Raw genomic sequence first — 72,089 nt, 5'->3', positions numbered from 1 at the left:
AACTAACTCTGGGAAAGACCGCAATCCAAATTGTAGCTTGCTACAGATCCTCCACCATGCCCCAGGATTCCCACTCCTCATTTCTTGATACACTGGAAAATATTAGCTTGCAACCTAACACCCTAATAATGGGCAATTTCAACTACCCCACCATTAACTGGGAAAACTACTTGTACCAAATCTTGTGCTCAGCGTTTTCTGGAATTCATAAATTCCAATGCCTTGGATCAACTTATCCACACCCCCACAAGGGGAAGCAATATCCTAGACCTGGTCATTACCAACATGGGCAACCAGTGCTCCACACCAGAGGTCAATTCCTCGTTGGTCAGATTCAACCACAAGCTAATCACCCTAGACATCCACATCTCTCCCCCACCCCCATTAGGGAAACCACCGTAAAAAATTTCTCCAAAGCCAACTTCACACTTCTTAAGACAGAAGTGGCAAACTTCATGACACCCATGCTGATGGACAATAGAGCTATGACTGCTGAATCCTACACAAATGCAGTTTATAAGCACTTACACGAGTGCATGGATCATGCAATCCCTAACAGAACCAAGAAGCTATCCTCCAAAAAAAGGAAGCCAATCTGGTTGGCCCCTTGCCATAAACAAACTCTACAACAGAAGAAAGAAACTGTTGCAAAAAAGAGTAAAATCCCATGATTGGAGGAATTCCCTGGTCAGCCTCAGTAAGAAGCTGAGATCCCTCATAAAATCCTCCAAAGCTAGTTACTAATACAAAATCACCACTGACTCTGAAGACAACCACAAAACATTCCATAGCTATGTCAAGAATCTCAATGGCAACACTCAGATCTGCTCTGAGATACAGCACAATGGCACTAAATATACAGAACCAACTGATATTGCCAGCATCCTGGCAGATAGGTTCAGCGATAACTTTACCACCCTCTCATCCCCTAAAGGGCCCATCTCTATAATGGAAGAATGCAAAGTTCATGTGATCACGACTGCACAGGTAAAAAACACACTCTCCAAAGACAAGAACACAGCATCCATGGGACCCGACGACATCCCAGGCTGCATTCTACATGAACTACAGAACGAACTGGCACCCCACCTAAGTACCGTGTTCAATCATAGCCTCACCTCAGGCTATGTGCCCACTGAATGGCGCACATTGATGGTTATCCCACTCCACAAAGGGGGAGCCACCAGAGACCCCGTGAACAACCGCCCCATTAGCCTGATGAGCCTGGTCTGCAAGGCTATGGAATGTATCATCATGGAACTTATAAACAATGACATTGGTAATCTCCAAACTCTGGACCCAACCCAGTTCAGTTTTTAAACGTCAGATCATGCCTGCTTAACCTGGTTGAGTTCTGTATATCCTCAGATACACAGCATTTCAGCTATGGTAAATGCCAGGTCATGCCTTCTTAACCTGGCTGACTTCTGTATATCCTCAGATACACAGCAGCTCAGCTCTGTAAATGTCAGAGCATACCTACTTAACTTTGTTGAGTTCTGTATATTCTCAGATACACAGCAGTTCAGATATGTAAATGTCAGATCATGCCTACTTAACCTGGTTGAGTTCTATATATCCTGATATACACAGCAGTTCAGCTATGGAAAGTCAGATCATGTCTACTTAACCTGGTTGAGTTCTGTATATCCTCAGATACACAGCAGTTCAGCTATGGAAATGTCAGATCATACCTACTTAACCTGGTTAGGTACAGTACAAGGACAAAATGACGTCAACAATTGGCTAAGCTTCTGGTGTCATTCTAAAGTGATCCAGTATCTGTCTGCCTGGGATGACATGATCGATAAACCACGATGCTTTGCCAGAGATGGCCTGCACCTGTTGCCCCTGGGATTCAGGATACTGGCTAAGGCTCTAGCTACCCATATAGTGCCTTTTTTAGACAAGATTCAAATGACAAATTCACCATGGTAACAGGTTCAAGCAAGCAAAATCTGATGGTATTGCTACTCAATGCTAGAAGTCTAAACCTCAAAATGCACTCCCTCGAGGCACTCCTTAAAATGTAGAACATCAACATCTGTTCAGTGAGAGAGACCTGGTCTAAGGCTCCAGAGAGTACCCCTGCATTACCAAGCTATAATTCATATCACACCTTTCGGCCACCTAATCTGGACCGAAACACTAAAGGTGGAGGTGTGTCCATATTCATTAAGGATATCCACACCTCCAGGGTAGTTGATCAGCATAATGCATCTGAGATTATCCAAGTGCAACTAACTTTGGGCAAGACTGCAATTCAAATTGTAGCTTGCTACAGATTCCCCACCATGCCCCAGGATTCCCACTCCTCATTTCTTAATACACTGGAAAATATTAGTGTACAACCTAACACCCTAATAATAGGTGATTTCAACTACCCCACCACTAACTGGGAAAACTACTCATGTACCAACTCTTGTGCTCAACGTTTTCTGTAATTCATAAATTCCTTTGCCTTGGATCAACTTACCCACACCCCCACCAAGGGAAGCAATATCCTAGACCTGGTCATTACCAACATGGGCAACCGGTGCTCCACACCAAAGGTCGATTCCTCGTTGGTCAGATCCGACCACAAGCTAATCACCCTAGACATCCACATCCCTCCCCCACCCCGCATTAGGGAAACCACAGTAAAAAATTTCTCCAAAGCCAACTTCACACTTCTTAAGACAGAAGTGGCAAACTTCACAACACACAAGCTGACAGACAATAGAGGTATGACTTTTGAATCCTACACAAATGCACTTTATAAGCATTTACACGAGTGCATGGGTCATGCAATCCCTAAGAGAACCAAGATGCTATCCTCCAAAAAAGGAAGCCAATCTCATGGTCCCCTGTCATAAACAAACTTTACAACAGAAGAAAGAAACTGTTGTAAAAAAGAGTAAAATCCCATGATTGGAGGAACTCCCTGGTCAGCCTCAGTAAGAAGCTGAGATCCCTCACAAAATCCTCCAAAGCTAGTTACAAAACCAAAATCATCCCTGACTCTAAAGACAACCACAAAGCATTCTATAGCTATGTCAAGAATCTCAATGGCAACACTCATCTGCTCAGAGTTACAGCACAACGGCACGAAAATTACAGAACCAACTGATATTGCCAACATCCTGGCAGATAGGTTCAATGCTAACTTTACCACCCTCTCATCCCCTAAAAGGCCCGTCTCTATCCCGGAAGAATGCAATGTTCCTGTTATCATGGCTGCACAGGTAAAAAACACACTCTCCAAAGCCAAGAACGCAGCGCAGCATCCATGGGACCTGACAACATCCCAGGCTGCGTTCTACATGAACTACAGAATGAACTGGCACCCCACCTAAGTACCATGTTCAATCATAGCCTCAACTCAGGCTATATGCCCACTGAATGGTGCACAGCAACAGTTATCCCACTCCACAAAGGGAGAGCCACCACAGACCCTGAAAACTACCTCCCCATTAGCCTGACGAGCCTGGTCTGCAGGGCTTTGGAACGTATCATTATGGAACTTATAAACAATGACATTGGTAATCTCCAAACTCTGGACCCTACCCAGTTCGGGTTTGTAAAAGGCAGATCATGTCTCCTAAACCTGATAAGACTTCTTTGAAGAAGTCACCAAAGACGTAGATGAGGGTAAGGTGGTTCACACAGCCTATCTAGATCTCTACAAGGCTTTCGACACCATCCCCCACTCTGGAATTATAGATAAACTCACTAAACTAGGTATAAATCCCTATGTCTCAAGATGGGTTGCCAAATGGCTCATGGACAGAACCCACACTGTGAAAGTAGCACACTCCAAATCCAACTTCAGACTAGTGACAACTGGAGTACCACAGTGTTCAGTCATGGGTCCTCTCCTGTTTGGTATCTACTTCTCTGAAGTACAGGCTAACACAGAAGGTCTTTGGCGAATGAAGTTCACTGATAATTGCAAACTAGGAGCCATAATCAAAACTCCAAAAGATGTGGACATCCTACAAAAGGGCCTCGCTGAGACAGATGCCTGGTGTCAAAACCATGGCCTCAAGCTCAATGCCAAAAAGTGCATTGTCATCCCTTTTGGTAAAAACTCTGTACCCAAGAACTACCACATAGGTGGTAGTCTACTTAACACTGAAAGTGTGATAAGAGACCTTGGGACACAGGTGGACAGTAGTTTCTCCTTTGGTAATCACATTTCCACAGTAGTCAGGAAATCCTTCTATGTGGCACACCTCATCACAAAAGGTTTCTCATCCAGGAAAAAAAGAGGTCATTGTTCCTGTCTACTTGTCAGTCATTAGACCCATTGTAGAGTACAATGCCCCTTTTGGTATGTACCTCACAAGACATGTACAACAACTGGAAAGGCCACAGAAATATCTCACAAAGAAGATTACTGGCCTCAAACACATGCCCTACGCAGACTGTCAAAAAACAGCAGCTTTACTCCCTCGCATATCACCTACTCAGAGGCGATCTCTGCCTAACATACAAAATTATGTCAAACACTGAGCTTTTGGACATGCTCCACTTAAAGAAATCCCCATCCCTTCAAGCTGCATGTTCTAGGGACCTAAACCTTGTCACCACAATAAACAGAACATGCTGGAGGGATAGATTCCTGTCACAGAGACTTCCCATACTCTGGAACAAACTACCTGTCTATATCAAACAAAGCTCCTCATTAGCACTCTTCAAGAAAAATCTTAAAGAATTGATGGGAGATGAAATTCACCCTGGGGCTCACTTCTGTGGCTCTGCTCGACAGTGGCACAGGAAAATAATTTTCTTGGGTGGCAAAAGCCAGGGTACCTTTTGGCTAGGCTTATATAGGCCCTAGGGCCAATAGACTAGTACCTACCTATGAACCTATGGTTGAGTTCTGTATATCCCCAGATACACAGCAGTTCAGCTATTTAAACATCAGATCATGCCTACTTAACCAGATTGAGTTCTGTATATTCCCAGATACACAGCAGTTCAGCTATGTAAACGCCAGATCATGCCTACTTAACCTGGTTGAGTTCTGTATATCCTCAGATATACAGCAGTTCAGCTATGGAAATGTCAGATCATGCCTACTTAACCTGGTTGAGTTCTGTATATCCTCAGACACACAGCAGTTCAGCTATGTAAATGTCAGATCATGCCTACTTAACCTGGTTGAGCTCTGTATATCCACAGATACACAGCAGTTCAGCTATGTAAACATCAGATCATGCCGAATTAACTTGGTTGACTTCTGTATATCCTCAGTAACCTGGTTGAGTTCTGTATATCCTCAGATACACAGCAGTTCAGCTATGTAAACGCCAGATCATGCCTTCTTTTAACCTGGTTGAGTTCTTTATATCCTTAGATACACAGCAGTTCAGCTATGTAAACGTCAGATCATACCTATTTAACCTGGTTGAGTTATGTATATTCTCAGATACACAGCAGTTCAGATATGTAAATGTCAGATCATGCCTACTTAACCTGGTTGAGTTCTGTATATCCTCAGATACACAGCAGTTCAGCTATGGAAATGTCAGACCATGTCTCCTTAATCTGGTTAGGTACAGTACAAGGACAAAATAATTGACTTCAATAATTGGCAAAGCTTCTGGTGTCTTTCTAAAGCAATCCAGTATCTGTCTGATTGGGATGACATGATCGGCAAACCACGATGCTTTGCCAGAGATGGCTTGCATCTGTCGCCCCTGGGATTCTGGATACTGGCTAAGGCTCTAGCCACCCCTATAGTGCCTTTTTTAGGCAAGGTTCAAATGACAAATTCACCACCGTAACAGGTACAAGCAAGCAAAATCTGACGGTATTGCTACTCAATGCTAGAAGTCTAAACCTCAAAATGCACTCACTTGAGGCACTCCTTAAAATGGAGAACATAGACATCTGTGCAGTGACAGAGACCTGGTTCAAGGCTCCAGAGAGTACCCCTGCATTACCAGGCTATAATTCATACCACATTTTTAGGCCACCTAACCTGGACCGAAACACTAAAGGCGGAGGTGTGTTCATATTCATTAAGGATATCCACACCTCCAGGGTAGTTGCTCAGCATAATGCATCTGAGATTATCCAAGTGCAACTAACTATGGGCAAGACCACAATCCAAATTGTAGCTTGCTATAGATCCCCCACCATGCCCCAGGATTCACACTCCTCATTTCTTGATACACTGAAAAATATTAGGGTACAACCTAACACCCTAATAATGGGCAATTTCAACTACCCCAACATTAACTGGGAAAACTACTCATGTACCATCTTTTCTGCTCACCGTTTTCTGGAATTCATAAATTCCAATGCCTTGGATCAACTTATCCACACCCCAACCAGGGGCAGCAATATCCTAGACCTGGTCATTACCAACATGGGCAACCAGTGCACCACACCAAAGGTCAATTCCTCGTTGGTCAGATCCGACCACAAGCTAATACCCCTAGACATCCACATCCCTCCCCCCACCCCCCATTAGGGAAACCACAGTAAAGAATTTCTCCAAAGCCAACTTCATGCTTCTTAAGACAGAAGTGGCAAACTTCATGACACCCATGCTGACAGACAATAGAAGTATGACTGCTGAATCCTACCCAAATGCACTTTATAAGCACTTACTCGAGTGCATGGATCGTGCAATCCCTAACAGAACCAAGATGCTAGCCTCCAAAAAAAGGAAGCCAATTTGGTGGTCCCCTGCCATAAACAAACTCTACAGCAGAAGAAAGAAACTGTTGCAAAAAAGAGTTAAATCCCATGTACCCATGAATTACCACATAGGTGGCAGTACACTAAACATAGAAAGTATGATGAGAATCTTAGGGACACAGGTAGACAGGTCTTTCCTTCGATAACCACATCGACACAACAGTCAGGAAATCCTTCTATGTGGCACACCTCATCACTAAGGGCTTTTCATCCAGAAAAAAGAAGGTCATTGTCCCACTGTACACATCCCTCATTAGACCCATTATAGAGTATAATGCCCCATTTGGTATGTACCTCACAAGACATCTGCAACAGCTGGAAAGGCCACAGAAATTCCTCACTAAAAGAATCACAGGCCTAAAGCAGATGCCATATGCTGACCGTCTACAAAAACTCCAGCTATACTCTGTGGCATATCGTCTACTCAGAGGCGATCTCTGTTTAACATACAAGGCCATGTCAAACCCTGAGCTGTTGGACATGCTCCACTTAAAGAAATCCCAATCCTTCAGAGACACATGTTCCAGGGATCTAAACCTTGTCATCACAATGAACAAAACATGCTGGAGGGATAGGTTACTGACCCAGAGACTCCTCATACTCTGGAATAGACTGCCCATACATGTCAAGCAGAGCACCTCCTTGGCCCTCTTCAAAAGGAACCTTGATGAGTGGATGGGAGATAGGAAATTTACCCCTGGGATGATGTCGGTCACCCTGCTAGACAGGGGTCCAGGGAAGTAAATATTATGGGAAGAAATATCCAGGAAATTGTTATGGTTAGGCTTGTATAGGCCCTAGGGCCAATAGCCTAGTACCAACCTATGAACCTATGAATCTATGAGCGATGATTGGAGGAACTCCCTGGTCAGCCTCAGTAAGAAGCTGAAATCCCTCATAAAATCCTTCAAAGCTAGTTACGAAAACAAAATCGCCAGTGACTCTAAAGACAACCACAAAGCATTCTATAGCTATGTCAAGAATCTCAATGGCAACACTCAGATCTACTCTGAGTTACAGCACAATGGCACTAAATATACAGAACCAACTGATATTGCCAACACCCTGGCAGATAGGTACAGTGCAAACTTTACCACCATCTCATGCCCTAAAGGGCCCATCTCTATCCCAGAGGAATGCAAAGTTCCTGTGATCATAACTGCACAGGTAAAAAACACACTCTCCAAAGCCAGGAACACAGCATCCATGGGACCTGACAACATCCCAGGCTGCATTCTACATGAACTACAGAATGAACTGGCACCCAACCTAAGTACCATGTTCAATCATAGCCTCACCTTAGGCTATGTACCCACTGAATGGTGCACAGCAACAATTATCCCACTCCACAAAGGGGGAGCCACCACGGACCCTGGAAACTACCATGCCATTAGCCTGATGAGCAGGGTCTACAAGGCTTTGGAATGTATCATCATGGAACTTATAAACAATGGCATTGGTAATCTCCAAATTCTGGACCCTACCCAGTTCGGGTTTGTAAAAGGCAGATCATGTCTCTTAAACCTGATAGACTTCTTTGAAGCAGTCACCAAAGCCGTAGATGAAGGTAAGGTGGTTCACACAGCCTATCTAGATCTTGCCAAGGCTTTCAACACCATCCCCCAGTCTGGAATTATAGGTAAAGTCACTAAACTAGGTATAAATCCCTATGTCACAAGATGGGTTGCCAACTGGCTCACTGACAGAACTCACACTCTAAAAGTAGCAGACTCCAAATCCAACTTCAGGCTAGTGACAAGTGGAGTACCACAATGTTCAGTCCTGGGTCCTCTCCTGTTTGGTATCTACTTCTCTGAAGTACAGGCTAACACAGAAAGTCTTTGGCTAATGAAGTTCGCAGATGACTGCAAACTAGGAGCCATAATCAAAATTCCAAAAGATGTGGACGTCCTACAAAAGGGTCTCGCTGAGACAGATGCCTGGTGTCAAAGCCATGGCCTCAAGCTCAATGCCAAAAAGTGCATTGTCATCCCTTTTGGTAAAAACTCTGTACTCATGAACTACCACAAAGGCTGTAGTCTACTTAACACTGAAAGTGTGACAAGAGACCCTGGGACACAGGTGGACAGTAGTTTCTCCTTTGATAATCACATTGCCACAGTAGTCAGGAAATCCTTCTACATGGCACACCTCATCACAAAAGGTTTCCCATCCAGGAAAAAAGAGGTCATTGTTCCCGTCTACTCGTCCCTCATTAGACCCATTATAGAGTACAACTCCCCTTTGTGTATGTACCTCACAAGACATCTACAACAACTGGAAAGGCCGCAGAAATACCTCCAAAGAGGATTACCAGCCTCAAACAGATGCCCTACGCAGACCGTCTCAAAAAACTGCAGCTTTACTCCGTCGCATATCGCCTACTCAGAGGTGATCTCTGCCTAACATACAAAGCTATGTCAAACACTGAGCTTTTGGACATGCTCCACTTAAAGAATTCCCCATCCCTCTGAGCTACACGCTCTAGGGACCTAAACCTTGTCACCACAATAAACAGAACATGCTGGAGGGATAGATTCCTGTCCCAGAGATTTCCCATACTCTGCAACAAACTACCTATCTATATCGAACAAAGCTCCTCATTAGCACTCTTCAAGAAAAATCTTGATGATTGGATGGGAGATAGGAAATTCACCCTATGGGTCACTTCTGTGGCTCTGCTCGACAGTGGCACAGGAAAATAATTTTCTTGGGAGGCAAAAGCCAGGGTACCTTTTGGCTAGGCTTATATAGGCCATAGGGCCAATAGCCTAGTACCTACCTATGAACCTATGGTTGAGTTCTGCATATCTCCAGATACACAGCAGTTCAGCTATAGAAACGTCAGATCATGCCTACCTAACCTGGTTGAGTTCTGTATATCCCCAGATACACAGAAGTTCAGCTATGTAAATGCCAGATCATGCCTACTTAACCTGGTTGAGTTCTGTATATCCCCAGATACACAGCAGTTCAGCTATGTAAAGTCAAATCATGCCTACTTAACCTGGTTGAGTTCTGTATATCCTCAGATACACAGCAGTTTAGCTATGTAAACATCAGATCATGCTTACTTAACCTGGTTGAGTTCTGTATATCCTCTGATACACAGCAGTTCAGCTATGTAAACGTCAGATCATGCCTACTTAACCTGGTTGAGTTCTGTATATAGGTTCATAGGTTCATAGGTTTATACTAGGCTATCTGCCCTAAGGCATTTATAAGCCTAGCCCAAATTTTTGTGGCTTACGCCACCCCTTATATGAAAAAATACTGTGCCCATTAGTTTGTTGTGCCTCTGTCCAGCAGTGACACAGAGATGATTCCCGGGGTAAACCTACGATCTCCCATCCACAGGTCAAGATTTCTCTTGAACAGAGCCAGCGAGGTGCTCTGCCTCACATGGACCGGGATTTTATTCCACAGCATAGGGAGTCTCTGAGTGATAAATCTATCCCTCCAGCATGTCCTATTTATGTCCATGCTAAGGTTTAAGTCGCTTGCTCTAGTGGTTTTGGTGGATTTGGTTTTCTGAGGTGGAGCATGTCCATTAATTCCGGGTTGGACATGGCCTTGTATGTCAGGCACATGTCACCTCTGAGCAGATGGTATGCGACTGAATAGAGCTGGAGTTTCTTCAATCTGGCAGCATATGACAGATTTTGGAGTCCCTTTATCCTTTTGGTGATGAACTTTTGGGGTCTCCAATTGCTGCAGATGTCAGGTGAGATACATCCCAAATGGGGCATTGTACTCGATCATTGGTCTGATAAGTGAAGAGTACAGGGGAACAATGACCTCACTAGATCTGGATGTGAATCCTTCATGATCAGGTGGGCAATGTAGAAGGTCTTTCTAACCACTTTAGCAACGTGAGTGTCAAAAGAAAGGCCACTATCAACCTGGGTCCCCAGGTCCCTGATAACCTCTTCTGTGCTTAGTGGATTGCCACCTATATGGTAGCTTGGGGTTACCTTGTTTTTCCCGAAGGGTATGACTATACATTTTTGGTGTTTAACTTCAGGCCATGGCTCTGGCACCAGCTATCTGTTTCCGTGAGTCCCTTCTGAAGGATATCCGTGTCCGATGCACTTTCCACTATGGCCCAGTTTGCAGTCGTCTGCAAACTTTGTCAGCCAAAGTCCTCCCATGTTGGCCTGTACTTCTGAGAAGTAGATGCTGAACAATAAGGGGCCAAGGACCGAGCTCTGTGGGACACCACTTGTGACCGGCTTGGAGTCTGACATAGCGCCAGCAACTCTAACACTGTGGGTTCTGTCCTTAAGCCAGTTTGCAACCCATCTTGTGACATATGGGTTTACATTTAAGCTGGTAAGTTTTTCTACAATACCCGAGTGGGGTATTGTGTCAAAAGCCTTTGCAAGGTCAAGGTAGGCTGTATGGACTGCCTTTCCCTCATCAATGGCCTTGGTGACTGTTTCGAAGAAGTCAACCAAGTTCAAAAGGCATGATCTTCCCTTGACGAAGCCAAACTGGGTCGGATCCAATGTCTGCAAGTCCCCTATATCTTTGTTTATGAGCTCCATTATGATCCTCTCCATAGCTTTGCAGACTAGACTTGTTAAGCTTATGGGGCGGTAATTACCAGGTACACCCATATACATATGGTATATCCCCAGATACACCGAAGTTCAGCTATGTAAACACCAGATCATGCCTACTTAACCTGGTTGAGTTCTGTATATTCCCAGATACACAGCAATTCAGCTATGTAAATGTCAGATCATGCCTACTTAACCTGGTTGAGTTCTGTATATCCTCACATACACAGCAATTCAGCTATGTAAATGTCAGATCATGCCTACTTAACCTGGTTGAGTTCTATACATCCTTAGATACACAGCAGTTCAGCTATGTAAACATCAGATCATGCCTACTTAACCTGGTTGAGTTCTGTATATCCTCAGATACACAGCAGTTCAGCTATGTAAACGCCAGATCCTGCCTACTAACCTGGTTGAGTTCTGTGAAAGGGTTACTGAGGCCATGGATAAGGGGTATTCAGTCCACACTACTTATCTAGACCATGCCAAGGCCTTTGACACAATCTTTCTGGGATTACTGACAAACTCTCCCAACTCAACATTAACCCATATACAGGTCACTGGACTGTTAACTCTCTGTCTGGCAGAACCCATAATGTTAAGGTTGGGATATTTACCACAGACAGAGAAATGTCATTTATACCTCTCCCTCTCAACCTCTTAGTTCAAGAAACCTGCCCAAATCCTAAAATAATGGGGGGACAAAGCATAAAAATAGGGACAGATTTTAAATATTCGTCTTATAAATAGTTGTTAGGATGACAGGATTTGTGTTAACATGCATTTTTCCAAAGGATATGAAGTTTGAAACTCATATGCATGTTATCATTTAGTGACTTCAGTCCTCAGTGATTTGCCACAAAACCAAAAATTTTATGAGGGACAGACCAAAACATATAAGGCAAAAATCTTGACATTCTGTGAAAATCTGAACAGTAGACATACTACTGTCCAGTGCTACAAGGCTCTAGCCAAACCTACTGCTTCCTCTTTCGCCTCCCTCCTTTTTCTTCCTAAACTAGTATGTTCTTCATCTCCTCTGATTTCTAAGAACTTATGTAGCTATATGTTTTCTTTTACTTAACTATTTTCATTCATTACACTTCTTTTTTGCTTTGCCCATCTTGTCTCTTACTACATATTTCTGTATATATTTTAATAGTAATATTGATTAACTATAGTATTACAGTTTGTCGATTATTTAGTTAATTTTCTGTATTCTTATGCAACATTGGAGTTTTTCTCCTCTGATTTCTGGAAAGGGGTTTCCACTAAGTCAGACTTTATTGGAAAACAAAAACAAAAAATATATATAATTATTTTTTAACTGGCCCTATATGTGCCATTTATTATTGAGTGTGTGTGTTTGTGTGTGTGTGTGTGTGTGTGTGTGTGTGTGTGTGTGTGTGTGTGTGTGTGTGTGTGTGTGTGCGCACATGAGCTTTTATGTGTGCATGCATTTGGGGCATCGAAATGCACTAAAGTGTCACTGATTTCCCAGAATTACTTGAATTCAGAGACCTTAACTACATTGTGATAAGCAGTTTTGCAGGATGAGTAGCCACTCTCAGGGCATGTGTGATTCAGAGACACCCACAGCATGGGTGATGAATCCTCAGCAACACAGCCGCCTGTGGTAATAGCTGTATAAGCTGCTACCAATGAGCAGCGATATTAAAATGAGGTAGACCAAGATGGTGGAATGATTCAGAAACATGGTGCTTTAATAGCATTGGTGCTGACTGCAGCTAAGTCCTCATGCTCCTGCTGGGGAATCATGGAAATATGTTAGGGGTTGCCACTGTATTAGTTCATGAGTTCATGCAACAAGCTGTGAATTCTGCTGTGACCATGGTGGTGCACATCATTGCCCTTGGGGGTACTGTATTCCCCAGCTGCACTTAACAGTTGATGGATTCCATGACACCTACATTACGGAGCAGTACCATGTGGATAAGGACACCATGCAAGAGCTGGTAGACATGTGTCAGCCATGGGAGCTGTGGATTAGCTATCCCAGTAGACACCAAAGTAGGTGTGGCTTCACATGTACTAGCTACAGGGACCTTTCAGCAACCTACTGGGGACACACTGGGACTATCTTAAGCATTAGTCTCAAAAATACCCCATCATTTTCTTAATACCATGCTGCATGCGGGTGAACATATGTGTTTTCTATGTACTACAGATGAGAGAATGGTGGACGCTGGGTTCCAGTAGTCTGCCCCTTGTCACCAAGAAGAGAATCTTTAGACATCTCCATTAATCTCATTGCTTTGTTCACATCCTCCTTCTCGACTATATCCACCAAATGCAATCGGGCCCGAGCTGTGGACAGCTGAAGGAAAGACAGAAGTGTTCTTGCTGATGTGAATGTTGTGTCCTTATTGGTCCTTGCCTCTTTCCTCATCTCTACGTATGCAGCTGTAATATAATCAACCAGAGACTCTCGGATTGCAGGCTGTTTCTTATAGGTTCATAGGTTCATATGTTGGTACTAGGCTATCAGCCCTAGGGCCTATACAAGCCTAGCCATAACAATTTCCTGGCTATTTCTTCCCACATTATTTACTTTCCTGGACCCCTGTCTAGCAGGGTGACTGACGTGATCCCTGGGGTTAATTTCCTTTCTCCCATCCAATCATCAAGGTTCCTCTTGAAGAGGTCCAAAGAGGCACTCTGCTTGACATGTATGGGCAATCTATTCCAGAGTCTGGGGAGTCTCTGGGTCAGGAACCTATCCCTCCAGCATGTTTTGTTTATTGTGATGACAAGGTTTAGATCCCTGGAGCGTGTAGCTCTGAGGGATTGGGATTTCTTTAAGTGTAGCATGTCCAACAGCTCTGGGTTTGACATGGCCTTGTATGTTAAGCAGAGATAGCCTCTGAGTAGACGATATGCGACAGAGTATAGCTGGAGTTTTTTAAGGCGGTCAGCATAGGGCATCTGCTTTAGGCCTGTGATTCTTTTAATGAGGTATTTCTGAGGCCTTTCCAGTTGTTGCAGATGACTTGAGAGGTACATACCAAATGGGGCGTTGTATTCTATAATGGGTCTAATGAGGGATGAGTACAGTGGGACAATGACCTCCTTTTTTCTGGATGAAAAGCCCTTTGTGATGAGGTGTGCCACATAGAAGGATTTCCTGACTGTTGTGATGATGTGGTTATCATAGGTGAGACCACTGTCCACCTGTGTCCCTAAGTCTCTTATCACACTTTCTGTGTTTAGTGTACTGCCACCTATATGGTAATTCATGGATACATGTTTTTCCCAAAGGGGATAACAATACATTTCTTGGCATTGAGCTTGAGCCCATGGCTCTGGCACCAAGCATCTGTTTCTGTAAGGCCCTTTTGTAGAGTATCCACATCATTTGGGGATTCAATAATGGCTCCCAGTTTGCAGTCATCTGCAAACTTTGTTAGCCAGAGTCCCTTAGTGTTGACCTGTACTTCAGAGAAGTAGATGCCAAACAAGAGCGGTCCCAGGACTGAACCCTGAGGTACTCCACTTGTCACTTGTCTGGAGCTGGATTTGGAGTCGGCTACTTTTACAGTGTGGGTTCTATCAGTAAGCCATTTAGCAACCCATTGGGTAACATAGGGATTAATGCCCAACTTAGTAAGTTTATCTATGATTCCGGAGTGGGGGATGGTGTCAAAGGCCTTGGCAAGGTCTAGATAGGCTGTGTGGGCCACCTTACCCTTGTCCATGGCTCTGGAGACTGATTCAAATAAGTCAATCAGGTTCAGGAGACAAGATCGGCCCTTCAAAAACCCAAACTGGGTGGAGTCCAGTGTTTGAAGGTTGCCAATGTCTTTGTTTATAAGTTCCATGATAATACGCTCCATGGCCTTGCAGATAAGGCTTGTCAGACTGATGGGACAGTAGTTTCCGGGATCCAATATGGATCCCCCCTTGTGGATTGGGATAACTGTAGCTCTGCACCACTCAGTGGGCATGAAACCTGAGGTGAGGCTATGATTAAACATGACACTTAGGTGAGGTGCCAGTTCATATTGTAGTTCATGTAGTACACAGCCCGGGATGTCATCTGGTCCCATGGATGCTGTATTCTTGGCTTTAGAGTGCGTTTTGTACCTGTGTGGCCGTTATTACTGGAATTTGGCAATCTTCCAGTATTGAGATGGGCCATTTAGGGGGTGAGAGGGGGGTGAAGTTGGCACTGAATCGATCTGCCAGGATATTGGCAATATCCTTCGGATCAGTATATTTAATGCCATTCTGTTTTAGCTCAGAGCAGATCTGAGCATTGCCATTTAGATTCTTGACATAGTTATAGAATGCTTTGTGGTTGTCTTTGGAATCTTTGGCAATTTTATTTTCGTAACTAGCTTTGGAGGATTTTATGAGGCATCTCAATTTCTTACTGAGGCTAGTAAGGGAGTTTTTTGCATCCTGGGATTTTCCTCTTTTCTGCAAAAGTTTCTTCCTTTTGTTGTAAAGTTTGTTTATGGCAGGGGACCACCAGATTGGCTTCCTTTTTTTGGATGAGAGCATTTTGGTTCTATTTTGGATGGCACGATTCATGCATGAGTGGATGTGCTCGTACAGTGCCTTAGTGTAGGATTCAGCAGTTGAGCTTTCAGTTCCCGTCTGCATGGGTGTCATGAAGTTTGTCACTTCTGACTTGAGTAGCATGAAGTTGGCTTTGGAGAAGTTTTTTATGGTGGTTTCTTTACTGGGGGGTGGGGGTGGGATGTGGATGCTAAGGGTGATTAGCTTATGGTCAGACCTGACTAACGAGGGGGTGACCATAGGTATGGAGCATTGATTTTCCATGTTGGTAATGACCAGGTCTAGGATATTGGAGCCCCTGGTGGGACAATGGATTAGTTGATCCAGGGCATTGGAATTTATGAATTCCAAGAACCATTGCGCAAAGGTGTTGGGACATGAGTAGTTTTCCCAGTTAATGGCAGGGTAGTTCTTTTGGCATAAACTTATGTATCTCTGCATTAATTTCATGTCCAATGGCTCAAACTGAGTAGGAGGCTGCTTATTGTGTTGATGGACATACATGATATGTTGAGCAAGCCTAAGATCCCTACATCTTGTGGGATGTAGGGCTTCTATGATATAACTCATATCTCTGAGGTAATAGGGATCCTAATGTGTGCCAGCCAACACTTAAATAAAGGTCCCACCTGAGGACTTGAAAAGTTGATAGATGAAGAGTATGTTTAGGCTTCTGAATGCATGCTTCCACTGCCTGGATATATCCAGGGGTGCCCTACAGTCTGACCTTAGCACATGTGATAAAATCTGTTTGGTATGTGCAGTGCTACACAACATCATACTTAGGAAGCAGTTACAGCAAGGGTGACAAATTGAAGAAAGAAGAGATCCAATCATACCAGGTACTAGTGCCATAACCAGACAAATGGTCAGTGGAGGAGTCAGTAGGGGATGAGAATGCTACAGTGAGGTGGGCGCAGTATGCAGTGGCACTGGCAAAGAGGCAGTGCTGTTAACATAGCTTTATGCCATAGCGCAGCATATGCCCTACAGTAATATGGTGCATGCAAACACAACATTAGACTGTGCTTACCAATGCTTAGGCCACATTGTGCATCAGACATAGGCAACCCAAGTAACACAGTATAAAGTGCAGTGCACAGGAGTAATCATTTCCACAGGTGGGAGGTGCTCAGATCTAGCACTTATTATTTAAGGCAAGCAAGACAGGAAAGGTTTCGATCTTTAGCAGGTGCTGCTGACCTTTGACTACTGCTGCTGTTGAACTAACTTAGAATTCTTCATTTAAGGTTTGCAATTTATTGAATTTAGTTGTAGCCTAATTTAATTTTGCTTTACATTTGTTTTATGTTACATTTCTCTTGGAGTTTTAAAAGTAGCTCTTTAGGGCAAGTAAGCAAATATTTGTTTTCTTTAGTCTGTTTTGACTATTTATTTATTTATTTATTTTACATTTGTTGACCGGGCTAGTCTAACTGGATACATATCCTTTTTCAGTAGAGTCCCGGGGAGAAAAGCTCCAAAAAGTTTAAAGACATATATATATATATATATATATATATATATATATATATCTAATATACAACAACATACATGTGTAATATTGAACATCATGGAAACAAGAGCTGGTAGACATGTGTCAGCCATGGGGCTGTGTGATTAGCTATCAGACAGGGACCTTTCAGCAACCTACTGGGGACACACTGGGACTTCACTGTTAGCACATTCTATCAGCTCATTTCTATTTGCAGAGCAAGTCAACAGTGTTTTTAAGATAGTGGGCAGGATTCACAAAGGCTTGCACGGAGTGTAAGAGATGTGTAACACTCCATGCAAGCCTCGCGATCCAGGAACAGCCCTAAACTCCGTGTAAGAGACCAGCTAAAATGTCTCTTACACGGACTGGGTGTGGACATGCTAAATACCTCACTTGCAGCCAAAAGGTATGCAAATGAGGTATATTAGCGATCCATGAAGCAGAAACCAGTCCGTGTAAGAGACGTTTTAGCTGCAGAAATGTACTCAGTTGACAACTGAGTACGTTTCTCTAAATTCCTAACGGAGCCATGTCAGCTCCAAATAAAGGGTGCATATGTCTCAGGCAGCATGCCAATGGCCAAATATGTGGCCATTGGCAAGGTAACCCGATGCAAAAATAATAAAAATATATTTTTTTCGGCGATCGCCGATGTTTAAACCAGAGCCCCCAGCAAACGGGTTGCGCTGTATAAAACATAAAAAAGAAGGTTATAAACCCACAAATGTGGGTTTCATGCAATACATGGAATGACAATGCAGGGACCAGCAGACCAAAAACAACATGGCCACCGTGTAGTGGTTGCTAAGTGGGGAAACTGATTCTAAGATATGTAACTAAGCATTAGTAGGCAATCTCATGTAAATGAGGGTTAGGATACTGAATCTCACAGTCACATAGCAAATGAGCACAGTCTGAGTAGTGTAAGAGATACATAAGTGGGAGGAATAGAGTAGGAGATAGGTGACATCACAGGGGGAATGGTAGAAAGAAATGCAGTTCATTGGAGGTCAGTGTAACATGACAGATGACAGACACAGATCATGGAAAGAGGTGTGCCACAAGATAAGTCAGGGAAAGTCAAGAAATGGAAGGTGTACACTGTTACTTACACCAAAGTTTCTTGCTGGGCGTGCATGCGCACGTGTGCATGCCATGAAGTGCGAGTAGGGCAGTGTGCACGCGTGTAAGACAGACTGAGCATGTGGGAGCGTGTTGGGAGATGTTTAACACTGTTTGCGCTGGTGCGCACGCGTGTAGGGCAGGCTGAGCATGTAGGAGGCTGTTGGCAGACTTGTAACACAGTTTGTGTGGGTGTGCGTGCATTTTAATCCGAAAAAGTAGATTCTGAACCGTGTAAGCACGTGTGTACGCGTGTAAGCCACTGTGAGCATGTTTCTGCTAGTATGCATGTTGCTCCCCCCTGAGGAAACAGAAAGGAAAAAGGAAGCAACAGAATTAGTAGGAAGCTAGCAGGGATAACTGCTGAAGCTAGCAGGTGAAAACAATTAGAAGCAGGCAATTACACAGGCAGAATAGTAGCCCAGCCCAGCACTTAAAACTCTGCAAACAGTAGTGCAGGATGTTTCTCTTAAGAGACACTGCAAGACAGGAGTAAGCTAATAGAAGTGAAAACTGAAAAAGCTTCACTCAGAGCAGAAATGTTAGGGGCTGCCATAGCTGTCATAATGAGACATAGGCAACTTGCTGAGGGTGGTGACAATGCAGATGGTGCTAGACAACCCACAGTGAGGAGACGGAGAAGAGTGTACAGGCCCAGGGTCACCTACCACGGGTTACATGAGCTGGAGATAGTAGAGCGCTATAAAGTGGACAGAGAGCTCCTGCAGCAAATTGTTGAGCTGTGCAGGCCATGCCTCACACACAGAACCAACAGAGTGGAACCCATCCCAGTGGAAACCAGGGTATGTGTTGGCCTAAGAATACTAGCAACAGGTACCTTCCAGAGACCAACTGGTGATATAATGGGGATATCACAGGCATCAGCCTCCAGGGTACTGCACCAGTTCCTGGATGCCATGTCAGCACATGTCAGTGATCATGTATATTTCCCCAATGCCCATGAGGTATTGGCCAGCAATATGCATCTCTTTCAGCAAATAGCGGAATACCCTGAGGTAGTGGGTGCAATAGACTGCATGCACATATGCATCAAAGCACCAGCCGGTGAGCGGGGTAGGGCCTACATCAACCGGAAGGGCTTCCCCTCCATCAACTGCCAGGTCATGTGTGATGCCCAGGGCATAATAATGAATGTGTGTGCTGGCTGCCCTGGGAGTTACCATGATTCCCACATCTGGCATTTGACGCAGCTGTACCAGACATTTGCCAATGGGGACATCCCACACGGACACCTAGTGGGGGATGCAGGTTATGCACTGGAGCCGTGGCTGATGACACCCATCAGAAACGCACACACACCTGAACAGGAATGCTATAATGAGGCACATGCACAAACACGTAATGTAATAGAGCGTGTGTTTGGGCTGCTCAAGTCATGGTTCCCGTGTCTGGACACATCTGGTGGAGCCTTGTAGTACACACCAACTACATGTACCCAAATTGTCATGGTATGTGCTATGCTACATAATATGATATTGCGAAAACAGCTGCAGCAGGACCAGCATAGGGCTGGGCCAAACAGCCCCCCACCATTGCCAAGGCCATCACAGGCAGAGCGTGACTCGGAGGAGGAACAACCTGAGCCTGCCCCAGTAGGCAGAAGGAGGCATGCCCAGTATGCCCTGGCCTTGGCAAAGAGGCAACGCATAGCACATACACTGGCTCAGTAGGAACCCTGGGAATGATACCCCCCTCTGACTCACTCAAATAATAACATGGATGCCTAAAATGACATGACCTGCTCACAAACATGTACAGGGAAGTGTAATATGCGCATCCAACAGAGGCAGCCCTGCAGCACCACCTGAGGCATGAATGCCATGTGTTAAGTAATGTAACACCATGTACTATATGCACATCTGAGCACCCTGACTAACATCCACCCTCACTAAGCATGAAGCCACAAAATGACAATGGGATGATCAAGTGCAATAACTGGCTGAAGTAATGCAGTTAGTCAAAGGGGAGCCAATGTGTTTCAGGCTGGGAAGACATGCGGAGCATGACATGATGCACCACCTGCTAGGGGTGGCGTGCACCTATCATTCCATGCCCCATGGATACTGGCAAAGGCTGTCAGTACCCACAGCATGCCCTGAATAGGTAAGTCTCAAAACACAAACCCACCTTCATAGGTACCACAAGGGATAGGAACCTAGATGTAATGCTACCCAATGCCAGAAGTCTAAACAGCAAGATGTGTGCAGTGTAAACACACACAGTATGGAGAATGTAGATATCAGTCCTGTAATAGAGAACTGGGTCAAGGCTCACATCAGCACCCTAACACTACCAGGTCACACCTCATACTGTGCTGTACAGCGGCAAAACATGGAACAAGCTACAAAAGGAGGGTGACTAGCAATAAATGTCAAGGATAACCATACCCCCATGTTGGTACCAAAACAAGAAGCAGCATGGATTAGCCATGGTCAAATACCAATGGCTATAACCGCCTCCCAGTATATAGCCTGCTGCAGACTACTGTCCTAATACCAGGAACTGCACCTGGCCTATGTTGGAATACATGAATATATCAAGCCCCCAAAACAACATTATATTGCTTGAGTGAAAATACCCAGACATACACCGGGAGCATTATACTAGCACCAACACAGTTGGAGAAAAGTTCCCAGAATCCATAAACAAAAATGCCCAGGAACAACGTACCACTCCCACAAGAGGGGTAAGTATACTGGAAGTGATAATCAGCAACATGTGTACTGGATGGCAAGATGAGAAGTGTATCCTTCACTGGTAAGACCAGACCATAGAGTAATCACACAGGATATACACATCCTGACCCCAGTCCCTGGCCAGAATACCACAGTGAAAAACATGTGTAAAGCATAGGTTGCAGCCCTCCAAACTGATGTTGAATCCACGAAAGGCCCTGTGCAAGTGCAGAATATGGGACACACCGCAGAACATGTTATACAGGCATTCCATGAACACAGCCAGGAATGCTTGGAGTATGCAATCACAAATAACAACAACATACAATGCCATACACACAGGCATCTGGCATGCTGGACTCCAGCCATTACCAAACCATGCAAGAGAATGAGGAAGCTACCACATGATAGAGCAAACATAAAAAGGGAAGTAATCACTGACCAGTAGTATGGCAATAACATATGTCCACACATACAATCCACTATGTCCAGCCACAACAAGTAGAATCTGTGAATCCAGAGGCAATGTGACACCTGTCCCAAGTACACAGACAACCACAACTCCCCCCAATAAATACAAATATATGTGATAGATGCAACCATGTATCCAAACCAGAGGTTGAGCTCCCCAACTCAGTACTGTCAAAACTAGTCAGGAGGAGAAGGTAACCACATACACCACAAACCCAGTCCCACATAGACCTACCACAACTGTAAACCAAACACATAAACACAGAAAAATATTCCTGGAGGCCCTAATTACAAACACACCACACCAACAGAAGCCTCCAAAGCAGATCACAAGCAACCACAACCTCCAAACATAGCACATGCAATGAATAGTACACAAAGCTGGTGTGCCAAACAGTCACAGGCCAGAAGGAGAAACAACATGCCTGATACAGTTGTAATAGGTGTCTGTATAGGCAGACACACTGCTGTCCCACTCACCAGACTGAACAAGGGAAAGGGTAGAGTAAGCTGCCTGTAGGCTGCCACAAAATGCCACATAACACAAGTACGCAAGTCACCCCAAAGCAAGCAGAAATATGATGCACTCAATGCCCATGCTGGTGTGAATGACCTGAGATGTACCTCCCTGGTCTACATGAAAAGAGACATGAATGATCCCTCTGAGTATGTACCCCAAGCCGGTATGACACTGGCTGTGTGCAGCATCCAACCCTCACCAAGAATGATACCACAGTACAAACACAGAATGATCATGTGTAACAGCTGGCACAGTTACAGCTGTCAGTCCAAGAGGGTCTAATGTCTGTTTGCTTGAGATGTCAAGCATGACAAGCCATGCTGCTGTTCCAGGGATGGCTTGCACCTGTTACCCCTGTGCATCTGGATACTGGATAAGGCTTCTGCCACCTCCATAGAGCCGTATGTAGGCAAGGCCAAAAAGACTACCCACCACCCTAGAAAACATAAGTGGTAGGAAACATAAGGGTAATGCTGACCAATGCCAGATGTGTAAACTGCAATATGCATGCCCCTGAGGCACTTCCCATTATGGAGAACATTGATGTCTGTGCAGTGACAGAAGCCTGCTGCAAGCCTAGTGATAGCACACCAGCACTACTAGGTTATACCACATATCATGTGTTATGGCCCCAACACCTGGACCAAAACATCAAAGGAGGGGGAGTATCCATATGCAGCACAGACACCCATATGGCCAGGTAACTGACAATGCACAAAGCAGCGGAGACCACCCATGTGCACCTAAGTGTAGTCCAAACTGCTGTACAGTCTGTAGCATGCGACAGACCACACCCTCACACACAAGAACTCCACCCAGACATCCTGAAGACACTGGACAGTATGAATGTCCCACCAAATACCAGACAAGGTACACATAAATTACCACATAGGTGGCAAACCATTATGTATGCAAGGAGTAATCAGGGACCTAGGGGCACAAGTCGACAGTAATCTGTCATGTGACACTCACAATGCCAATGTGGCTAGGAAGATTGTTGATATTGGACACCGTATCATGAAAGGATTCACATCTACATCAACAGAGGTCACTGTGCCACTGTACTGTTCCCTTATCAGACCCATAATCTAGTACAATGACTCATATGGGATGTACCGTACGTGACACCTGCAGCGGTTCGGAAGACCTCATAGTTACCCCACCAAGAGGATAAAGGGTGTGAAATATATGTCATATGCTGCCTGGCTGTAGACACCCCAGCTGAATGCAGTCACAGACTGCCTACACAGAGGCATTGTATGTCTGTTGTACAAGGCCATGTCCAACACAGGAGTAATGGACATGCTCCACCACAGGAAATCAAAGCCATTGGAGCTGTGAGAGTGACAGATGTCAGCCTCAACACATAATGAAATAAGATGTGCTGGAGGGACAGATACATAACCCAGAGGCTCCCCACACCCAGAAACAGGATCCCAATCCATGTTAGGCAGAGCCCCTCACTGACAGTTCTCAACAGGAATATTGACAAGTGGATGGATGATCGTACATGTATACTGGGGGTCTTCACTGTGTCACGACCAGACAGAGGCACAGTAAAGAAATTCATAAATGGCCATAATAGAAACATAGCAAGGGGTGGCGAAAGACACACACACTCTGGCTAAGCTTACTAATGCCCTAGGGTGGATAGCCTAGTATGAACCCATGAACCTATGAAGATACAAATTGTACAGGACACTAAGGATAATCACGAGGCTTACCTAACTGATGGTAGGAACCATGTTGGGCATCCACAGATATGCTCCGAATCACACAGATATCACAAACAACATACCAAACACACACACATATTGCTAACATACAACCTGACAGGTGCAGTGCAAACACCCCCCCCCCAGAGTGCAAAATATCTATCCCAGCAGACTGCTGGTCCCCTGACATTGCAGATGCTGAGGTAACAGCCATCATCTGCAAAGCAAAACACACAGCAGCAAAGGTATGTGATGGTGTCCTGGGCTGAGGCCAACATGGACTCCAAGAATAATGGAATGCCAAATCACACTACTGCCCAATGTCAGCCTTACCACAGGATATGTACCCAAAGAGCAGTGTACAACAACAGTGGTCCTTCACAACAAAGGTGTTGCCTGAATGGATACTGCAAACTACCACCCCAGGATCCTGACAAGCTTGGTCTGCACAGCTATGGAAAGGATCAGTATGTACCGCAGACAGAAGGCTATTGTGGACCTACTGATACTGGACCCTACACAGTGTGGCTGTCGTAACTGCAGATCCTGCACCTAAGCATGTTTGACCCATTTGAAGCAGTCATTAAGGTCACTGATGAGGGCAATGTGGTCCACACAGCGTAGCTGGACCGTGCATATGCTTCTAGACAATACCGTACAAGTTCAGTATGGATATGTTCACCAGCTTAAATATATACCCCTATGTCAGTAGAGGGGTTGCAAACCAGACCAAGGACAGAACTGACATGGTCAGACATGCCACATCCATGTCAGACTACAAAGCAGATATGAGTGGCATCCCACAAGGCCTGGTCCTGCCCCCCCCGTTCTGTATATATGTCCCATAGGTATAGGCCAACATGGAAGGACTGTGACTGAACATGTATGCAGAGGAGTACAAACAGCCCACCATATCCGACCCCCAGCTGACACAAGCAACCCACAAAAGGGCCACCTACAAACAGACAACTGGAGCCATAGCCATGTCAGCAAGCTAATTGCAGAACTGTGTACAGACAACCACCGTGGATATACAGTAAGTGCCCACAAATTACCACACAGGTGTTAACCCATGACGTACCTAACATGTAATGAGAGACCTGGGTACAAAAGATGATAGATATCCTGCACTGGACAAACATGTGGCTGTAGTGTTCACAGAAACATATACTATATACCCACCCAAACATGAAGGTTGGCAGATGTAGATAAGGGGATGTCACTGTGGCTCTGCAGTCATCCTCCATCAGCGTCACAATTGACTACAATAGCCCCTGTGGGATATACCTCAGCAGACACCTCCATCAACTGTAAAGTCCACAACAGTACCCCACCAGGAGTAGCAAAGAGCATGAACAGATGCCATGTGTTGCCTGAGTAAACAAACTACAGCCCCACACACTGCCATACTGCCCAGCTACAGGCAAGCTGTGCCTGATGTATGAAGCCATGTCCAACCTGGAATCAATGAACATGCTGCACCTTGTACAATCTGAATGGCAGTAAGCTATGCACATGAGAGACCTGAACCCCAGCACTGACATACATAGGACAAGCTGTACAGAATGATCCATAACACAGAAGGCACCCCCACTCTTCAGTAAACTCCCAGTACAGGTCAGCCAGGGAGTCACTTATCGACACCCCTCAGAAGGAATCCTGATGAGTGGATGGGAGATGGTAGGCTAACCCTGGGTATCACTGTTATGTCAGAGGTAGACAGAGGCACAGCATACTAACCATGACATATGTCATGGCAAACTCCAGTTACAATGTGTATCGAAGGACAAACACACCCTGTGACTAGCATCGGAAATGGCCTAGGGAACATCGCTAGTGTTTGCCAATGTCCACCCATGTTGTGGAATACACTACCAATGTTGGACGAGCCTGGTGTAGGTAGTCCATATCTGAACATAATGCAACATGGTCATATGTGCACAACTGGCCCCTACACAGTCTGTTGTGCTCACTATGAAGATGTCAAGCAGTGATAGGACTAAAGCCCAGGATACTGTCCACCACAGTGAAAGTACTGAACCAGTACACTATACGGTACTACAGTGTTAGGTCATTATGAAAGCATGTTGAGAACTGTCTGCAAAGTATCCCATGCAATCCCTGCAGGCAAAGTATAATCCCTGTTGTGGCAGACATGAAGCAGTTGGCCAGTTAGTACACAACATGACACCCAACACACAACCATAAATGTGAGATATCGTTGAAGTTCACACACACCCCAATATGTGGTGGACTTCAGAGTACAACATATGGAAAGCTCACACTGGGCATGCTCGCACACTTTGATAAATGAGGCATATGTCAGACAACATGCCATGAAAAGGCTGAACTGGGCATGCTCACACACTTAGGCCATATCTCCGTTTAGCAGTTGGCCACACATATCTGGTATTTGTACATGTCAGTCCTGGAACCAACCACAACACAGCAATCTGCCCAGTGCACACAGTAAATGACTACAGAGACATAAGTGATATAGTGGATCGCCGTCATATGCAAACATCTTCCACAGATACACAAGTTGGTCATAGGAACAGGGAATGCTATGGCAATAAAGACCTGCAAACAGTAGAACAGCACAACAAATATTGTGCATCTAACAATTGAACATATGGGTGTAGAGGTCAATACTAGGCTTGTTGCCCTAGAGAATGACAGCTCAGCCAGAGTGTGCTTGGCATCTGCATCCCAGGTACAGTAGGCTACTGTGCCACTGTAAAGTAGGTCACATAAGGCAACATGTGAGGCTAGTGAGCTGTGCCTCTGTCAAGCAGGGGCACCATGGAGGTCCCAGGGATTGAATGTGCTAAGCCACAGCCATGTTGTCAGTGTGTGCTGAAAGAGGGTTGCTGAGGATCTCTAACAGTAAGTGTCTGTCAATAACAGACTGAGGGGAGCCTATTCTGCATTCTCTGGACAATTCCACTATCAACACTGTGTTGTAATGATTATGTGTGAATGAAGTGCCGTGCCAGAACTGTTCACAGATGTCCTCCCTCTGTGGGCTACAGCTCTGCAATGTATTAGCTCACTCTGTCTGTTGTACGGCTCATATATGGCTGGTGTACACCTGACTGGTGTCTTATTGTGGAGCAGTCATGGGTATATGTGGGATAGCATGATCAATGTAAACCGTACACATGCTCATAGAATGCAATTGTCAAGGATTATGCTGAGTGGCCAGTATAGTCCCCCAGCATGGGTCCTCTGAAGTCGTCCACCCCAGTCTTCACAAGTGTAGAGTCTGCTTGTGCTAAATACAGTCTGTGTGCAGCGACAACCTTGCCTGGGGGTGGAGATGGGATATGGATGTCCAGGGAAAGGTGGGTATGGTCAGATAGCAACAATGGTGGTCTACCTCTGGTGCGGAACAGTGAGTACCCACGTTGCAGATGGACAGGTGCAATATGTATTCCCCCATGTGGCTGTGGTGTGTGGTTCTGCCATAGCACATGGACCCACAAATTGTAGTGGCTGTAGGGTAAAGTGGTAGAGGCCTGAGTAGTTCTCACACACAATATGCCTGTACCTGATGTTAACAACTGGAATGGTGTATGTGAACACCTGCATATCCCGGCACTGTTCCCAGGGAAGCTAAGTGTGTGTCCTGGATGTGGGTGTGGTGTTCTGGACTGGTTGTGTTGTGTGTTACAGGTCCTGTGGTCACAAAGCATGGTATAGAACATAACCTGCCAGTGCGATGTGCATATCTGACCCTGATGTAGGTGGCTGCAAATGCATATATATGCTATCCCCCACCTGACAGGTAGTACTACATGTACATACCTCTGTAGAAATAAAGATGTCAGCACCCTATAAATACTGCAGGTGCAGAACAGGTGCCCAGTAATTCGGATAGTGCGCTCTGCTAATGCGTCTCCCTCAAGTGTCATGATATAGTTAGTTAGGGGTTTGAATCCTGCAAATGCTGTGTGTGTGTGTGTGTGTGTGTGTGTGTGTGTGTGTGTGTGTGTGTGTGTGTGTGTGTGTGTGTGTGTGTGAAAGTCTGTGAGAGGGAAATGTCCCTTTTGGCAACTGGGAAAACACACTACAGGATGCACATTCCCCTTTCTAAACAGTGATGATGTCAGCACACTATAAGTACAGCAGGAGAAGAGAAACCTCCCAGTAATGTGAATAGCACGCACTTTGCTAATGCGTCTCTCTCACGTGTTGTGACTTAGGTAGGGGTATGAATCCTGCAATGGCAAGTGTGTGTGGGGGTAGTAGGGTGTGTGTAAATGCAAGTGTGAGAGAACAGATCCTTTTGGCAAATACTACAATACACCAGATGCTGCATATTCCCCCAGTAAACACAGGGGATGTCACCACACTATCAGCACAGCCAAACAGGGCTAGTTGGCCAGTAATGCCAATAGTGCGCTCTGCTACTGGGTCTATTACCATTGTCAGAGTACAGATAGGTATGTTTTGGTAACCCACGACTGCCACGTGTGGTTGTGTCACACATTATGACCTTGTGTGGGTCTTTGTGCATAACAATGCATGCCATTGCCTAAACCAGTAATGGCATTGCACACATGATGTATGTGTGTGACACATACACATAAATACCTGTGACCTGCAGTAGTTACCATGTCTGGCACATGCCTCGAGTGGATAAATGGTATTTGCAATGTATAACAATATGACTGTGTCTTACTGTGCAGGGGCCGCACGCGGTATGTGTCTATACAGTGTGGGTGTATATGCTAAAATACCTACAGCAGGGGATACACATCTGGTCTGGGCCATATAGTCTACATGTAGTCTATGTACAGGTGCTGCATGTTCCCACCTGTTGTGGGAGTGGTAACATGTCATTCCACTGCAATTCAGTGACCACATGCTGTGAACCCTTCAGCTAGTGTGTTGTAGCTACAGTAATGCTCATGCACAATGTTTGGCTGGATGCAGTCCAGCCATATAAAGACAGTTCTTGAGACTGTCATATTGCCAGTGTTGTTATGGAGGATAGGTGGTTTTCCTGTGTATGGGAGGGTTGTGTGTGCCAGGCTATGAACCAGATGGCAGTCCGACACACTGTTAGCTGATCATGATTAGGCCCTGATGCTTTGTGCTGTGCCAACAACCTGGAGGTGTGTGTATCTGTGGTGCCTTGGGATACCACCCCCCTGTCCATGTGTGTTACATGTGTAGGGAACGACAGGCATGGTATGAGGCATAACCTGGCAGTGATGGGTTGCACCTGTGAGCCATGAATCAGGACTCTGGTACTGCACAGACATTGCAGTTCACCATGCTGAGGACAGTGTCCAGTGCATGCATCTTGCGGTGTACACTGCTGGTGTTGTGTAGCAGCACTGTTAGTGTCCTAACCTGTGTGATACCCACGGAGGTGGCTATGTAATCCATGTCCTGCAGCATAAGGCAGTATGTGTGCATCAAGGAGCTTCACCAATATACATCGGGCCATGGGTGTCACGTGCAAGCTGACCCTTGCACATCATTGTGGCTTCCCTAGCATATAAGCACATGTTGACAGCCAGCAGATACCCTATGAATGACATTGGAGACTGAGCAGAATGTAGACATACAACACCCTTCCTACATATAGTGGTTGCATACCTGGTGAGGGTATGTTGGCAACCAAGATCAGGCTCATACTGGCCCTTGCCACATGCTGAGAGATCCATTCTATGTTCCCTATCATGTAGTCCAGGGAGGTATGTCTTAGGTCATCCATAGTGGCATGGTCAATGAGTGAGTCATATGTGTCCATGCCTCTGACTGACCTGTATGCATGTGTTCTGTGGTGGACGATAGTGCCCCTGAGGCATATCACTGTGACCTTCACCAGATACAGCCTGTTGAGCGGGACCCCAGTGCAGCACCCAAGACAGGTACCTGACACATCTGTAGCAGGTGTGTTGTGTAGCCCTACAGGCTGTGAGTGTGTGGCACACGGGATGTGTGTGCCATGTGTGGCATGTGCTCTGTTCCAACAGAATATATGCCTGTGTGCCAGCTGCGGAGGTGTGTGATGCTCAGGCAGGATGCTATTCTGAGTCCCCACATATGCCCCAGTGTGTTCAGCATGCTGTCAGTGCGTGTCTCTGTCTGACTTGTATTGTAGTCACTGTGATATGACATGCCACCTGACAGGGTATGGCATTACTGGGTTCAGAGAGCTCAGTCCCCAGATTGGCTATGTGGTGGCATCCCACACATATGTTGTATGTTCCTGGCCAAGGGTGATGGCTGACCGCATACATGTGGCAGCTGTGACATTGCCACATGACTCACATAAACCACAACTGGACCATAGAGGTGATTCACAGGTTACCTTTGCACATGCTACCCTAGTAGTGTGATTGCCATGGTGAGTACCAACACATAGGGCCAATGGGGAACAACATACTGAAGGTGTGTATGTGTGGGTGTACTGCTACTGTTTCATAGCACTGGCATATATGACTGCACACGTGGGTAAATGCCAGGTAAGACATGTGCAATGTGTCACAGGCAACGTACATGCGAAAAGGATGGACAGTGATGTTCTGTCATGTGTAAACTTGACATACGTATCGTACGCTATGCAGATGTCACTAGGAGTCCACAGAAGCACTGTAACTCTGCATTGCAGGTGTAAGCAGTGTTCCAGGGAACCCCAAGTGAACATGCATGCAAACAAAGCTACAGTAAGCAGGACTGGAAGCAGTTCATTGTACAACAAAGAAGGGGTAACACTAACAGTAAGTAACAATGCAAATATGTAGGCACTATCAGCATGTACCCAGGAATACACAGCGCAGATGCCCATGGTAGAACTGATATTATGTCATAGTTAATTGTGATTTGGATTACATTGGTACTGCACACATATCAACATGCGCAAACATCCACATTGCATAGTCGTTGTGGGCAACTTGACACCATTACTGTACATGTCCACCATTGCATATCACTACTTGCGTTAGCTTCCCCCCTGTGCTACCCATGTATGTGGCTATCTGTTGACATCCTTACCACCGGCATGCAATTATGTGCAGCTGTTACACGTTGGTACGTACTATGGGTGCAGATAACAATTTAGGACATTCATACGGTTACTGCATCAGGCATGCTGGGATATACACACAGTCATATCAGCACACTGTACTGTTACCAACATGATACTACTAATACACTTCTATGTAGTCACCCTGTGCATCAGCAACGTGTTTACCTGTTCCCGCAATGATGTTGGAGATTGCAGGAGGTGGCACAGTGTCATCATATGCACAGGGTGTGAATTAGGTATGCCTGAGTCTGCCACTGATACCACCAATTGACATGTGTGTGTATGTGTGTTGGTGAGGGGCAGCAGTACAGGGTGGGGCACTGTTGGTGCAGTGTGTGCGTGTATGTGGTCACCCTAGGTGTTAACATTTCGCATGTGTGTATGCACGCACACAGTTCCACCTCATGGCTGCCATATACAGGGGTTTGTGGACAGCCACAGACTGCACCTGGCAGGTCATATAGATCAGTGTCTGTGGACACGGACACGGTACCTGTGCCTGGCAGGGGTTCTACGGACCATATCCAGTACTAAGCCAGACTGGGTACTGTCATCAGAAGCGGGAGTGTGTTGACTGGACACAGGTCCCTGTTGGGACTGTCCAGAGCCAGGTGCACATGGTCTCTTGGGGCGTTCCGATGACAGCACAGACCCAGCATTGCTGGGGCTGCTGCTGGCACTATGGGGGCGTGTGCGGGCCTGTTGTCCTCCGTGCCGACTGCCAGCTGCTGCTGTTGCTGGCATACGGACACATCAATGCCGCAACTGCCCACCATTGCCCTGGCTCATGGACATTTGGTTGTGGAACTGTTGTAATATGTCCCCACAACGTCTATCTATGACATCGGTGAAATTACAGATAGCATCCACAATGTCACGCATACTGTCAGTCATGGCTGTGCGACATGCTCTCAGCGCCCTCAGACCCTGTCTGGTGTACCTTTCCATACGTGACTGTGCCTGCATGACAGCCCAAAACATAGCTGAGGTTGACAGACCTCTTTGGGCACGTCTGCCAGAGGCAGTACGCCCATGGATGCTCCCACGAGAACCCATGGGCAACTGTCTGTGTGGTACCATCGCAGGACCCTGCCCATGGCTGCTGTGTGGGGAAGCATGTGCCACAGATACCACATTACCCTGGTCAATGCCCACTGTATCCTGTCCATCACCTAGGGACAATGGTGACAAAGGATGTACTGGCAGGATGACTGTGCTCAATGATGAGGTTGACAGCTGTGTACTGTCAATTGGCTGACCAATGGCATAGCCTGACACACCTTCCTGCACCATTACACAGATATCATCATTACCGGTACCTGTGACACCAGATTCAGGTTCCCTGCTGCAGGACACCAGAGCAGCACCAGAACCTGTGGGAGGAAGACAAGATACACAGTTTACAGTGTCCACACAATGTTACCAGTGATGCACTTATGCACACATGCACACATGCACACATGGACACATGCACACATGGACACAGGCACACATGCACACATGGACACAGGCACACATGCACACATGCACACAGGCACACATGCACACATGCACACATGCACACAGGCACACATGCACACATGCACACAGGCACACATGCACACATGCACACGTGGACACATGCACACATGCACACGTGGACACAGGCATACCTGCACACATGCACACATGCACACATGTGCACATGGGCACAGGCACACCTGCACACATGCACACCCCGCAGTATATACACAGAGCACTACTGAGTTACGCTAGTGTTACTAGCACTATCAGGACTATTATAGGTATTGTTAAACACACTCACCAGCATGGATGGCCTGCCTCGCTGTAACCCCGGAGGGACCGGCGGAAATGATGAGATTAATGTCAGTGGGCACAACTGTGCCATTGATACTGCATATGATACAGTGCAGTAGTACACCAGTTGCCTTTCACACGTCAGCTGCTGATATTGCCAATATCACACATGCACAATTACATACTATGATGACAGCTACATACCACGGACACACCTTACACATGCATAAACTAACAGTGTACAGAACAGTCAAGGGTACATATGGCATATTACCTGCATGCTCCATGTCGTGCTGCTGTGTGGATCCAGCCTCCATCATGATGCAGGTGTATTGCTGTTGCTGTTCCGGGGCTGGAGCCACAACACTTAGGAGTAGCCCCTCCAGTCTGGTGAGGGGGGGATGTGTGGCCACCCCACCTCCTGTGGCAACCTGTTGCCTGTGGATATCCGACGCACGCTGACGGACATTTCTGATTAAATCACTGCAGTGATGTCGTACCTGCTCATATGTCCTATTATGCGTGCCAATGTCATTTACCCTACGGACAAGGTCTTGCCACAGTGCAGCCCTCTCCTGCTGATTCTGACTGGTGCGGGAAAACAGTATGTCATACTCCCGCACCAGGCTCTGGTGTATCTCCTCATCTTCTGCTGCAGAGTAGGCAGGATTACGCTGATGCACCATCTCCCTGGAAGAGAACACAAACAGGATAACAGCAGACTATGTCAGCAATATATGGCACACATACTATACATGATACTCATGTGTAGTGATATACTACTACTCCCATATGTTGCATGTGTGTGTCTTGTGGTGGATACACAAGTACATGGCCAGATATCAGTGCTCAGCCAACACCTGTGCAACAATACCTGCCACATTCCATACAACATAGCAGCATGCCCTATCGGTCAGCACACACTGACAGGTCCAATGCACAACATCACTCTGGGGGTTCATCCCAAGGTACTGTATGTGGGACACCATCCACTAGTGTGATGTGGACACAAGTTACTCAGCCTGTATATACATATCCCACCACCACCACCAGCACAGTAGACTACTTTGATATGTATGTGATTAGACAGTTATTCACTTGTTAGGACTGAGATGGTATCCATGCAGCACACTGGGCCAGTGGAAGCCACAACCCACACTGCTGACCCCTTTGCAAATGCTTACCACGGACATCCCACAGATTGCATGGAACTTGCACACACATTTCTAACACAGACCCTATGCACAAAGGTTAGGCATCCTGTCCGGTGGACCCCAGACAGAGGCATATTGTACAACAATAGCAGGAGGCTACTGCAGGACAGAGCAGATTCACATTAAGGAACGGCATCTATGGTCAGCACTGGTACTACGCTACAGTCTTTCATAACAATGGCCATGGCCTACTCTGGGAGGGAAATGGCCACAAACACTATGGATAACCACAAGGCCTTCTTCAGTTATGTTACACATATGGACCAAATGCCTCAGATATGCTCTGCATTAATACACACCTACGTAACATTCACCAAACACACAGATATTGGCAACATTCTTGCAGACAGGTTCGGTGCACGTATCCCCCCTCCTTCTCCCCCACCAGTTGAAATACTTATCACAGCTGTATGTAACCTCCCTATCATCTCACATGTCCAGGTGAGGGCTGCCCTCAGCAAAGCAGAACACACAGCATCACTGTGACCTGATGGTATCCCTGGATGTGTGCTACATGCACTCCAAGAGGACATACAACCGCATATAAGACTGATAATTAATCTTGGCCATACTACAGGATATGTACCTGGACACTGGCATACAGCAACATTGGTCCCACACCACTAAGGAGGCACCTCTACTGACCCTGGGAACTACCACATCATATGCATAAATGGCCTGGTCTGCTAAGCTTTGGAATTATTCAGTATGGGATGCATATGCAGTGATATCGGGTACCTGCAGACACTTGTTCCCAGCCAGTTTGCCTTTGTGATGGGCTGATCCTGCCTTTTGAACCTGGCTGACCTTTCAAAACAGTCACTACAGCCATTGCTGAGGGCAATGCACAGACAACTGCTGCCAGGATCATGGCCTAACACTGATTGACATGTAATGTATAGTCATCCCCATTTGGCGGAACTACGTACACACAACATATCACATGGACATACCTATAGATACAGACCTATGACACATTTGGAGGGTTCACAGTATGCAGACTATTAACCTGCTACTTTGCATTACCTGTGTTTGTCACAGCTGGTTGTGTTACCACTGCTTCTGCTTCCTGCTGCTACTGTCACTGCTGACAGCTTAGACTCACAGTGTGTAGCGTGTGTTTTTTTTTTTTTTCTCTCTGTCTCTGTCTGTCTCTCTCCCTCTGTCTGCTTCCAGACAGTGCAATGAACGTATTGCATGTGTGGAGTGTTAGTACAGGATGCTTTTGTAGGTATCTGCATAGGTCCATGTGATGGCCTCTGCACCAATTGTAAGCCAGCATTTGCTAATTGCATGCAGCCAGTTGTGTACTGATTGCAGTTCTCACTGTGATTTCAGGACAGTGCTATAAAAGGGTATGTGAGATAGGCGTTGCCTTTTCAGATTGTAAGGGCAGGGACCATGCTGGTATACTGTGGACACTGTTCTGTGAGTGTAAAGGTTAGTATCTCTCTCATGATTCAGGCTGTGTTGTAGATTCACATTTCTCCATTCCTCTCTCCTGTTCCCTGTAGTAAGTGTGTAAGCACAATGACACCTACAACTATATATATATATATATATATATATATATATGTAAATATACATACATTTATATATGTACATTAACTGACATTATTACCTACAAGCTACCAACTAGCATGGCTGTTTCTGTTCACACACTACTATTATGGAAATCCAGTAGTTTTGACAGTAATTCTAAATGACATGCTTTGTGTACTACACATCCTATATTCCCTTTACATTCATCCCTACTATTACATGTTATATTTATTTTAGCACAATGTTCTTGCATAAGAGTCATGGCTTAGTGGTAGGTCATACAGACTACTGTTTCCAAGGTCCTGGGTTCTGGACTGACAGTGGGATTTTATTTTGCTTTTGAACTGACTACAGGACCTGTCAATCAAAGTGACTAAGGCACTTTTAAGCAGTTGTAACTGGGTTAGCGCTGGTTTGCGCAGAGCTCACGCATGCGCACTGGCATTTAGCTCCACTCACACCCGTGCACACCCGCTTACAACCGCTTAACAGTGCTTACTCTGGCGCACAGCCGCGCTATTTTCTTTGAAAGAAATGAAAATGGGGAGACAGGAAAGTGGTGAAAAAGGGGTCACAAAGAGGATAAGACAGTAGGGAAACAAGCTTGGAATTTGCAGGAGGGATGTAGGTAAGGCCCATAGCTGCTCATTTCTTCATCAGCAACAGCTGTGCATATGTATGTAATTTGGTGTGACATTTGAAACCTTCCACCCCTGAGAGAGGTGTCAGGACAACAATGATACTTGTTGTACAGCCAATTGTAATTGATAGTTTCCATGTCCAGCAAACATGTGTGCGGAATGGGCAGCTATGTATGGGGCGTAATTTTTTTGTGGGTACAGAGTGCCCTTTTTTTTTTTTTTTCAGGTGAGAGTGGTATGTCAGGTGAAGGAAGTTGGTATAGCTGGGGAGGTAGGTTGGGTAGGTCAACAGACAAGACAAACAAGACGCATACAAGGGCGGTGTATGACACGTGTGCGGGGGGTTACACAATTGACGGGGATGGAGGTTTGGATATCCAGAGCCCATGAGCCCACAGATGGCAACAGTGGAACTGATATCCCCACCCATAGGCAGTTACCACTGTTCCTTCACTGCCCAGGATGGGGCTGTGCTGGGAGCTGTGTAGGCCGGGCAACAGGCATGCCCATAAGTTGTGCCACCTGTGCCTTAAGCTGGCGTAGGGGCTCAAAAACAGAGTCCCAGATCTCCCTATGCACCACAGTCCGGACGCTATGGAGGGTGAGTGGTGGTTCTCCTCCAGCCACGCTTGCAGAGGGGAGATGAGCCCCATCCCCTGCAGCGCTTCCACCCGCAGGTGGCACAGGGCCACCAGAGGAGGGTCCAGACTGGGCACTAGTGCCAGGTGCACTCGCCAGCTGAGGTGGGAGAGGTGGGTCCGCTGGAACCCGCCTTCCCTGTCATCCTATGTTTTGCATTATGTCATGACAGTTTGGGTTAGTGACATATAATACCATTCACAATTAGTTGTAACAGCATGCATTAGTATTCCCATTAACCAAACACCCAGATATTCACACCATTGAACAGCGAGCATAACACATGCATAATTTGAACAGCAATACACAGTCCAACAACATGCAGAGTTGCTTGATGGCAACAGGCCATCAGGTTTGGATGTATGAACAGGGCAGATGCATCAACGGACATGCAAATATTTATGACCCAACAGGACAAATGTCCAGGGGTGTTAATTGTGATTGCACATACCATTTTCACGTGGAATGGGTTATATGTGGTTATAGGGTGGGGTGAAGAAAATAATATTAACACCTTCGAATACCAATACATATGCTGTACATTTCTAATAGCTGCACATATATACACACTACTGTTCTAACTACAGTTTCCTATATGATATCTACTTCAACTTGGTGATAGGACTGTTACTGCTACATCAATATACATTTTATTGTTCTTCATACACATTCATATCTAGCTTTGTTCAGCTACATCATCCTGCTACATTTGCTTTATATAGCTATAGACAAGTGTGGATGTTTGGTATATCAGACAATCATACTATCTGCATATTGCAGACTGAGAGCAACATATCCAGATTTTGGGATACACATTCCAGATGCAGCAACACTTTGAACAGATTTCGCTGTTTGGTTTTGCTTCTCACATGCATTTCATTCTGTACTGACTGCAGTATACTTTATTCAGGGGTCATTACTACTGTATTGCTGGATTCATGACACTTTCTCACACTCTCTCACTTCTTTTCATTTTACTATTCAGGATGGTACTTACTTCTAGGCTTTATTGACATGTTTTATTTGTAGTTATTACAATCCTTTCCAGCAGTCTCACTTCTGTCATGTTTCAGTATTTCAACAGGGATATATTTCACACATGTGATTTGATCATCTTCTGCAGCTGTACTTTTCAGCCTGCTGCAGGTTGTGTACTATTTTCTTACAAGTGGGGCATCTTTATTTCAGAATTTATTTCAGACATTTCCATTTTTCTGTTTGGATTACAGACTGCAACACACTTTTGTAATCAAGCAATACTTGCAAACACTTTTACACTGTTACTTGCACATTTTATTACTTAGTGACTACACTGCATTCTTTTGCTAACTGTCATACTTTTATATTTCTTTACAGTTACTGGGAGTGGATTACTGATCTGCCTGGTGGCACAACCGCACCAGCCTATCGCCATAGGCTCTGCGGTTCACAGAACGGACACCTGCAGCTGTAATATAAATAAAGTAATATTGGAATACACATCTCCATAATATCATCTAGTTTAATTTCTTACATACATAATTAAATGTAACTTACTCAGTGGTGGGGCGTTGGGCATTTGCCGGGCCTCCTGGATCCAAAGGTTCAATTGGTCCTGCTTGCATCTCTTCAGGTCCGCATGGTGGTGATGGACCTGCTCACCAGTCCTTGGAATCCCTGTGGCACTGGTGAGATCATGAGCCAACCGGTCCCACGCCTCAGCCCTATATGCTCCCCACAGGACCTGGCCCTGCATGAGTTGGGCCTCATGATTGTGGACTAGGAGCCAGACCATGTACCTGGACTCCTCAATGCCCCACCTCTGTGCTCAAAAGCAACTACCCTCACCTACTCCTGTCATTCTGGCTGCAAGTCAGTTCTACAATCGTTTATGCTGTGTATTCCCGCCTATGGGGCTTATATAGGCCGTTTTTCCCGCACATATCTGTGATTGGCCATTTGGAAATTGTATCAACTTCACTAAACCTGCATTGTCATGCTCCAGTTTGTATTCATTCCTATATATTTGCTATTATTGCATTTATAGGTACTGCTGTCATGGCTTAGTGGTTCAGTACCTTGACTATGGTGTATAGTATCCTGGGTTCGAACCTGGCCACTACTTTTTATTTTTTATGACTGTCTAGACAAGCTGAGGGGTGTGTCTGTGTAAAGGCAGTTTTGATACGGCTTGCTCAACGTTGCCTGTCGGTTAGCTTGTTTGCGCGGTGCGCAGCTCTGCGCAAATGGGGTATGCTGGTTTAAGCCTCATTTGGCTATCAGCACGCATATTACGCTCAGCTCAGCTAGGGGTACATAGTTTCAGCCTGTTAAACCACTGCTCAACTACGGGCACTCATTTTGCACCAGTTAAACCACTGCTCACCTACGGGCAGATGCACTCACCCTGTTAAACTGTAGCTCAGCTATGGGCACATCTGGCATTTTTTATTGTTTTGTTACCTCACATTTCTTCAATATAAATGGGCTATTTTATTACATTTTACATAAAATGTGATTTTATGTGTACATGTTTGTCAGGGACTTGTTTCGTGCTTATTTTGCTAAAAATAAAAATTGGTGTTGTGGGGGCTCGAACCATGACTGCCTGCTCTTCAGCCAACATCTCTACCACTACGCTATTGCTTCTTGGCTTACTTTGCATATTTAGTTCTTATATGCTTTCCCACTGACTGCTAACTGTGGCTGCACTACGGGCACTCCCGTGCAAACGAGCGCACTCACGGTTAAACATCTTTACAATTTAAAAAAAATTATGAGATGTTCATTTGTACATTTTATGTTCGTAGTCTGTGGGGGCATGTGTTGTGTTGTGTTTATTCACATTTCCGTGGACTCTGTCATGGGTGTTTACTTTGGGCACTTTTACTCTTCTGGGGGTGTGTCCGCCTACAGGGCTCGGCCTACGGTCACGTCCCCTACTGTCTTACATGGTCCGTGTTAGCCTTAGGTGTGATTCAGCATGCTCTCATGAATATGCAGAGCATGCTGACATCACTCCATTTAACTGCAGCCTCCGTGTAAGAGTTATAACTCTTACACGGAGGCTTCGTGAATCCTGCCCAGTATCTGGTTACAACTCTTCAAGAAAATAATCATTATATCTTGCTTACTTAGCTTACATTCTGATTTCTTCAGAAATAAGTAACAAGGAGTGAGAGGTAGAACAGAAGAAGAAGAAAAGGGAGACAGCATGGCAGTTACAGTAAAGGTCAATCAGGGTTACAACAAGGACAGCGCCAGTGTGACTTAAGGTAGATTTAGAGCTTTTGTTTGAAGATAGTTAAGGAGGAAAGTGATGTTACATCACTAGGAAGAAGGTTCCAGTGTCTCCCAGCTGTATTTGAAAAGAGAGAGTCACCAGCCAGGTTTTTGGATTTGCTTATACTAACTAGTAGTTTATTAGAGGAGCGTAAGGTGTTCAGGTTTTTGTAGGGAGTGACAAGGGAAGATAGTGTTGGAGTATTATGAGGCTGGTACAGGGTCTTATGGATAATTGTAAGTTGGTTAAACATAAGCTGATTCTGGAGTTCCAGCAAACCTAGTTGTTGTAGATTTTGACAGTGATGGGTTCGGAAGGGTTTTCCAGTGGCAAATTTGGCAATGTTGTTGTAGGATTTAGCAAGTTTTAGAAGATTATTCTTCGGCAGGTAGTATAGATAGGAGAAGCATAGAGAAGTGTAGATATTAGGTGGGCGTGGGCAATAGTGGATCTGGCAGGTGAAGTAAGGCAAGGTCTGATCCTGTAGAGGGAACCCATTTTTGTTGACTGTTTTACTGTATTGTTTATTTGTGTATCAAAGGTGAGGTGGTTGTCAATTGTAACACCTAAGAGTTTGGTGGTTAAGTCAGGTGTTATGCGTGTGCCATTGTTAGATGTAACTGTGAAATCTCTGTGGGTGGACTAGTGGGTAGCAGTGAAAAGTAGGAGCTTAGTTTTGTTTGGATTCAAGATGAGGCATCGTTGCAGAAACCATGTTTCTACTTTCCTAAATACTGTTTGTGTTTTTAATTGCAGTCCAGATGAGGAATTGGCTGAGCATATTATTGTCGAGTCGTCTGCATATTGTATACAAGTAGCCTGAGGGACTGCTAATTGCAAATCATTGATGAAAATTGAGAAAAGGAGATGGCCTAAAATAGAGCCCTGAGGTACACCTTGTGTGACAGGCAGATGGGAAGATAGGTGATTCTCCCAGAGCACTGCTTGCTGTCTATTGCTGAGGTAGGAACCAAATCATTTCATAGCCTGAGTGCCAAGAGAAAAAGATTTGAGAATATTTAAGAGCAACTGGTGATTAACCATATCAAAAGCTTTTGAAAGATCAGTCAAGAGAGCAGAGGTAAGAATATAGCAATAACCCACGCCTGGGTGTGGGTAATGCTGGATTTACCCATGGTTGGCGTGGTTTGGTCCCGAGGGCGAACAAAGCCAACCGTGGTAAATACAGCATTACCCACACCCAGAAGTGGTTATTGCTATTATATGACATTATTTAAGAAAAGAACTATTACTTTTCTTAAATAATGGCATAGTATAATGCCTGTTTACTGCCCTTCCGCAGATGTCTGGCATCCGGCGGTTCTGATGTACTGGCGCCTGCGCAGTACATCAGAGTTGTGGGCAAAAGCAACAGAGAAAGCAAGATCTCCGTTGTTTTTACTGTTTTGCTATGTTAAATGGGTTTAACATAGAGACAGTTTTAAAATAAGCAACGGAGATGTCCGTTGTTATTTTAAAACTGTCTCGCTATGTTAAACCCATTTAACATAGCGAACAGTAAAAAGCAACGGAGATCTTGCTTTCTCCGTTGCTTTAAACCTGTCTCGCTATGTTAAATGGGTTTAGTATGGCGAGACAGCTTAAAATAAGCAACGGAGATCTCCGTTGCTTATTTTAAAGTTGTCTCGCCATGTTAAACCCATTTAACATAGCGAGACAGTGTTTTAGAGTTATACTAATGGAAAAAGTCCGGGCGACGGACCTTTTCCATTAGTATAACTCGATTTACAATGTGCACGCTGGCCAATCAGCATGCACGTTTTGGGGGGGGTCATGGTATAATATTGCTATGAGTGATTAAGTCTATGTGACCTGTGGGAGGATCTTAGAAGCATCATTTATTATTTAAGGTGAGACAGCTTTGGAATTCTGCATTTAAAGTTTGAAGTTTGGAATTTTTTTCTCTTAAAATCTGTTTTAGCTTACTTTTGTTTGATTTTTACATCTGTGCTTTGTCTTGGAGTTTTGAAATTAATTGTTAAGACAAATTAGCAATTAGTTCCTTTCTGTTCTGTGTTCTGACTGTAAAGGGTTGGGTGGGTGGCCTAATGGTTAAGGTGTTTGCCTTACAAACCCAAGGTACAGGGTTTGAATCTCACAGGATAATATTAATAAATTAAAATGGCTCGCAAGGGCAGTTAGTCTAGTACTAACCTATGAACCTAAATATATTAAGTCTATGTGATCTATGGAAGGAGATGAGAAACAGCATTTGTTATTTAAGGTAAGCAGAACAGGCATGCATCTGCGTTGGCATAATGGCTAAGGTGCTTTCCTCACATGCACAGATTATAAATTTTAGGGTGGCACAGTGGTGCAACAGTTAGCGTTGTCACCTAACAGCAAGATTTTCTCTGTCTGGCTCGATTCTTGGCTGGGGTGCTTTCTGTGCAGAGTCTGCATGTCCTCCCTGAATTCACATGGATTTTCTCCAGGTGCTCCAGTTTCCTCCCACATTCCAAAGACATGCATTGGGAGTGTTTCTCCCCAGGGCTCTGTCGCAGTTGGCCTTTCCCGGTGATCAAATGATAAATAAATAGCCATTTTTTTTTCTTGCAGTTTTAAAATTAATTATTTATGGCAAGTTAGAGAGTATTTATTTTCTGTTGCCAACTCTGACTACAAAGAGATTCATTGTAGGTGATCTGTGTGAGAAATTGACAAATAGTATTTATTATTTAAGGTAAGAAGTGAAAAAGTTTTTAATCTTCTGGGACTGCCAGTGGCCTGTGACTGCTGCAGTGGGGAGTACTTTGGAGTTCTTCATTTAAGGTTTACATTTTTACATTCTTTTCTTTTGCTCTTATTTATTGAAATTTGTCGTAGCTTAAATTTGTTTTGTTTTACTTTTTTTTTTATCTTACATTTATTTTTTCTTGGAATTTTAAAAGTAATTGACTGCTGCTGAGACCACTTTGCAATTCGTCATTCAAGTTTTGCAGTGTTGCATTGTTTCTTTTATTTTGCTCTTATTTATTAAAATGTGTTTTAACTTAAATTTGTTTTGTTTTAAATTTGCTTTATTTTGCATTTTTTGTCTTGTGGTTTTAAAATAAATTGAGTAGGGCAAAGCAGCAAATATTTATTTCCTGTTCTCTGCCCTGACTAGAAAGATATTAAGTGTAGGTGATGTGAGAGGAGCTGATAAGTAACGTTTATTTATTTAAGACAAGCAGAATAGGAAAAGTTTGTAATATTCTGGAGCTGTCACTGACCTGTGACCGTTGCTTCTGTGAGGCTAACTTTCTCACACACCCCTACCCTTTCATGGCTGTATGGCTTTTGCAAAGGTCAGCCCTTCTGTACATTTCAATGTAGACTGTCCTCCCAGTCTTTCTTGTCTGTTCATACTAGTGAACATTAGAAGTTCAAACTAGGCAGGCCCTCACCTTTAACTGTTAACATTTCGGCTACTCTCTCATATCATCCCACTGTTTAATGAATACTCCAATATCTAGAGTATAAATCCTTTTTTACATCCTACTTTTAAGATCATAGATATCTGGCAAGTCTGCCAGTCACTGGTAGCCTGAAAACTACTTCTTAGGAATTAGCTTGGGATTGGTTCTTCTGTTTTGCTATTGCTGGGAAACGGAGTACAGGAACATTGTTTTGTAGTATTCCAAGGGACTACCAATCACTGGAAACACAGAAAATTGCATCTTAGGAGCCATATTGGGATTGGTCCTACTGTTTTGTTCCTGTTGGGAGAAAGAGCACTGGGATATTGATTCTTTATTGTTGTTGATTGGGCAGTGTGTATGAGACTTCCCTGAATGGTCTGGCTTCTTATTGTTGTTGATTGGGCAATATATATGTGACTTCCCTGAATGGTCTGGCTTCTTATTGTTGTTGATTGGGCAGTGTGTATGAGACTTCCCTGAATGGTGTGGCTTCTTATTGTTGTTGATTCGGCAGTGTGTATGAGACTTCCCTGAATGGTGTGGCTTCTTATTGTTGTTGATTGGGCAGAGTGTATGAGACTTCCCTGAATGGTCTGGCTTCTTATTGTTGTTGATTGGGCAGTATATATGTGACTTCCCTGAATGGTGTGGCTTCTTATTGTTGTTGATTGGCAGAGTGTATGAGACTTCCCTGAATGGTCTGGCTTCTTATTGTTGTTGATTGGGCAGTATATATGTGACTTCCCTGAATGGTCTGGCTTCTTATTGTTGATTGGGCAGAGTGCATGAGACTTCCCTGAATGGTCTGGCTTCTTATTGTTGTTGATTGGGCAGTATATATGTGACTTCCCTGAATGGTCTGGCTTCTTATTGTTGTTGATTGGGCAGAGTGTATGAGACTTCCCTGAATGGTCTGGCTTCTTATTGTTGTTGATTGGGCAGTGTGTATGAGACTTCCCTGAATGGTGTGGCTTCTTATTGTTGTTGATTCGGCAGTGTGTATGAGACTTCCCTGAATGGTCTAGCTTCTTATTGTTGTTGATTGGGCAGTATATATGTGACTTCCCTGAATGGTCTGGCTTCTTATTATTGTTGATTGGGCAGTGTGTATGAGACTTCCCTGAATGGTCTGGCTTCTTATTGTTGTTGATTGGGCAGTGTGTATGAGACTTCCCTGAATGGTCTGGCTTCTTATTATTGTTGATTGGGCAGTGTGTATGAGACTTCCCTGAATGGCCTGGCTTCTTATTATTGTTGATTGGGCAGTGTGTATGAGACTTCCCTGAATGGTCTGGCTTCTTATTTTTGTTGATTGGGCAGTCTGTATGCGACTTCCCTGAATGGTCTGGCTTCTTATTGTTGTTGATTGGGCAGTGTTCATAGGTTCATAGGTTCATACTAGGCTATCTGCCCTGGGGCAATTATAAGCCTAGCCCGATTCTGTATGGCTTACACCACCCCTTGATTTGAGTATACTGTGCCCTTTTTAAGGTTTAGTTTACTGTGCCTCTGTCTAATAGTGACACGGGAGTAATCCCTGGGACAAACCTACGATCCCCCATCCACTTATCGAGATTCTTCTTGAAGAGATTCAGTGAGGTGCTCTGCCTCACATGAACTGGAATTCTATTCCAGAGTGAAGGGAGCCTCTGGGTTATGAACCTGTCCCTCCAGCAAATTCTATTTATTTCTGTGCTGAGGTTCAAGTCCCTCGAGCGTGTGGCTCTAAGGGATTTAGATTTACTGAGGTGGAGCATGTCCATTAATTCTGGATTTGACATAGTTTTGTATGTCAGGCATAGATCGCCTCAAAGTAGGTGGTATGCAACTGAGTAGAGCTGGAATTTTTTTAACCGAGCAGCATATAGCATCTATTTGAGACCCTTGATCCTCTTGGTGAGATACTTTTGGGGTCTTTCTAATTGCTGTAGGTGTCGGGTAAGGTACATCCCAAAAGGGACATTGTATTCTATGATGGGCCTGATGAGGGATGAATAAAGGGGCACGATTACCTCTCTTGATCTAGATGTGAAACCCTTCGTGATGAGGTGGGCTATGTAGAAGGTCTTTCTAACCACTTTGGCAATGTGGTTTTCAAAGGAGAGATTGCTATCAACTTTGGTCCCCAGGTCCCTAATAACTTTCTCTGTACTTAATGGGTTTCCGCCTATGTGGTAATTTGTGGGCACATTGTTTTTGCCAAAGGGTATGACTATACATTTTTGGCATTTAGCTTTAAACCATGGTGCTGGCACCAGTTATCTGTCTCTGTGAGACCTTTTGAAGGATGTTTGTGTCAGCTGGAGAGTTGATTATGGCCCAGTTTGCAGTCGTCTGCAAACTTGGAGAGCCATAGTCCTCCCACGTTTGCCTGTACCTCGGAAAAGTATATACCGAACAAGAGTGGTCCCAGGACAGAACCCTGTGGGATGCCACTTGTGACCGGTTTTGAGTCTGACATGGCTCCAGCAACTCTCACTCTGTAGGTTCTGTCTTTGAGCCAGTTTGCGACCCATCTTGTGACATAGGGGTTTATATTTAAACTGGATAGCTTATCTATGATGCCCGAGTGGGGTATTGTGTCAAATGCCTTTGCAAGGTCCAGATAGGCTGTGTGGACTACCTTCCCTTCATCTATGGCTTTGGTGACTGTTTCAAAGAAGTCAACCAGGTTCAAAAGGCAGGATCTGCCCTTGACAAAGCCGAACTGGGTAGGATCTAGTGTCTGTAGGTCCCCAATGTCTTTGTTTATGAGCTCCATGATGATCCTCTCCATAGCCTTGCAGACTAAGCTAGTCAGGCTTATGGGGCGATAGTTTCCAGGGTCCGTAGGTGCTCCACCTTTGTGGAGTGTGCATGAGACTTCCCTGAATGGTCTGGCTTCTTATTGTTGTTGATTGGGCAGTGTGCATGAGACTTCCCTGAATGGTCTGGCTTCTTATTTTTGTTGACTGGGCAGTGTGTATGAGACTTCCCTGAATGGTCTGGCTTCTTATTGTTGTTGATTGGGCAGTGTGTATAAGACTTCCCTGAATGGTCTGGCTTCTTATTGTTGTTGATTGGGCAGTGTGTATGAGACTTCACTGAATGGTCTGCCTTTGGGTTGTTCTGCAGCTTTTCTTTCTTACTCTCAGATACTCCTGCTGTATGCGCTGTCCAGGACATCTAGAAGGAGAAGGCTACAATAAGCCCAGAGACTCATAAAATATTTAGGTTTCTTGGGCGGTAGCTTGGAATTAGTACTACTGGTTTGTTCCTTGTCAGAGAAGGAGGGAAAGAACATTGGTTCCTAGCTGAACACAGCTGTGGTGAGACCAGATCTAGTAGTAGCCAGGTAGTAGCCAATAGGCGAGTCACCATTTATCATTATTAGCAAATAGAACACTCCTTTTCACTAAGTATTGCTACATTTGCAACCATTTAACCTAACTTCAAACTATCATCCTAAATACTTCCCCCATAAGCCTTCAGGGTCTCCCTTATTAGTCTTTGTCCAACCCCTGAGAACTATAATGAATCCTTTTCCTCCCCTCTCTGGCAACATGGTTCAACCGTCTGCTCTCACGCCATCTGTGGCCAGTTTGACTGCATTAGGTGTTCTAAGTCAGTGTGACTGCCTTATGTTTACTGAGTGCTGCTTCTACCAGTTGATAATACAACATTAAATGTTTAAGAAACTCATTGCCAGACCTCTCACATCAGCCGACTATTCCTAAGCATTATACTCCCACAACACCACATCAGTCACAACAGAACACCAACCAAGCATTATACTCCCTCAACACCACATCAGTCACAACAGAACACCAACCAAGCATTATACTCCCTCAACACCACATCAGTCACAACAGAACATCAACCAAGCATTATACTCCCTCAACACCACATCAGTCACAACAGAACACCAACCAAGCATTATACTCCCACAACACCACATCAGTCACAACAGAACACCAACCAAGCATTATACTCCCACAACACCACATCAGTCACAACAGAACACCAACCAAGCATTATACTCCCTCAACACCACATCAGTCACAACAGAACACCAACCAAGCATTATACTCCCTCAACACCACATCAGTCACAACAGAACACCAACCAAGCATTATACTCCCACAACACCACATCAGTCACAACAGAACACCAACCAAGCATTATACTCCCACAACACCACATCAGTCACAACAGAACACCAACCAAGCATTATACTCCCTCAACACCACATCAGTCACAACAGAACACCAACCAAGCATTATACTCCCACAACACCACATCAGTCACAACAGAACACCAACCAAGCATTATACTCCCTCAACACCACATCAGTCACAACAGAACACCAACCAAGCATTATACTCCCTCAACACCACATCAGTCACAACAGAACACCAACCAAGCATTATACTCCCACAACACCACATCAGTCACAACAGAACACCAACCAAGCATTATACTCCTCAACACCACATCACTCACAACAGAACACCAACCAAGCATTATACTCCCTCAACACCACATCAGTCACAACAGAACACCAACCAAGCATTATACTCCCACAACACCACATCAGTCACAACAGAACACCAACCAAGCATTATACTCCTCAACACCACATCAGTCACAACAGAACACCAACCAAGCATTATACTCCTCAACACCACATCAGTCACAACAGAACACCAACCAAGCATTATACTCCCTCAACACCACATCAGTCACAACAGAACACCAACCAAGCATTATACTCCCACAACACCACATCAGTCACAACAGAACACCAACCAAGCATTATACTCCCTCAACACCACATCAGTCACAACAGAACACCAACCAAGCATTATACTCCCTCAACACCACATCAGTCACAACAGAACACCAACCAAGCATTATACTCCCTCAACACCACATCAGTCACAACAGAACACCAACCAAGCATTATACTCCCTCAACACCACATCAGTCACAACAGAACACCAACCTATAACTTATGCTGAGGCTGTAAAGAAGAATTTGACAAAACCTCCTAGGATTCTTGCCTTCACCAAGAATGCAGTCTAAATACCAAGACAAAATAATTGGCTTTAATTATTGGCTGAGTAGCTGGTATCATTCAAAGGGGCTCCAGTATGTGTCATCTTGGGGGTGAGATGTTAGTAAGAGCTCATGTTTCACCAAGGATGGCTAAGATTTCTCATACTAAGGCTTCTGCATACTGACTAACGCCTTTGTTGTCCCTACAGTGCTCTTTTTAGATATTCTCCATACTGGACATTCAAACTCAAACTCTTATTTAGACATCACGGCAGCACTACTCAGTGCTAGGAATCTGAACAAAAAGATGCCAGAACTTCAAGCCCTCCTCCAACTTGAACACATTCATATCTGTGTTGTTACTAATAAATAGTTTTAGTGACATCACAGTACTCCCTCTGTACCACCTTTTAACTCTGTCATGTCTTTAGGCCCTCAAGTAACTGCAGGGGAGAATTTATATTTCTTGGAAATACCATTAAATCATGTCAGATTACCCACAGCCCTAACCGGGTGCACCTGGAGATACAAATCATCCTTAACAAATCCACCTATTATTTCATTGCTAGCTACACGTCAAAATCAATGTCTCCCAAAGATCATGGAAATAATCTTAATACCATTGAGGAGTTAAATATAAAATCAAATACCTTCCTGCTAATAGACATCAACTACCTAAGTATTTGCTGGTGCACTCACACCTATAAATATGAATACACACATCAGTTCCTGGACATTGTTAATAACAATGTAATGGAGCAAATTGTAAAACTACCCAGTAGAAGTTCTAATACTGTTGCCCTCATCTTAAACAACCTAGTCCACCCCTGTACCCCACCATCCATCCCACATCCTAGTTAAATCTAACAAGAAATCAGTAACTTTCTATGTTAGGCTTAAGGGTACCACTCTACTACCAGGTTTATTTATTTATTCATTTATTGACTTTTGTTTATTGAGAAAGTCTGACTGGGCATAGATGCCATTTTTCAAGTGGAGGTCCCCGGAGAAAAGCTCCAAGGTATCATATTTAATGTAATCCGTATTTACAATAATACATTTTATAATGCAGTCTAAGTGAATACATACCATAATAATCAGTCTAATAGCATTTCTGTTGATATTCATAAACATTACATTTACAAGCCTTCTTTGAAACTGTCTTTAGGGACTTCTTCAAGGCAAACCTGCTTCAACTTGTGTAAGACCTAAAAAATTCCCAACAATCCCCTGCAAATGGACCCAAATGATGGGGCTGCCACATTCACTCCCAGTTTTTGCCAGCATCTAAACCGTCTCTACCTATCCACCCAAAATATAATGGCGTATTCAGGAATAAACAGCTCTGGTGGAACTCCTATATTAATAAAGTGTTAAAAGAAAAACAAAAGAAGAAAATAAAAAAAACCTAAGAAATCCTGTCCCCACTTCTAAACCCACATGGCAGTAAGGAACTTAAGAGCAATATTAGAATATGTAAAGCACAAACTTATGGTCACTGCAGATTCCAAAGGAAACTACAAAACTTTTTTAGTTAAGTCAGAAATTAAGGAATAATATCCAGTAATGCACTGAGCTGCTCTGTAAAACTCTCACATATTAGAATCCCAAGAATATTGTCAGTATATTTTCTGGCAAAGCTAGTGCCAACTTTACTCCACCGACCCACATTGTTGTCTCCACCATCCCTTCTAATCACCTTGGAACAAGTCTTAGAATTCCTATCCAAGGTTAAAAATAACATTTATATGAGACCAGATAGCATACTATAGTGCATTCTCATCCACGCCAATGCATTATTCAGGCAGCTGCTTAAAATGTTCAACATCAGCCTATCAACAGGATTTGATGCCTGGAGAACAGACACTGTGACTCCTCTACAGAAAGGTGGCCCCTGTATAGACAGAGGTAATTATAGGCCTCTCAGCCTCCCCAGCCTTATATGTAAAGTCATGGATCATATCATAGCACAATTCATTTGTGCAGATATGGGAAAATTAACTGACTTATACCTAGCAAACTTTGGTTTTGTGGAGGTCAAGTCCTGTCTCCTGAACCAAATAAACTCCCCTGAAACTATTACAGAAGCTGCAGACAGTGGTGTGTGTATATGCTACTTGTCGTGACCTGGCTAAGGCATTAGACACTATCCTTCATGCTGGTATTATTGAAAAGTTAAAGTTAATGTAATCCTTTACATTTCTCATTGGATTCTTAAACAGCTATCCAACATATCCCAAGCAGTGAAAACTGCTGGTACCAACCTTTTTGCATAAAATTGTAACTACTAAAATACTGCAGGGAGCAGGGATCTGTGCTGGGATATCTCCTGTTTGGCATTTCTTCTGTAAACATCCAAGCCAATCTCTCTAAAGTGTGGTTGACCAAGTGTACCAGTGATTGGGAGCTGGGCACTTTTATCAGCTCATTCACTGATAAGAAACTGCTCCAGAAAGACCTGGAATATGTACATACCAAGTGTATTGAAAACAGTCTTAAGCTAAATGCAAAAAAGGACGGTATGGTTAGAGCATTCCCCAAAATGCTTTCTACAAAGGTGACACCTTCCCTAGTCAGTCCCACATATGTTCACCGTTACTTATGGATAATAAAGAGGTTTTATCTCATGTTGTACACACTCTTGGTTTCTAGTAATTTCATCAGAACTAACAGCAAATCATGAAAGAGACTGATAGGTAGCTGAGCAGCTGACTTTCATGGGTTTGAATACAACCCCTGAAAAGAATGAGAGTAGAGTCTTGCTTGAGGTATACAGTAGCATTAAGTAGAAACCATGTTCATAAGAGTGAGCTACATAAAGGTTTTCACTAGAAAAAATACACAAAAGACAAAAAAAGTCAACATGTACAATATATTATATGCCTAATATTTTTTTTCTATCACCTGAGCCCATCTTAGTTCTTTGCTTCAAGATCCTTCAACTACATAGTTACATCGGCTTCCCATATGTTGTCTGATGGGTTAAAATGTCTTCCTGAAGTCTCCAGGCAGTTTATAGGCACAGTCATATGACTGAATAATAAATAATGAATTATGAGCCTCATATAGAGTTACAGAATTACACCGTTCAACAAATATTAAAATAAAATATTTGATTGGGCCAGGTAGGTCATTTATTTATTTATTTATTTATTTATTTATTTACCGGGAAAGTCTGACTAGGCAAGGTTGCCCATTTTCAGCAGAGGCCTGGGGAGAAAAGCTCCATACATTATGTTACACCATCAATGTAAAAAAAAAAATTAGAAAAGAAATATACAATATTTTAGAAAAGAAATATACAAAATTTGTTAGACAGCCTCACATGAGTATAAGTACTACAGGAAGAAACATAAATATACAAGACATAGATATGTATAATGACATTTGTCAGAAGAGTAACGAAATACATAATACCAGCATCCATCAGAAGAGTAACTTAATACATAATACCAGCATTCGTCAGAAGATAATTTAATACATAATACCAGCATTCATCAGAAGAGTAACTTAATACATAATACCACCATCGTCAGAAGGGTAACATAATACATAATGCTAGCATCCATCAGAAGAGTAATTTAATACATAATACCAACATTCATCAGAAGAGTAACTTAATACATAATACCAGCATCCATCAGAAGAGTAAGTTAATACATAATACCAGCATTCTTCAGAAGAGTAACTTAATACATAATACCAGCATTGGTTAGAAGAGTATCTTAATACATAGTACTAGCATTGGTCAGAAGAGTAACTTAATACATAATACCAGCATTCGTCAGAAGAGTAACTTAATAGATAATACCAGCATCCATAAGAAGAGTAACTTAATAGATAATATCAGCATCCATCAGAAGAGTAACTTAATACATAATACCAGCATTCATCAGAAGATAATTTAATACATAATACCAACATTCATCAGAAGAGTAACTTAATACATAATAACAACATTCATCAGAAGAGAACTTAATACATAATATCAGCATTCGTCAGAAGAGTAATGTAATACATAATACCAACATTCATCAGAAGAGTAACTTAATACATAATACCAGCATTGGTCAGAAGAGTAACTTAATACATAATACCAACATTGATCAGAAGAATATCTTAATACATAGTACCAGCATTGGTCAAAAGAGTAACTTAATGCATAATACCAGCATTCATCAGAAGAGTAACTTAATAGATAATACCAGCATCCATCAAAAGAGTAACTTAATACATAATACCAGCATTCATCAGAAGAGAACCTAATACATAATACCAGCATTCATCAGAAAAGTAACTTAATACTAGCATTCATCAAAAGAGTAACTTAATATAATACCAGCATTGGTCAGAAGAGTATCTTAATACATAGTACCAGCATAGGTCAGAAGAGTAACTTAATGCATAATACCAGCATTCATCAGAAGAGTAACTTAATACATAATACCAGCATCCGTCAGAAGAGTAACTTAATACATAATACCAGCATTCGTCAGAAGAGAACTTAATACATAATACCAGCATTCTTCAGAAGAGTAACTTAATACATAATACTAGCATCCGTCAAAAGAGTAACTTAATACATAATACCAGCATTCTTCAGAAGAGTAACTTAATACATAATACCAGCATTGGTCAGAAGAGTTACTTAATACATAGTACCAGCATTGGTCAGAAAAGTAACTTAATACATAATACCAGAATTCGTCAGAAAAGTAACTTAATAGATAATACCAGTATCCATCAGAAGAGTAACTTAATACATAATACCAGCATTTGTCAGAAGAGAATGTAATACATAATACCAGCATTCGTCAGAAGAGTAACTTAATACATAATACCAGCATTCGTCAGAAGAGTAACTTAATACATAATACCATAAACTATGGTATAGTTTGCATTACATGGGGTTATATATGTTTGAAATTATAGCAAGCTGTAGTATGATTCTAGATAGAGAGGGGTGTTGGAGATTGTTAGAAAAATATGTATTAATGTATATGTTTAGTGCTTATTAAGAAATAAGAAAGATATAATACATTTTATTCTATTAATGTTATGACAAGAAAAATGAATTCATATGAAACTGCAAGAAGCTTTTGGAAACTGCAGTGTGCCTTTTTGCAAGTTGGCCTCTGACCCCAGCAGCTGCTAGCTCAGCAAGAATGAATGTTTATGCTTCTCACAAGTGATTATCTGCTGGGTCAGGAAATTAAATGTGTGAAATAATGAGAATATTCTGCTCTTTCCTGCTTGAGCAATTGACCTTGTATATGTTGCTAGATAACGCACCGGCTGCAAGGAGGAAGTGATAACATGTAACAAGGAAAATGTATTGAGAACTGTATCTACTATTATGTTTGAATTAATTTAGAACCTTGAGTGGAAACTTTTGTAAAAGGGTATTGTAACTAACCAGGTGGCTAGCAAGGCCACGTTGTTTACTAGAAAGGTTTTTAAGCAAAATGTAGTATCAGCATTTTAGATGAATAGAATATTGTAAGCTAAAGTGATGTAAAACCCCTTGTGACTGACTACGTCAGCCTGGTGGGTTAATACTAGTAAGAAATACTATAAAAGTTGTGTTCTTCCTGTTTCATTCAGACAAAATTCTGTACTTGTACGTTTTTTGCCTCCTGGTGTACACTAGTAAAGAACCTGAACCTGAACCTCCTGTGTATTGATCTTTTTATTACAGTATTTTTTCATTTAACAGATTGGTCCTTTGCATAATGGAATCCCTCAGAAGCTGCGGATCAGAGCGTAGAGGTGGTCGAAGTCTGCATGCAGGAGAAGACACCAAAATGGTTCTTCTTGAGTGAAAAGACCTCCGACTGAATTGTCATTTAAAGAGGCTGGCCACTTTCTGATCTGTGGCTGAAGAGCGGATCTCCACTGCGAACCATGACTGCTCAATACCGGAGGCTCAGGTAGGGAGACTTTTTGCCTTTTTTCTGTTTTAGATCAGGGACTAGGTTACAGTAAATATTGTTTTTTTTTGTCATATTTGTCATACAGATCAGGGACAAGAAAAATTATTGTTTATTTGGTCATAGATCAGGGTAATAGAATAAGGTAGGCAGTTATTCTAGATAAACTGTGAAAGAAACTGAAGTTGTGGTACCACGTGGTAAAAGGGTTACGTAACATTTATTAACATGGGAAATCAGTGCACTAAAACATCGCGAGACCCGCCCCAACCGAAGACGCAAAATATATGCAACTACAATGTGCAGATAATGTTAGATATTATGCAAAATGGGTTAACAAATATGAATATGATGGGAAATTAGACAAATCTTTGCTTGTTAAACTTCTTAAACAGCTTAAAAGTGATATGAAAGGTCAGGCAAAAAAACAACGGCAGTTAGGCATTCCTCAGGCACACAGGTGGATTGAGGAAGCAAACCATAGGGAACAAAAGAGTAATAATTCAAAGGCATTGTTTTTAGACAAAGAAGATAATAATAATGTAGTAGTAGCAACGCCCCCCCCTCAAAGGCATTGTTTTTAGACAAAGAAGATAATAATATAGTAGTAGCAACGCCCCCCCTCAAAGGCATTGTTTTTAGACAAAGAAGATAATAATATAGTAGTAGCAACGCCCCCCCCTCAAAGGCATTGTTTTTAGACAAAGAAGATAATAATATAGTAGTAGCAACGGCTCCCCCCCCCACTCCCTTTTTCAGGATATGAAGCGGGTGGATACGCTGGTCCACCTCCACGGTATCCTGATGTCTCAGTGAAACCAAAATTGTTTGTTAGAGATCCCATTGAAACTAGGTCCCGAACACGTAAAACACAGGGGGACATAGAATCGTATCAAATGGAGAGAAATTTACAAGCTGAGAGTGAGGAAGAAATATGTCCACTTATAGAGGTACCAAATCCTCAGGCAGGACAGGTTGGACAGGACCCAACCCTCTTGGTATATAGGCCGTGGACACCGGAGGATATCCAGAAGGCTACTGAGGGAATTCCCCATCCAAAAGTTAATTTTACAAAATTCCTAGAAGGTTTACAAGGCATGAGGTTAAGTTACCACTTAAATGGGGAAGAATTAGAAAAAGTAGACAAATTGTAGGTCCAGATTGGCACATGATTTGTGGCACCTGGAATCCTCGTAATGCAGAATTTAAGCCACTCCCACATAGTGAGGCAGAACTTGACAATAGAGTAAAAGGCCTTACAGACCGAATCTCTGAGAAATGGAAACCTAGAGCAGACTGGACTTGTATTAATCAATGCATACAGCAAGAAAATGAAATGGTAGATGGGTACTATGCCAGATTATTAGAGTGCTTTAACAATCATAGTGGCATGACAGTTCCTGAAAATCAAACAAATGATTCCCCGTATGAACAACAATTGAAAAATGCATTTTTAAAAGGTTGCATGGCACCTATTAGTAGCTTCATTACGAAGCATATGATAGATCATCGAACAAGTAGGTTACAAGCCTTACTTGAATATGCTAGACATGCTGAAACACATTTTAATAGCAAAAAGAAAGCGCAAGTCTTCACTGCTGAAGACGGAGCTGAAGTTTATGTATTACAGTCTGGTAAAAAGGGTAAGAAAAATGCACAGGGAAATAAACAGTCTGACAAGCGGTCAGAGGACTTTGAAGAAAGGAAAAAGAGAGGTGAATGCTTTAAGTGCGGGAAGAAGGGACATCTAGCTAGGGATTGTAAACAAAATAAGAAGGTAACCACAGAGGATAAGGGAGATGAGGACTGACTATATGATGGTGAAGATACACCATACGAGAGTCAGAAATCATCGGGAAAAGACAATAAAGAGAGGACAAATGTAAATGTGATAGAAGGAGTAGAGGAAGTGCAAGTAGACATGGAAGATGAAGAAAATGAGATTTTAGATTTAGCATTATTGAGCCTAGAGCTCTACCTAGCAGACACAAAACCAGAAGTTACACTTCTGGTGGAGGGGAAGGAAGTTAAATTCCTGTGTGATTCAGGAGCGTCATGGACTCTGATACACCCCTCCAAGTTACCGGAACATTCAGAATCACCTGATTATATATTAGTGAAAGCTGCAAATGGACAGCTATACCAGGAACCACTTTCCCATGATATAGCAATAACTGACCCTGTTTCAGGGATGACTCAAAGGAGTAAAATTGTTGTTTCTGCAAAATGTCCAGTGAACCTATTAGGTAGGGACTTTATGCAGATATTTGGCATAGCAGTAGTTCTGACTATGCAGGGTATGAAAGCACAGCGACAAATGGATACTTTTGTGGTGCGACCGGAGGGTGAAACTTTTACTGGTACAGCCAGGACTTAGTTACGACTGGTCCAGGGGCAGTGACCGAGGAACTGATGAATGTAGCCATCAGTAAATCCCCCTCCCTTGACACTGACAGACAGCATTTGTTGCATTGCACTCTGTATTACTGTAGCACACCAGGACCTGATAAGGAATATGAGCAATAATTGTTCAGAAATCGTGCAAACAGATTAGTGTTACGTAATCTGTACTGGGATACTGAGGGAAACAGTGTTGTTAGCTGTTCATTACCTCAAGAATTCCTTGCACTATACAAATTTAATCGATTACCACATGTCAGTTTAACTAAGAACAGAAATGTAAAATGGGCAGACCTAGGAGAAAAGGTAACGAGATGGGAGAAACAAACTGATTTAGAATTATCAGAGCAGGGAATACAGAAACAAAAACTGAACTGGCTAACACAGGCACACCCAGCTGTACACTTGCAGTCTAGTGAGGACAGCTGATTAGCATTCTTATTAGAAGAAGAGGAGAAAGCCTTATGTAACATACCAAAGATTCTTTGGTCAACAGGCAAGTCAGATGTAGGACTTATTCGAACAGCAGACCAGTTACTATTACACCAAAGTCAGCATTCAGACCATAGAAGAGACAATATCCTTTGAGAAAGGATGCAGAGATAGGAATCAAACCTATAATAGCAGCATTACTTAGAGAAGGAGTACTGGTAGAATCTCCTGATTCACCATGTAATACACCCATATTTCCTGTTAAAAAGGCAAACGGGGAATGGCGTATGGTTCAGGACTTACAAGCTGTAAATAATGCAGTAATACCTAGAGCACCTACGGTGCCAGATCCACATACTTTGTTAAATGATTTGAAACCTCACCAGAAATATTTCTCTGTGGTAGATATCAGCAATGCTTTCTTTTCAATACCTATACATCCTGATAGCCAATACTGGTTTGCATTTACATTTCAGGGGAAAAGATATACCTATACTCGACTACCACAGGGATATTGTGAGAGTCCAACAATATTCGCACAAGAAATGGCTAGTAATTTGGCGGGATTCACCCCACCGGGGGGTAGTAAAATTCTACTTTATGTAGACGACATCTTGCTAGCAGCCCCCACCCAGCAGCAATGCAGGGAGGATACCATAGCACTGTTACAATTCTTAGAAACACAGGGACACAAAGTAAACAAAAGCAAACTACAGCTTTGGAGAAAACAAGTTAGATACCTAGGATATGTAATATCCAAAGAAGGTAGAATACTAGATGAGGATAGAAAAACAGTGATTTTACAAGCACCCAAACCAGCGACCAAGAAGGAAATTATGTCCTTCCTGGGAACAACTAACTTCTGCCGGAGTTGGATACCAAACTATGCTTTGGAATCTGCTCCACTGACCGACCTCATATACAAAAAGCCGATGGCAGCACAGGATTTATTACAATGGACACCTGAAGCAGAAATGGCTTTCTGCAGGTTGAAGCAATTAATAGCTTCTTCATTAGTTCTAGGATTACCAAACTATCATAAATGTTTCTTTCAAACTGTAGACTGTAAGCAAGGATATATGACATCAGTGTTGTTACAACGACATGGGGATAAGCAACGCCCCATAGCTTACTATTCATCACAATTAGACCCAGTGGCGCGATCCTTGCCCCACTGTGTGCAAGCAGTGGTTGCAGCTGCAATGGCAGTACAGGCTTCAGCCTCAGTGGTGTTATTCCACCCTCTCCCATTGAGAGTGCCTCATGCAGTCGCGATAATTTTACTGCAAGAAAAGGTAGCTTATCTTTCTCCTGCTAGACACCTTTCCTGTATGACTATACTGTTGAGCCAACCTCATATGACAATTGAATGATGCACGACATTAAATCCATCAACCTTGCTCCCAACTCCTGCGGATGGCACACCAGACAGTTGCCTGCAGGAAATTGAGCAGAAAACATTACCCAGACAAGATCTCATGGATATTCCCTTGGATAAGGCCGAGGTGACATATTACGTGGATGGCTCATGCAAAAGGGGCCCTACAGGGAAAAATCTAGTGGGATATGCAATAGTTACAGACACTGAAACCTTAGAAGCCCAATCCTTACCACATAACTTGTCTGCACAAGCAGCAGAATTGATTGCCTTAACACGAGCTTGTACCTTAGCAAAAGACAAATGTGTAAACATATATACTGACAGTCAGTATGCTTTTTCTACTGTACATGTTTTTGTACAGCAGTGGAATAATAGAGGGATGATAACATCTAGTGGTAAACCAATTAATCATGCACAATTTATTTTAGAATTGTTAGAATTTATTCAGTTACCTACTAAAGTAGCTATTTGCAAATGCGTAGCGCATATGAAACAGCAGGACAGAATTTCAAAAGGTAATGCGAGAGCTGATGCAGCTGCGAAGCAAGCAGCTTCAGACTCAGAAACTTTACTTTTAGACGAGGAATTACAACCCTCTGAAATTTTAGACCTAGAAATGTTAAAAACAATGCAGATGCTTACTACAAAAGCAGAGAAACAAAAATGGGAAAAACGAGGAGCAATCCTTGAAAACGGGCTGTACATCTCCAAAGAGAAAAAAACAATTTTGCCGTCTAATTTGTTTAGATATGCAGTTTTTTTGAGCCATGGGCAGTGCCATGTCTCAACAGGGGGGATGGTACAGTTAGTTAACCGAATATTCCAAACATATGGATTCACAAATTACATAAAAAAATTTTGTGCGGCATGTCATATTTGTAACAAACATCATGCACAAGGAGCATTTAAACCTAAACAAGGAAGTTTTCCTACACCGCCATATCCGTTCCATACTATTTGTATGGATTTTATAGAATTGAATAAATGTGATAACAAAAGGTATTGCCTTGTCATTGTAGATATGTTTTCCAAATGGGTGGAAGCCTTTCTGACTAAAAACCCGGATGCAACAACAGTGGCAAAAGCTCTCATAAAGGAGATTATTCCTAGATTTGGCATACCGGAAAGGATCTATAGTGACAATGGTACACATTTTGTGAATCAGACCATACAGCAATTGGGACGCTTCTTTGGGATTTCCCTTAAGAATCATTGTGCTTATCACTCTCAGTCTGCAGGACTGGTGGAGAGGCACAATGGAGTCCTTAAGAACAAACTTAGAAAGTTAGTCAGCGAAACACAGAAGAACTGGGTGCACTGTCTGCCTCTGGTGCTGCTGAGTATGCGAACAGTTCCAAACGCAAATGGTTTAACTCCTTTTGAAATGGTGTTTGGGAGAGCATATTATGAACCTCAGTGGAAAGCTCTCATGCCTGCAGACCAGGAGGCTGATAGTTCACTAGCTAGTTATATGAGGAAACTGTTAACAAATAAATCTCTCTTGCAGTTTAACTCTTTTTCAGATAAAGAACAGACCAGACCATTGGAAGCGATTCTAGCCCCAGGGTCCTGGATCTGGGTGAAGGTAACAAAGAGGAAGAATTGGGCAAGCCCAAAGTGGGAAGGACCATACCAGGTACTGCTGGCCATGCCTACTGCAGTCAAAATAGCCGAAAGGTCATCTTGGATCCATTTGACGCACTGTAAACCGGTAAAGAACTTTCAACTTGATAAAAACATTGTAACTGTTACGCAACAAGAACAAAATGGCCAAAGATAAGAATTCAGACCAACCTCAAAAATGTTGCATAATCATATTATTGAGCGTACACTTGTTGACTGTACTTTTGACAATTTTCTTTTTGTTGTGGTTTTTTCATTTCTCAACCACACAAGTAAAACTGGATAAACGTGATGAGACATCCATAGACTGGCATCCAAACTTTAACACATACCTAGCAATTAAACGTGTATATGCTGAGACTATGAACATTTCAAACTGCTGGGTTTGTACAGCTATACCAACAGCATATGGAGGACTACTAATGTCCGCTGTTCCTTTAGGGATCAATGAGACTTGGGAGAATTTGCTTTTTGACACAGGAAATGAGATCACAGGATAAAATAGCATTGTATTTACCTGTTACACAAAAAGGGATTGTGTGTTTTTTCAAGAATGATACTCTCCAGGTGGGTTGGAGTAACTGTAACATAACAATATCTTATAAATGTTATATTAAAACTAAAAGTGGGGGTACTGTTTGCAATACTAACTATGATTCATATTTGAACTAAATGAAAACGACATTGAATGAAGTACAAAGAAATCCTGTTTTGATTAAACAATTGTCAATCATAGATAAGAAAATGTTTCATGCAGGGTTGGTGAGTATTAGCACTAAAGTTGAAAACTGTTATTTTGTGTGTGGGAAAAAGGCATACAAATGGCTACCTGAGAATTGGTCCGGCAGTTGTTTTTTGGGCTACCTGGTTCCGGCCATACGACACACTGCGGAATTACCTCTGGGTAAAATACGGAACGTGAGAGATGTTTCCAAGAAAACCAAAGATCCAATCGAGAAACCTGTGAATCCAGTAGGGCGAGTTGAAGCAGGTTGGAAAGACCATAATTACGTGAAGGACAAAGAAAATTGACTCATATGGACTTGAGTGACAGTGTTATATCTTGGGCAGGTATACTCCCAGCGCATGGTGCAGTCAAATCGATTTGGGAGCTGAGAAAACTGTCAAAACTTCTCGAAGTAATGAGTAATGCAACTTTTTCTGCTCTTGAATTAGTGATTGATGAACTGAATGCCATGAGAACTGTTGTGTTGCAAAATCGGATGGCTCTTGACTTCACTCTAACGGCGAGAGGTGGTACGTGTGCACTTATCAAAGAAAAATGCTGTGCGTACATACCAGATAATAGACATGAAATTAATAACCATCTGGAGGTGATTCAGCAAGTGTCAGCCATGACCAAACCAGGCCCAAACCCTCTGATGGATTTTTTCCAGAATCTGTTTGGGGGGTGGGGTTCCATCCTAATGAATATTCTGATTGCCATTTGTGTGGGTTTACTCCTATTAGGAGCATGTGTTTGTTGTGGAATCCCCTGCATGAAAAGATTAATTAAAGATTTTATAGATATGTCTGTCTCTGAAACCTTGTATCAAGACATTGAACTTGAGGAATTGGTTCCAAATGAAATTCTCCTTGAAGTCTAAACTGAATGACTCTCTTAACTGCAAGTCCCAAGTGGAAGAGGTTAGGAGAAGAAATAAAAATTGTTTAAACTTCTGAGAATAGAATAAAAAGTATTAACAGGGGGAAAATGTTAGAAAAATATGTATTAATGTATATGTTTAGTGCTTATTAAGAAATAAGAAAGATATAATGCATTTTATTCTATTAATGTTATGACAAGAAAAATGAATTCATATGAAACTGCAAGAAGCTTTTGGAAACTGCAGTGTGCCTTTTGCAAGTTGGCCTCTGACCCCAGCAGCTGCTAGCTTAGCAAGAATTAATGTTTATGCTTCTCACAAGTGATTATCTGCTGGGTCAGGAAATTAAATGTGTGAAATAATGAGAATCTTCTGCTCTTTTCTGCCTGAGCAATCGACCTTGTATATGTTACTAGATAACGCACCGGCTGCAAGGAGGAAGTGATAACATGTAACAAGGAAAATGTATTGAGAACTGTATCTACTATTATGTTCGAATTAATTTATAACCTTGAGTGGAAACTTTTGTAAAAGGGTATTGTAACTAACCAGGTGGCTAGCAAGGCCATGTTGTTTACTAGAAAGGTTTTTAAGCAAAATGTAGTATCAGCATTTTAGATGAATAGAATATTGTAAGCTAAAGTGATGTAAAACCCCTTGTGACTGACTACGTCAGCCTGGTGGGTTAATACTAGTAAGAAATACTATAAAAGTTGTGTTCTTCCTGTTTCATTCAGACAAAATTCTGTACTTGTACGTTTTTTGCCTCCTGTTGTACACTAGTAAAGAACCTGAACCTGAACCTCCTGTGTATTGATCTTTTTATTACAGTATTTTTTCATTTAACAGAGATAGAGCAAGGGTTTGAAGGTGTTGGCCTTGGTCAGCGCATGTACATAGAGAATTTGGTGAGCTAGAGTGAGTTGGTTTAGGGTCAGTAAGTTTGATAATTGGATAGTTGAAGGGCTAAGCAATGGTGAGATGAGTAGGATGAATCAGTAGCAAATTTGTTTAGCTATCTTGTTGTAACAAGTGAATAGTTCATTTAAATCAACTTTATTTAGGTTAACTAGAACAGGGGATGCATAGAGTAATGTAGAGAGTAGGTGGTTCTCGCTATGATAGATTTACTATTGGGGGGTCAGATAGTTTTAACATTTATAGACTGTACCTAGATTTTATGCACTTTTTATGGTTTGAGCTATGTGCCTGTCAAATTTCATGTTTTGGTTGATGATGACACCTATTAGCTTGGTATGTGCAAGCGGTGCGATATGGGTGTTGTCAAAGATGATAATTGTAAAAGGGGGATGGGATCTGTAGCTTTAGAAGGGGTGAAAGAGCATAAACTGTTTTTTTTGGGGGTTGAGTATTAATTTAGTGTCTGATAACCAGATTTCAATGGCTGTGAAGGATTCTTGGTTTGTTTTCTGTAGGAGTTGGAGAGAGAGAGGGCTGAACATATTAGGGTAGAGTCATCAGAGTATTGAACTAAGCTTGCATGAAGGATGGCTTTATGAAGGTTGTTGGTGAATATTGTGAAGAGCAGGGGTCCGGGTATAGATCCTTGGGGCACACCTAAGGTGACAGGGAGAAAGGGGTACAGAGAGTCCTGCTACTTAATGGCTTGCATACGGTTTGAAATATAGTTCTTAAACCATAGGAGTGCAGAGCTATTTAGATTAAATTCTGAGAGACAAGTCAGTAGTTTGTTGTGGGAGACAGTATCAAATGCTTTGGAGAGGTCCAAAAAGACAGGTGATGCCAGATTGCTGTGGTGCTGTAGCCTGAACGAAACCCATGTTGAGTTCCAGCTAGGAGATTGTTGGATGGAAGATATTTTAGTATTTGGGAATGCATACATTTTTCTAGTATTTTTGATAGTAGGGATAGTATGGCTATTGGACAGTAGTTAGATAATTTGGTTGAGTCACCCCACTTTGTATTATATGTGAGATTTTCCAGAGGAGTGGGACTTGTTGCTCAGAGATTGACCTATTTGTAATTATAGAGACTGGGTATGAAATAGCCTTGGCTGCAATCCAGAGGTATTCTGCTGGGAGTTTATCAGCTGCTAGGGTAGTGGGTTTTAATCTCAAAGTAAGTATATACAATCTAATGTATCATCGATACCTGTGAACCTGACCGTTCATTTTGAAGACTGCCTAGGTCTCACAATAGTTTTCTTAAGAAAGTCTGCGCTACTATTTCAAAATGAATGGACTTTCTCTGACAAAGAAATGTCCTAACAAGCCATGCAGTAGATAACAAACAAACAAAGGTACCTTGTTAATTCAAATTCACTCCTACAGCAACTGGAGAAGTTTTGCAAAACGCAAAGGTTTCTACGTTCATTTTTCTTGTAGTTAGGATATATGGCAGAACTAAGAGAAATGAAAATGTAAGCAACTGATTTAAGCCCAATTCGAGTGGATATATTCAAGAACACACCACTGCTGCACCACCAATAAAAAGTTTTTTAATCCACATACCAGCGTTACAAAAAAGGTTACTTAAAGCCAGCAACAAAACATTTGGACCATTTTATATAAATTAAAAGGAGAGATAGATACCTGATCAATAATACTAAAGTGGAAACTGTGATCACTACCTTTATCTGCAATATGCCTATATAGAGCATTTTTGTTGTCACACTTCTGTATCCTATATTGATGTTCCGCTCTGTTTTGCCTATATAATGTGCTTTACACAATTTGCATCTCTCCTTTTAATGGAAATTGGAAAAATGAATATTGACAGATTCCACACGGAAACCAGGTTTGATTTTTTTTTTATTAGTATCAAAACCTTTATATTATATATAAAGTGACCATCTGCTTTCATGTTTTTTTTTCAGAATTTAACTAGAAAATTAGTTGCAAAAGCATTATATGATATCACCCATATTTTATGAAGTGATTGTTGACTGTTATTAGAAAGGTTATTTGTAATTAATTATATGTAAAAATAATATATTGTTTAAGCATTTTAATCCAATTGACTTTTTAAGTAGTTCTTACATGGACTAGTTTTTTTTAAAAACACTTATGCATAATGTGTGTTTTATGGGAATTAAATTTTTTTTGATTTTTTTTATACTTTTTTTAACTTTTTTTTATTTTTTTTTGAATTATTTTGTTAATTTATCTAATTAAGGATTATATAAAATGGTCAAATGTTTTAAATTGTTTGTTCTGAGGAAGACTGTAATGTACGGTTGAAAGCGCTGACCTGTTTTTTGTTGTTTTGTTTTGTTTTGTTTTTTTTGTTTTTTGGATTTAACGAATTAAACAATTTTTATTATTAGTGTATTCTTGTGTGAGCAGAACATATCCACTCGAATTGGGCTTAAATCAGAACTAAGAGAAATGTTTAACACACATAATGCTTTCCTTAAATAGCATAACTTAGTTACTTTCATGAACATTCACAATCATGACTATGTGATAGCAGAAACTGCTGCTGTAATCCAAGTAAAGTGATCTACAAAAACAAAAATAAACATAAAAGAACAAAATTAATGATGATAATTTATTTACAAAATGAAAGTTGTTTATACAGGAGGTGTATTGTATTAAGATTTCATCTTGAAAATGGATCTGGGCGATATGTGTAGCTTAGTTTTCAGACAAATAGCTTAAACACTGAGAAAAATCATAATAAGATATTATGAGGGAATCCACTAAACACTGCAAATAGTCTTTTAACAAGATACTATAACAGTACAGCTTGGTAAAGGTGTAGAACAAAAAAATGTTCTGAAATGAGCTTAATTTTCCAAACTGCCACTTCCATGTTGTGTACTCGTAAGGATGTCATTATATCACTGTACTTCCATTTTCCCCCTAGTCACACCAAGCAACAAACCTTATTTAGTGTGCAATTTCAGGCCTCAGTAATAATAAAAATAATATGTTGTTTAGGATGATTTTTTTTTTATTTTTGTGTACACCATTTTGAGGTTTGCTGAATGTCGAAGACATCTATACGTATTATCAGAATAGAAATTGATGTGCCCATATACGTTACCATTTATTATTATTATTAACCTTCACAGACAGCCTTTTTTTATCTCTGAATCAGTGCTGCAGTCTTCTGAGATGTAATATAATACTTCTGAATATGGTACTTGTGCAACAAAAACAGCCCTTAAAATCTTGTAAACGATGTCACATGGATGTACCAAAAACAAATTTGTTTGTTTGGAGTTGTATTCAGAAATGACCGCATCAATGCAGAACATTAGTGCAATTGTTTTAAATGATATTCAGAGCCGAGCACATCTGTGCAGAACATGCTTGCTACTGTGAATATAACATAATATTTGTCTCACAGATTGTCTGTTCCTTTGTTCTTTTCCTTGCCTCATTCGCTCTTTCCATTTATAGTGTGTTTTTGGAGGCTTCGCAGCACATGTATGTTTTTCACATGTACCACCACTACTTGGTTGTGTTCGCTCCTCTATGTTTCCTGAATAAAATAAAAGAAGATGACAAGTAACCAGTGCAGAAGTACCTGTCTCCTTTTACAGAATAGAGCACAATGCCACTTCTAAGCTTCATTGGCCAGAGCAGCAGTGGTTAATTAAAAGTAATGCTTGTGCTTTGAGCTGTCTAAGCTTGAAGGCTTTTTAATTAAAGCAGATCAGACATAAAACAAAAGGGCAATGTGTGAAAAATGATAGCTCAAAAGCTTAAGAAGGCATTTCTTTCCATAGTAGATTTATTACTAAAGGCCACCATAGAGGGTTTGCTTCCCTTTGAGGCAAACCGAGAGACAAATCTGATGTTGTCCATTGTAAAATAGACTCAGCTAAAATTTCTTTCTTTCAGTGCAATACACAGGGTATAATGAGAAGTTTGCTGGCCTAAAGTGTGCCATGTTTCTATCATCCTGCATTTGGTTTTCACCAAAAAGAAAAGGTATTTTTAAATAAGTTATAAAAGCTTATGTTCTTGTTTTAATTCCTTGTCACACATTGTATTAACTTGTATGGGTTACTACTGTAGCCTTCTGACATTTATTGAAGACAACCTTCTTATGCCCGGCAGGTTAAAGCTCATTACAGCCGCGTGACATCTCCAGGAGTTTCTGCAGTTACCTCCTACTGATGCCTCTTGGCATCAAATATTGCTTGTTCATATTTGCATTAATAATTCCAAAACCATGTTACATACCAGGTATCAGAATATTTTATCTTGAAGCATACATGATGGCAAACACAATTGTATTGATATATGGCTTCTGTCAAATAGAATTTGTTAGAACTGTAAGGTGATAACTTCATTTTTTAAAGGCTGAAGCCACACCCACTTGGAGTTAAAGGTACACACTCACACAAGCTCTAATGCAGGGAATGAGTTAAAGGTTCAGTCACAAAAACAAAAAAAAAAGTTTGTGTAATCCTGGCATTTCTTTTCCATCACTGGTTGCTATATGCAATTCAAGCCCTGTCTGAGATTTCAAAAGGAACTGCATTTCATAAATATTTTATTTATTTTCATTTATTGACATTTGTTTACCAGGAAGGTCCACTGGGCTGAAAAAAAAACATCGTCAGTGGCGGCCCGGGGAGAAAAGTTCCAGTGTACAAAAAAAATCAATACAATACAATACAATACAATAGCCGTATAATATAGCTACAACAGGAGGTAAAATATTTACAGTGGTTACTACAGGTGAGAGAGAAGCATGCTGTTGAATAGTAAAAGTGGGAACATTTAAAATGTACTAAGAAAAGAGTAAGTTCAGATAGAAGAGTGTGAGGAAAATAAAGGTAATTTGAGGTAGGTTATTAATTTAAGAATGGGGCGACTGTAGAGTTACAATTCATTCAGTTCACATAGCCACAGCACTGAGGACAAACAAAAAAATGACAGTCACAACCCATAAACTAGAATGGGTGTTTTCAGATCACCCACATCACTTCAAAACAGCAGACATGATGACCGATACACTTAGTGATCACAGTCTCAGTGCTAGAAAGTTTGTACCACACTACCGCTTGACTAATGCCATCAGGGTGTATTACTCTTCTGTTTTTGTGAATACCAACCTGAGCAAAGTAAGCAGGGCGTTGTTTGAATATTGATTTTGTGTATATGATGAAATTACATTTTTTTTAGCTTAGGATATGTTTATAGCCCATGTCAAATTAATCTCAATATCATGAATTCCACCAACTGTTAAGGTAGCAATGACAAAGAGGGATACATTGGAGGAACAGTAAATAAAGTGGTAAAACTATTAGATCTTCACAAGTACCGAACAGAATCCATAGGAAAAATGGGACGTCATCATTAGAGGAAGAATATATATAGTTGCACAAGTTCAAACTTCCACACGTCAAAACTTCAAGAACTTCCAGAACAACATCAACAGCTTTGTGCAGTAATTATTAGGCAATACCTGCCAATGTATGTCATAGGATCATAGCTATTCACTCAGAAGCCGCCCAGTTCTGCTGTAATTACTTCTCAAACAATGTAAGTGAAATCACTAAAGGGTTCCTACCCTCCTCACGACCTCCAAGCACAAAAGCCATCTTCTCGTTCACCTTTTAATTTTCCTGCTTTTCCTCCTTTTACAATGTCCCTTAAACTTCAGCTTACTGTCAAAGCCAAAAACAAAGGTATACTTTTCATAGGTGGACTCCCCCTAGATTTATTCAGCTCATCAAGTCGCTCTTTTTTATTGGTACTTAGGTATACTCCTCACTGCTGACTGCTTTCTTAACTGTGAAAGAATGATCCAATGGTTTCATTGTGAGTCACTCACAAAACCTCATTAATTCAAACTGTTCCCCATCTTAGGCACACACTGAAATGCAGGGAGGTAACATGTGGACTGAGGTCTTGCTCAAGAAGCAATTCTTGGACATACTTGTAATTACCAAGAATCTAGTTTAAACCATGAAAAAATATTCACAAGAGCAGTTTCCACTGCATGAAGTAGCATTCTGATCTGAGACATTCCGGGCAGTCTGTTTTCTGTAGTGTTTAAACACAGCTCCAGGCAGTCTGCTCTCTGTAATATTTAAACACAACTCCGGGCAGTCTGCTCTCTGTAATGTTTAAACACAGCTCTTGGGAGTCTGCTCTCTGTAATGTTTAAACACAACTCCAGGCAGTCTGCTCTCTGTAATGTTTAAACACAGCTCCGGGCAGTCTGTTCTCTGTAATGTTTAAACACAGCTCTTGGCAATTTGCTCTCTGTAGTGTTTAAACACAGCTCTGGGCAGTCTGCTCTCTGACTGTAATGTTTAAACACAGCTCCGGGCAGCCTGCTGTCTGTTATGTTTAAACACAGCTCTGGGCAGTCTGCTCTCTGTAGCTTTTAAACACAGCTCCAGGCAGTCTTCTTTCTAACTGTAATGTTTAAACACTCTCTGGGCAGTCTGCTCTATAACTGTAATGCTTAAACACAGCTCCGGGCAGTCTGCTGTCTGACTGTAATGTTTCAACACAACTCCAGGTAGTTTGTTCTCTGACTGTAATGTTTAAACACAGCTTTGGGCAGTATGCTGTCTGACTGTAATGTTTAAACACAGCTCCGGGCAGTCTGCTCTCTGACTGTTATGTTTAAACACAACTCTGGGCAGTCTGCACTCTGTAATGTCTAAACACAGCTCCGAGCAGTCTGCTCTCTGTAATGTTTAAACACAGTTCAGGGCAGTCTGCTCTCTGTAATGTTTAAACATGGCTCTGGGCAGTCTGCTCTCTGTAATGTTTAAACACAGCTCAGGGCAGTCTGCTCTCTGACTGTAATGTTTCAACACAGCTCCAGGCAGTCTGCTGTCTGACTGCAATGTTTAAACACAGCTCCAGGCAGTCTGCTCTCTAATGTTTAAACACAGCTCTGGGTAGTCTGCTCTCTGACTGTAATGTTTAAACACAGCTCCGGGCAGTCTGCTCTCTGACTCTAATGTTTAAACACAGCTCTGGGCAGTCTGCTCTCTGACAGCAATGTTTAAACACTGCTCTGGGCATTCTGCTCTCTCTAAAGTTTAAACACAGCTCCGGGCAGTCTGTTCTCTGACTGTAATGATTAAACATGGATCTGGGCAGTCTGCTCTCTGACTGCAATGTTTAAACACAGCTCTGGACAGTCTGCTCTCTGGCTGTAATGTATAAACACAGCTTTTTGGACTCTCTAATTCACTCTACTATGTTTAGTAACCTTCTGTCATCTCACAGACAAGTTCATAACCCAGAGACTGCTCATGCTCTGGAATAGACTTCCCCTACATGTCAAGCAGAGTACCTCACTGGCCCTCTTCAAGAGAAATCTTGATGAGTGAATGACACACAGCCAAATGTTATACACACTAAAGGACTCCCTAAAGGACCAATCACAATACCGGAGGAATGCCAGGCACCCAGTATTACTGCAGCACAGGTTAAAGCTCCATTGTCCAAGGCCAAGAATACAGCTTTCATGAGACTTGACAATATCCCTGTATGTGTTCTATATGAACTACAAAGTGAACTGGCACCACATCTGTGTGCCCTGTTCAATCACAGCCTCACCTCTGGCTTTGTCCCTACTGAATGGTGCACTGCTACAGTCATCCCTCTCCATAAAGGGGGAGCAACTACAAACCCTGGGAATTATTGCCCCATTAGCCTGATGAGTCTGATATGTAAGGCTATGGAGTGCATCATCATGGACCTAATGGACAAGGATATAGGGAATCTCCAAACTCTAGATACCGCATAATTTGCTTTTGTGAAAGGTAGCTCATGTCTGCTCAACCTGGTTGACTTCTTTGAGTCAGTCACCAGAGCTGTAGATGAGGGCAAGGCAGTTCATACAGCCAACCTTGATCTGACCAAGGCCTTTGATACCATTCCCCACTCAGGAATTATTGATAAACTCACCAAACTAGGCATTAACCCCTATATCACTAGGTGGGTTGCAAATTGGCTCACAGATAGAACCCACAGTGTGAATGTAGTGGACTGCAAGTCAGACTGCCGACCAGTCATGAGTGGAGTCCCACAAGGATCAGTCCTGGGTCCTCTCCTATTTTGCATCTACTTCTCAGAAGTCCAGGCCAACACGGAGGGACTCTGGCTGACCAAGTTCACAGACAACTGCAAGCTGGCAGCCATTATTAATTCCCCATGTGATGTAGACATCCTACAAAAAGGCCTCACTGAGACCAATGACTGGTGTCGAAACCATGGCCTTAAGCTTAATGCCAAAAAATGTGCTGTCATCCCCTTTGGAAAAAATTCAGTCCCCACTAATTACCACATTGATGGAAGCCCACTGAACACTGAAGGCGTTACAAGAGATTCTGGGGACACAGGTTGACAGCGACCTCTCCTTCGACCACCACATAGCCACTGTGGTCAGAAAGTCCTATGTGGCACATCTCATTACCAAGGGATTTGCATTCAGGAAGACAGAGGTCATCATTTGTCTCTGCTCTTCCCTCATTAAGCCAATCATTGAGTATAATGTCCCATTTGGCGTGTACCTCACTAGACACATGCGACAGCTGGAAAGACCACAAAAGTACCTCACAAAGGGAATCCTAGGCCTTAAACACATGTTGTACATGGACAGACTCAAAAAAACTCAGCTATTCTGTCTCATATCATCTACTAAGAAGCAATCTCTGCTTGACCTACAAAGCCATGTCTGACCCAGCTCTGTTAGAAATGCTGCATCTAAATAAATCCCAATCCCTCCACACCACATGCTCCAGAGACCTCAACCTCATTACCACAATCAACAGAACATGCTGGAGGGACAAGTTCATAACCCAGCGACTGCTCATGCTCTGGAATACACTTCCCCTACATGTCAAGCAGAGTACCTCACTGGCCCTCTTCAAGAGAAATCTTGATGAGTGGATGGGAAATAGAAAGTTCACCCCGGGGATCACTCCAGTGGCTCTACTTGATAGAGGCACTAGGAACTAACGTTGGGCAGCACGATGCCAGGGTACTTCTATGGACTAGGCTTGTAATGGCTCCAGAGCCATTAGCCTAGTACATACCTATGAACTAACAAGCAATTTTCTGTTTGTTGACAGAAATCGAATGCCACTATATATTATTTTTATAAAAAGTAAATGGAAGGGATTTCATCTAATTGTATGGATTTTTCAGTTCATGTTGTTATTTCTTTCTCCTTTAAAGGTTAGCACTGCCAGGTTTAAAGGCTTCTGAATTTCCTCCTAATGTTACTGGATGGAAGTATTAATTTGTTTTAGGTCTGGGCAAATGTATATAAAATTTTAGTATAAGACTATTAAATCTGTGTCATATTGCCCATGGAGA

Source organism: Protopterus annectens, chromosome 6.part0 (genome assembly GCF_019279795.1).
Source record: "Protopterus annectens isolate FY-2018-M chromosome 6.part0, PAN1.0, whole genome shotgun sequence".
Lineage (NCBI taxonomy): Eukaryota > Metazoa > Chordata > Ceratodontiformes > Protopteridae > Protopterus > Protopterus annectens.
This window is presented reverse-complemented; position numbering follows the sequence as displayed.